Below are 70,622 nucleotides of genomic sequence, written 5' to 3'. Positions count from 1 at the left end.
ATGGACAAAGAAGTCCTTGGTTTCCCTGACAACAGCCAAGATATCAGTGAGTTCTGACATTCCTTTCATAGCAAATGACAAACACTGTAAAGCTGCTAAAAGACAAAATGAACTCTATCCCAGGGAAGAAACAGCATTACCTCATTATTCTCATAGTAAATCTAAACAAAAGACTGTAGTGGCTGTGAAGGAGAGAGGTTCAAAATGCATGAAGAAAATTAACTCAATTTCAGTAAAAACAGCACATTTCCTCAGGCTCCACTTCACCAGGCTCCACACTGTGTGTAGTACACCAGTAGTAGACACTACTACTACTACTCCACACATGACCCAGACTTTCTCTGGCCACATGGCAGCTCCTCCCCATTCCTCCAGAATGGGGAACCTCACACTGGGACACACGGCTCCAGATGTGACCACACCAGTGCTGAGTCACGATGGACAATAAGTGCCCTTGTCTGGGTGGCCACGCTCCTCCCGGTGCAGCCCAATGTGCTCATGGGCGTGTTCCTGTTTAGCACCACTGAGAACTGGCTGAACATTCAGGCTCAGAAGGTTGTGACCAGTGGCACAAAGCCCAGCAAGGAGGTACCATGAGGAACACTGAAGGACACCATATCCCCACCCAACATCTCCTCCCCACAGGTGTCTCTTGGGTCCCTGGAACCACCTCAGTGCCAAGGGGGAGAGCACTGCCTGTATGGGGTGGAGGAGATGGGGTCTGGAATGAGGGTCCTGGGGCAGTTTGTCCTGGTTGTTCATGCAGCAACAAGCTGGGCTGGATATTTGGAGAGAGGAACTCCAATGGGCATGGGGATGGTCTACAGTTTCCTGCATGCTGCCTTTTCTGGTGGAGATCGCAGAAGCTGCCACCCCTTTACAGGACCCAGGACAGGCCTTGTCCTTCCTCTGGTCACAGCTGGACAACAGTTCTCCAGCTCGGCCCCAGCTCATGAGCCTTGTCTAGGGGTGACGTTTGGGGTAAGGTTAACAAGAGGGGTGCATAAGTTTGTCTTAAGGACATGTGATGAGCACCAGAAGTGAAGTACCAGAGCAAAAGGATGTGGCTTATGGGTGAATACTTTCTTCAGTGCAAGTCCTGACACAGGGTCTCAACTTGCTTTCCATGCCGCCCTTCACGAGGGATGATGCACTAAGAGATGGCAAGTGGGGGACACCAATCCTTCTCCAGCTACTTCCCAGGCCTGGTGAAGCACCAGGACAGCAAGGACTTCTGGCCCTGCACCCTAAACTCTGGGTGTTATCTTGGGGCAGCTGAACATCAGCATTTTTTTTCTGCAGAGCAATTTCCAGCCTAGGTCAGCTCCTGTCTGATCTCCCCCATGCCTCCTCTGTTCTGCTCTTTTGCTCCTGGCCCCTTCCCTGTGCTCCCCACAGGGCCCCAACCTGGCACTGATGCTCTGCAGAGCAGGTTGGCTGCAGAACCATGGGGTGACTGCACACTGGTTGTGCTGCTCAATGAGGGACATAGATGCAACTGCATGGGCTGCACTATCACTGAGCTCATTCCCGGGGGTCTAAAGCTCTGGAATGGGTTCAGAGCATTTCATGGGACTCGTTGGGTTTTCTGCTCGTTTCGGTTCAGCAATGCCTTCCTTGTCCTTCAGGTTCCCCGAAACCAGTGCAGGAAGATGCTGCCTATCCCCTTCTCAGGGACAGAGGTAGGCTGACCAGCCCTTAATTCTTCAAATCCTCCTTCAGGCCCTTCTTGAAGATGGGCTTGACATCTTCCTTTCCTGAGGACCTCAGAACTTGACTCTGATTCTGCTGTCACTCTTGAAAGCACAATCCAGCATCATGGGCGAGGGTGATAGAGCAGACATGAGCACTTGCAATGAGCCTGTCCCAGCAGCTAAGATGAATCTCACTGGGCCAGTGGGGATTGTTCCTGGAGTCACACACAGAAATGTCAGGGCTCAGCTGGTCTCAGAAATTCTTATGCACCCAGGGATGCTCAGAGACAGAGGCTGTCCCTTTTACACAGAGGCAGGAATCACAGTGTTCCTTTGGCCTCCTGTTGCCACTCCCAAGGATGGGAGACACCTCAGCCTTGTGGTGTGTCACCCTGCTCTGCACTCATCTGAGATGTCCCACATCATGAGGAATGGACCACGGGGACCTCCGTTCAAGGAAGAAGATCCCAGTGGGTGGTTTCCCGTGGGCTGTTACTCCCAACGTGAAGTGACCTTGAAACACTGACTGTCCCACAGGCCTTCATGGAACCTCCAGGAATAGCTGGTGTCGTTAGTGTTCACCTGGCTTCACCTCACCTCACATCCATGATGTGCGTGCTCACATCTCATCAGAACAATGCAAACATGAATTTCTGATCTACTCATTCCGTGTCCCTCCCGGAGGGAAGAACAACCTCTGTGAGTGGGGGAGAGAGGCCAGAGCTACAAATGGTGGTTACGAGGGGCCAGTCCATGATGATGCCCTGGGGCAGCTTCTGTGGGGTGTCCAGTGCACAGGGGCACGGCCCAGCCCCTGCTCTGGTGGTCCTGCAGATCTCTGGCAGGAGCCTGGCTGTGAGAGGACACTGCCATGTGCCAGCCCTGCACACACACGCTGTTCAGCTGTACACTGGTGTTTGAATCTGTGGGACACTATCGTGAGCATATGCATGAAGATATAAACCATCGTGTATTGCCCTGAGGAGATCACCTTTCTATCTAGAAAGGCTGTTGTGAGGCAGCTCTGTCACAGCAGTGCCCATTGCCTGTCCCTGCCTGCGCCCACAGGACTGACACACAGCAGGACGGTGACCAAGCTGCCAGAGCACTCAGGCCTTGCACCAACACAAGGGATGAGAAGGAGAGAGTGGGAGTGGAACCAGAACAGCTCTGAAAGAACAAGCGCTGGTGCTCCTTGGCAGTTTTGCCTGGCTGGACTTTTCTCCCCTTCTCTCATGAACACAGGAACCATCCCTGGAGCTCTAAAAATGGGCTTGCAGGAAGGATATAATGAAAAAAAAGTCACTAAAGAGCCTTTAATTTTGTTTAGAGACAAGGAGAGCACGGCTTCTCATTTACACAGCCAACAGTTATAAAAGAAAAGCCAATAGTGAATTAGAAAGGGGATGACAACTTTATCAGAATAAGAAAACAACAAATAACAACAAAACATCCAGATGACAGGCTGGACCTGTAATTAGCTACATTAAAATGCCTATGTAGAAGCAGATGGGTGGTTTATTGCTTTACAAAACAATAAGATATGAGTTTCCAGAGGGCATCCTTGAGCTCCCCGTTCCTCATGCTGTAGATGAGGGGGTTCACTGCTGGAGGAACCACCGAGTACAGAACAGACACCACCAGGTCCAGGGATGGGGAGGAGATGGAGGGGGGCTTCAGGTGGGAAAACATGGCAGTGCTGACAAACAGGGAGACCACGGCCAGGTGAGGGAGGCAGGTGGAAAAGGCTTTGTGCCGTCCCTGCTCAGAGGGGATCCTCAGCACGGCCCTGAAGATCTGCACATAGGACACCACAATGAACACAAAACACCAGAGGTCAAAAAATACACTAACCACAAGAAGCGCATGTTCACTGAGGTAGGTGTTTGAACAAGAGAGCTTGAGGATCTGAGGGATTTCACAGAAGAACTGGCCCAGGGCATTGCCCTTGCACAGGGGCAGTGAAAATGTATTGGCCGTGTGCAGCAGAGCAGTGAGAAACCCAGTGGCCCAGGCAGCTGCTGCCATGTGGACACAAGCTCTGCTGCCCAGGAGGGTCCCGTAGTGCAGGGGTTTGCAGATGGCAACGTAGCGGTCGTAGGACATGACTGTGAGGAGACAATACTCTGCTACTATAAAGAAGGCAAATGAAAAGAGCTGTGCAGCACATCCTGAGTATGAGATGGCCCTGGTGTCCCAGAGAGAGTTGGCCATGGATTTGGGGACAATGGTTGAGATGGAGCCCAGGTCAAGGAGGGCGAGGTTGAGCAGGAAGAAGTACATGGGGGTGTGGAGGTGCTGGTCCCAGGCTATGGTGGTGATGATGAGGCCGTTGCCCAGGAGGGCAGCCAGGTAGATGCCCAGGAAGAGCCAGAAGTGCAAGAGCTGCAGCTCCCATGTGTCTGTGAAAGGCAGGAGGAGGAACTGGGTGATGGAGCTGCTGTTGGACGTTTGCATACTGGACATAGGGCACTGTTACAAGAAGTAAAGGCAGTGATAAGAGACGGGAGATTTCCCTGACTAAAATCAAAGCCATTACATACTCTCCCACTGTTCCACACCCCATTGTCCTTTTCCAGACCTTCCTCCAGCTCCATGTCTGAGCCCTGGGTGGTGCTGGCTGGAGGTGCCGTGAGGAGCAGGGCCTGTGCCCGCTAGCTGCCGAGGAGGCAGCCCTGCTCTGCAGCAGGGGGCATGGGAACAGGAGGCAGGGGAGAGTTGTGGGATTTAGCTGTGTCAGATGGACCCAGGAAATGTCTCAGCCTTTCCTAAGGTTTCAACACCCCACGTTTAGCCCAGGACACATACGGCTTCTTTCACAAACCCAACAGCATTTTATCTATTACAAAATCTCTGTGGTTCTCCATGGGTCTTTCAGATAACGCACAGATGCTGTAGGACAGGTTTGCATCCTGGAGGGTAGTTCAGAACTTGGAAGGAAACCGTCAGGAGATATCCAGGTGTCCTAATGATGGCATTTGATTCAGGGAGACTCAGCTCATTCCCCTGCCCCACAGACTGCATTGCCCACACCCCACAGGTCAGAGCAAAGCTGGGACACGTGTGCCCATGGACACACCTGCAGGAAAGGACCCACAAGATCAGGCTGTGACTCTGCAGCTGAAACTGCCATCCCCAGAGAGCCTGACAGCAAGAACAAGATCCCAACAGCAGTGACCCAGAGCAGGGGAGCAAGAAGGAAAATGCGGTGAGGGTGGGTGTGAGAGAGGCCAGGGCAGAGGCAGCCGGGCACTCAGACAGCGTCACCCTTCCCCAGCTGTGCAGCCACCTCCCAGACACCAACACTGCCGGGCAGCTGCTCTCAGCCCCTGTGCTCTGCAGAGGAACTGGAGCTCTGGCTGCACAGGAGCTGCTTCATGACTTGGAGCCCCCGGCCCTGAGGGCAGAGGCTTTGCTGGGTGGGAGAGGAGGCCATTTGGCTGCTCAGAGGAGGGATCTGCACTGCAGGGGATCACAGGGACTTTTCTCTCTTCTCCCTCCCATAACAATTTCGGGTTCAGTTTCCTCTCATTTCTGATAATTTCCCTGCTGCCTGGGGATTCTCCCCCTGGGAGGTGTTTCCCTCTCCATGTCTCTTCCCTGTCAGTGCTCACAGACCATCCCACCCTCTGTGCCCTCCCCCTGGCCCTACAGATCCTGCCTGTTCACAGGGCACTGCCTGGGGGCATCTTCCTGTTTGCAGGCTGGAAAACAGATTACAGATTAAGTGTAAGGTGTCCAGCAAAGGTGATGCTGGTTCTGCATAGGCAGAGGAGAGGCAAGGCATGCCAGGATTCTCTTGAAGACCTACTGCAGTTCATGTGTCTCAAGTATTTGTTAAAAATTAAAAACGGCCTTAATCACCACCCATTCCCCAGAGTAGGAGACTGAAAACACGGACTCAGGGAGGTTCCTTATCTTTGTAATACTCTTTGTCTTCTTCTCCTTGAAACCTCCTCTTGTCAATATTCTGGAATGAGCTGGAGCTGTGAGCAGCCCCGACCCACGGAGGACCCAGCAGCAGAAGGACCCTGTCCTGCCGGGGGTCGCTCCTTCCCCCCACAGCTTCTCCCCTCAGTGTTGCTGGTATCTCCCGGGCAGGCTGAGCGCTGACCCTGGCAGGCAGCAGAGTCGCTGCCCGGCACAGCCCTGGGGTGCAGGGACCCTGCTCTGCAGGACAGCCCTGGGCAGCCCTGCCTGCACATTGACATTTACACCCCACAGCCGCCCTGGGGAGAATGCAGCATTCACGTCTTGTCACTCTGACAGTGCAGAAGGCAACCCCTGCTCTGCAGCTCATCCTCCCCTCTGATCAGAGAACCTCTGAGAGCGGTACTTACATCTCTCGCAGGCTCTGCAATGTGACAGCTTTCTGAGATCCTACCATGATTTGCAGGTTCAATGCCCTGCAGCCACAGGCTTCATATCTGAGAGGAATTCATTTTCAGTGAACTCTCAGCATTCTCCCAGCCCAGACCGCGTTTCCCTCCCTTTGCCTGGCTCCTGTGCCCTCGGTGCTGCAGGCAGAGCCCTCAGCCCTGCTGCGTGTGCAGAGGAGCTGCTCCTGGGCAGAGCTGTCTCTCTGCAGCGCTGCCGCTGCCATGGGCTCCCTGTGTCCCAGGAGCCCAGCCCAGCTCAGCAGCACAGGAGCAGCCCATGATGTCCCTTTCTCTGTCCCCTCTGGGCTCCCTCCAGGTGTCCCTGGGGCTCCAGGGGCACATCCTTTGAGACAACCTCAAGTAATCAGTAATGTTAGTTGTGTCTGCTCTGCAGAGATACTTCTTGCCAGCATTGTATTCTTGCTAGTAAAAAACAAATGGGTATGAGAATATTCCAGGTAGGGTCTCCCCAGGGCAGAGCAGAGGGGCAGGAGAACCTCTCTGACCTACTGACCACCCCCTTCTAGCCCACCCCAGGTACCATTGGCTTCCTGGCCACAAGGGCCCAGTGCTGGCTCATGGTCACCCTGCTCTGCCCAGGACCCCCAGGTCCCTTTCCCCTACACTGCTCTCCAACAGGTCCTTCCCCAACTTAAACTGGAACCTGGGGTTCTTCTTGCCCGGATGTAATACTCTACACTTGCCCTTGTTTTATTTCATTACATTTTCCCCGCCCAGCTCTTCAGCCTGTCCAGGTCTCTGGATGGCAGCACAGCTTCCAGTGTCACCCACTCCTCCCAGCTTGGTGTCACCAGCAAACTTGCTGACAGTCACTCTGTTTCCTCATCCAAGTCACTGATGAATTTATTGAATAGTACTGGCCCCAGCATTGACCCCTGAGGCACTGCACTAGATCCAGGCCTCAACTGGACTCTGCCCCATTGACCACGACTCTCTGGCTTCTTCCCTTAAGCTAGTTCACAGTCCACCTCACTACCCGCTCATCCAGACCGCACTCCCCCGTATAGCTGTGAGTATGCTGTGGGAGACTGTGTCAAAGGCTTTACTGAAGTCAAGGTAGATCATATCCAATGTTTTGTCATCATGTATCCATCTCGTTATGTCTTCATAACAGTCAATGAGGTTGGTCAAGCACGACTTCCCCTTGGTGAAGCCATGTTGACTACCCCTAATGACCCTCTTATCCCTGATATGCCTTGAGATGGCACCAAGGAGAAGTCGTTCCATCAGTTTCCCAGGGATGGAGGTGAGGCTGACCAGTCTAGAGTTCCCCGGGTCCTCCTTCTTGCCCTTTTTGAAGACTGCAGTGACATTTGCTTCCCTCCAGTCCTCAGGCACCTCTCCCATTTGCCACAACTTAGCAAAGATGATGGAGAGCGGCCCAGCAATGACGTCAGCCAGCTCCCTCTGCACCTGCGGGTGCATCCCATCCGGACCCATGGATTTATGGATTTACCTTCAAGCAGCCTTGCCCATGGGATTTCCCCCAGCAATTGCCTGAGCAGGCCAAAGTTTGCCCTGCTGAAATCCAGGGTTGCAATTCTGCTTGCTATCATGCTCCTGCCACACAAGATCCTGAACTCCACCATCTCATGGTCGCTGCAGCCAAGGCAGCCCTCAACCTCTACCGCCTCAACCAGCCCCTCCTTGTTAGTGAGGATGAGGTCCAGCAGCTCCTCTCCTGGTCAGCTCCTCCACGCTTTGCATCAGGAAGTTCCCATGGGTGCACTTGCTGAACCTCCTGGACTGTGTCTGGCTGAGTTGTCCTTCCAGAAACATCAGGGCAGTTCAAACCCCCATGACAAGAAGGGCCTGTGACTGAGGCCACTCTCAGCTGCTGGAGAGGCCTCGGCAACGTCCTCACCCTGAGCTGGTGGGTTGTGATGGACACCCACAGCAGTATCACCCTAATGCTCCCAGTGCTCCCAGTAACCCTCCCACTGACCCCTCCAGTGCTCCCAGTAACCCCCTCAGTGACCCCTCCAGTGCTCCCAGTAACCTCTCCAGTGCTCCCAGTAATGCTCCCACTAACCCCTCCAGTGCTCCCAGTAACCCCTCCAGTGCTCCCAGTAAACCTCTCACTAACCCCTCCAGTGCTCCCAGTGACCCCTCCAGTGCTCCCAGTAATGCTTCCAGTAACCCTCCAGTGCTCCCAGTAACCCCCACTAACCCCTCCAGTGCTCCCAGTAATGCTCCCACTAACCCCTCCAGTGCTCCCAGTAACCCCTCCAGTGCTCCAAGTAATGTTCCCACTCACCCCTCTAGTGCCCCCAGTAACCCCTACTAACCCCTCCAGTGCTCCCAGTAATGCTCCCACTAACCCCTCCAGTGCTCCCAGTAACCCTCCCACTAACCCCTCCAGTGCTCCCAGTAACCCCTCCAGTGCTCCCAGTAACTCTCCCACTGACCCCTCCAGTGCTCCCAGCAACCCCTCCAGTGCTCCCAGTAGCCCCAACTAACCTTTCAGTGCTCCCAGCAGCCCCCATTGTTCCCAGTAATCCTCCAAGAACTCCCAGTTAACCCCCAGTGCTCCCACTAACTGTCCTTGTGCTCCCAGCAGGCCCCCACAGTGCTCGCAGTGAGCCCCAGCAACCCCCTCATTGCTCCCAGTCATCTCTTGCTAGCCCTCCCAGTGATCCCAGTAACCACCTAGTGCTTTCATGTGAGCCCTCAGCAACCCGCACTGTTCCCAGTAACCCCTCCAGTGCTCCCAGTAACCCCCCACTAACCCCTCCAGTGCTCTCAGCAACCCCCACTGTTCCCAGTAATCCTCCAAAAATTCCCAAAAAACCCTCAGTGCTCCCAATAACCCTCCCAGTGCTCCCAGCAAACACCTAGTGCTCCCAGTAAACCCCCACCAACTGGAATGTTCCCAGTAACCCCCACAATGTTCCCAATAACCCCGCACTAATCCTTCTAATGTTCCCGGTTACAGTCCCAATAACCCTCCCAGTAAAGCCCCAGCAACCCCCAATGTTCCCAGTAATCCTGCAAGAACTCCCAGGAAACCCCCAGTGCTCCCAGTAACCCTCCCAGTGTTCCCAGAAACCCCCCACTAATAAACCTTCTGTTCCCAGTAACCTTCCCAGTGCTCCCCGTAACCACCTACTGCTCCCAGTAACTCCCCAGCAACCCCCAGTGTTCCCAGACACCTCCCCAGAGCACCCAGTGGCCCCACTAACCCCTCCAGTGCTCACAGAAACCCCCATTGTTCCCAGTAATCCTGCAAGGACTCCCAGTAAACCCCCAGTGCTCCCAGTAACCACCTAGTACTCCCAGTAACACTCAGGCAATGCCACATGCTCCCAGTAACCCTCCCAGTATTCCCAGTACTCCCCCACTAATCTTTCTAGTGTACGTAGTAACCCCCTATCCTCTCCAGTGATCCCAGCAACCCCCATTGTTCCCAGTAAACCTCCAAGAAGTCCCAGTAAACCCCCAGTGCTCCCAGTAAACCTCCCAGTGCTTCCAATACTCCCCCACAAATGTCCATCCTGGGGCCCTGGGCAGCATCCTCTGGGCACTGTGGGGCAGGGTCGGTTGTACAGAAGTGGGTCAGCTCTCCACTCGGGTGGGGAGAGCTGCTGGGTGAAGCTGCCAGCCTGGCTCGCACAAGCCAGACAAGACCTTTTCTGGTTATCAGCATCGATGAATCCAGTCTTTCCTGTCACTGAATCCTAGAATCACAAAGTAGTTTGAGTTGGAAGTGACATTCACAGCCCGTCTGGTCCAACTCCCCTCGGCGATCAGGGACATCTTCAGCAGCTCAGGTTGCTCAGAGCCCCGTCCAACCTGGCCTGGGATGTCTCCGGGATGGTTCATCCACCACCTCTCTGGGAAGCCTGTCCCAGTGTTTTACCACCGTCAGTGTAAAAAATCTCTTCCTCATTTCATTCCTTGACTCTCCCCTCTTCTAGTTTAAACCATCACCCTTTGTCCTGTCGCAACTGCCCCTGCTCAAAAGTCTGTCCCCATTGTTCTTATCGGCCCCTTTTCAGTCCAGAAAGGCTGCAATAAAGTCTCCCAGGAGCCTGTCTTCTCCAGCTGAACACCCCAACTCTTAAACAGGCAAACTCATAACATTGTAATTTTTCAATACACTAGTGTCACAACCTCACCTGGGTCACCCCACCCTGAGCAGGACAGTGAGACAAGATGATGTTCAAACCTGAGTTGCTCTGTGATTCCAGGAATCTTTCCCTTGGAAACGTTTTGGAAGAAGGAAGAGGTGGAGGAACAAGAAAATAAAAATACAGGCAGAGGAGGAGACCTAAAAGGTGTCAAATAAACAGAGCAGTTCTGTGAAGAATGTTTCCCTACTCAAACTGTTAGCAGGAAATCTATAACCACCTCCCCAAACTCCCTGTTTTGCTCATTGGCCCCTGGGATTTCCAGCACATTTCTTTACATCAGATTCTGCACTGAAGTTGCACCTGATTGTTACAGCTTCTTTGCAGGAATTGCTTCATGTTTCCTTAGAGAACTGGATGTAAACAGGCACCAGGAAATTTTTAATTAGAGGAAACAAAAAAGGAAAAAAAAAAAAGAAAACACGATAGAACTTAATGATGTTTCTCAGTTCTGTGGTTAAATTAAGTAGTTTCCAGCGAGGTCCATTGCCATAATTGAAGAGTTTCCTATAGGGAGTCCGAGAGCAACTGCTGAAAGACTTTACCTGCCTGAAGCTCAAAGCAGAGTGAGAGCTGAGAGGCTCTGAATGGGCCAAGAGTGAGAGGTGAAGAACCTCTGGGGAGTGATGGAAAGTGCAAATGTCCAGACAGGCTTCTGAAGAGATGAGTTCAGACACGGTGAGCTGGTTAAGGACAGGTGGAAACTCCTGGATGTCCAGGGGATTAAATACACGTAGTGATAGATAGAGTTCTGGCACTGCAAGCACAGGGAAAGGCCAATGTTTCATCTCCCACAGTCCATACACATTCTGAAAATTCATATGAAAATTCATATTTTGGCAGGATAGAAATTCCACAGACATTTTATTGGAAATATTGAATTATTTCATCTGATTAAAAAACAGAGTGTGGGGATTTTTGTTCTTTTTGTTGTTGTTGTTGTTGGTTTGGTTTTCAGTTTTGAGGGGAGTTCTCAGGTTTTTGGGCTGAGCTCCATGGTCTCACTATAACCACCCAGTGCAAACCTCAAGAGGCCCCATGTACCTGAGCTGTTTGCCTGGGACGGGCAGGTATCAGACCAGACTGATAGAGCGATGGTGCTTTCATCATTTACAATTAGTATTCAACACTTGTGCATCTAATTAGATAAGTTTCAGGAATGTAGGTGAAGAGGCAGATATGTGAAGAGCATTAAGAAGATGTGATAGAAGAATATTCCAGTTGATAATAGAGAATCATAGAATTATTTCAGTTGGAAGAGACCCTCAGGAGCATTGAGTCCAACCACAACCTAAATGTAGAACTAAACCATGTCCCTAATAACCTCGTCTAAACATCTTATAAACCCCTGCAGGAATGGTGACTTCACCACTGCCCTGAGCTGCCTGTTCCAATGCCTGACAACCCTTTCCAAGAAGAATTTTTTCCTAATATCCAATCTGACCCTTCCCTGGCACAATTTGAGGCCATTTCCTCTTGTCCTGTCACTTGCTACTTGGGAGAAGAGACCAACACCCTCCATGTTCAACCTCCTTTCAGGCAGTTGTGGACAGCGAGAAGGTCTCCCCTCAGCCTCCTGTTCTCCAGGCTGAACCCACCAGTTCCCTCAGCTGCTCCTCATCACACTTGTGCTCCAGACACTCAGCAGCTTCATCACCTCCTCTGCACTCTCTCTGGTGCCTCAATGTCCTTCTTATGATGAAGGGCCAAAACCTGAACACAGGATTCAAGATGTGACCTCATCAGCGCTGAGAACAGTGGCACAATCACGCTACTCCTGCTGGCCACACCATTCCTGATACAAGCCAGGATGCTGGTGGCCCTTTTGGCCATCTGGGCACACACAGGCTCATGTTCAGCTGCTGTCGATCAACACCCCCTGATCCCTTTCCACCAGGCAATTTTCCAGCCACTCTTCCCTGAGCCTGGGGTTGTTGTGACCCAAGTGCAGGACCCGGCACTTGGTCTGTTTAAACCTCATACAAGTGCACAGAGAGCCCATCAACATGTTGGCAAGCTGTTCTCTATGAACAGGCCCAGAAGACCAGCATAGCATTTGCTGTGTCCCAGAAACTCGCCTGGAAGGTTGGGATATGGAGAAAAGGTTTGGTCTGGGAAGGGACAGACAGGGGCTGGTGGAACTGGCTGGTGTGACTGTGAGACATCTCCCAAACACCTCAGAAAAATCCTGGCTCTCAGGGAGGCTGCAAGGTCCTCTGAGAAAGAAAATATCAAAAATGACTTATCATGGAATCATAGAATAATTGTGGTTGGAAGAGACCCTTCAGATCATTGAGTCCAACCATAACCTAAATCTGGCATTAAACCATGTCCCTAAGAGCCCCATCTATCTGTGTTTTAAACACCTTCAGTGATGGGGACTCCACATCCTCACTGGGAAGTCTGCTCCATTGCTTCAAAACCCTTTCCCTGAAGAATTTCTTCCTAATATCCAATCTAAACCTCCCCGTGTGCAACTTGAGGCCATTTCCTCTTGTCCTATCACTTGCTACTTGGGAGAAGAGACCAACACCCTCCATGATAAAACCTCCTTTCAGGCAGCTGTAGGGAGTAATAAGGTCTCTCCTCAGCCTCCTGTTCTCAAGGCTGAACAGCCCCAGCTCCCTCAACCGCTCCTCATAAGACTGGTGCTCCAGACCCTTCACCAGCCTTGTCACCCTCCTCTGAACTCTCTCCAGCACCTCAATGTCTTCCTTGCCATGAGGGGCCTAAAACTAACCCCAGGATTCAAGGTGCAGCCTCACCAGTGCCCAGTACAAAGGGATGATCACTTCTCTAGTCCTGCTAAAGCTCTGATTGAATCAAGGCTGGAACACCGTGGTGTGACCCAGTTTGAGACAGGTTGGACTGCAGACTCCTGAGGCCCCTTCGACATCAGTTCTCTCATGATCCCATTGTGATGTTGGGCTCTGTTTCAGACTGGAGCAGAGCAGGCGATGATGGGGCAGGATCCACCTGTGCTGTAGGTGACCATCTAAACCAACATCTCAACCAGGGAACCAGCTAACACCTCAGTATGACTCGCTCTGGGCAACGTGTGAAGAGTCCTGGGCAGGGAAGGTTCAGGGGGCATGGAGCGCTGTGCAAGACACAACATGATCTTGGCTTGATTTTTGTAGGGCCATTACACATCAGTTAATGTCAATGAAAATTAAAATAAGAACTGAAGACAAAGATCCAAAGCAAAGGAAGGTGTCAACTTTCTTTCTTTCTTTCTTTCTTTCTTTCTTTCTTTCTTTCTTTCTTTCTTTCTTTCTTTCTTCCTTTCTTCCTTTCTTCCTTTCTTCCTTTCTTCCTTTCTTCCTTTCTTCCTTTCTTCCTTTCTTCCTTTCTTTTTCTTTCTTTCTTTCTTTCTTTCTTTCTTTCTTTCTTTCTTTCTTTCTTTCTTTCTTCCTTCCTTCCTTCCTTCCTTCCTTCCTTCCTTTCTTCCTTCCTTTCTTCCTTCCTTTCTTCCTTCCTTTCTTCCTTTCTTCCTTCTTTTCTTCCTTTCTTTTCTTCCTTTCTTTTCTTCCTTTCTTCCTTTCTTTTCTTTCTTTCTTTCTTTCTTTCTTTCTTTCTTTCTTTCTTTCTTTCTTTCTTTCTTTCTTTCTTTCTTTCTTTCTTTCTTCCTTCCTTCCTTCCTTCCTTCCTTCCTTCCTTCCTTCCTTTCTTCCTTTCTTCCTTCCTTTCTTCCTTCCTTTCTTCCTTCCTTTCTTCCTTCCTTTCTTCCTTTCTTCCTTCTTTTCTTCCTTTCTTTTCTTCCTTTCTTTTCTTCCTTTCTTCCTTTCTTTTCTTTCTTTCTTTCTTTCTTTCTTTCTTTCTTTCTTTCTTTCTTTCTTTCTTTCTTTCTTTCTTTCTTTTCATGTATGTATTTATGTACTTATTTATGTAATTATGTATTTATTTACTTATTTATTTGCTGATTTACTTATTTATTTATTTATTTAGTTAGTTAGTTAGTTAGTTAGTTAGTTATATACTTATTTATTTATTTATTTATTTATTTAGTTAGTTAGTTAGTTAGTTAATTAGTTAGTTAGTTAGTTAGTTAGTTAGTTAGTTAGTTAGTTAGTTAGTTAGTTAGTTAGTTAGTTAGTTAGTTTCCTTTGGAAAGGAAAGTGTTCTCCAGAACTGGGCATGGATTTAGGACACAAATGTCTTCAGGTCCAGGGACACAAACACCTGATGCCAGTGTAGATGCCCCAGGAACCCCTGCCCAGGCTCCACCTGCACTGCAAGGTGCTCTGGTCTCCCCAGGTCCTGTGTGATAGATGCCAATCCCAGGCCAGCACCTCAGGTACACTGGGGCCCTAAAATGGCCCTGGCTGTTTATGGTGAGACAGCTGATGACTGATGTACTAAGGGTAGGAGAAGAAATATTGGTCTTCCCCTGTACTTCTATTACCAACACTCTATGATTTCATCTCCCTCGTCATTCAGGAGTTCCCACCTCTCCTGATTAAGTGTCCCTGTCAAAGGACAACCTTCCAGCACTGTCTAGACTTTTGCCCTTCCCAGTGCTCTCAGGTTTCTCCTCCACTTGCTCTTTGGTCATTCAGTGGTCTCTCAACTGTCTGGTTTCTGCTTTGAGCTTCAGGGAGTTACAAACTTGCCCCGTTCTTCAGAGCTCTAATTGACATGGCAGTCAACACGTTCATTGTGTTTATTTCTATCCTCTCCTATCTCTCTGTGTAAACCAGTTCTTGTGTGCATGTCCCTTGTGGATGCTGGACCTCATCCGATCCACTTAAACACACAGCTGAGGAAAGTGTTTTGCTGTTTATTAAACTGTGCAGTGTTTGCACAGGAGAGCAGGTGGAGCTGGTGCGCAGGAGCTGCAGCATCTCCTGCAGAGCTCAGTGGAGAAGTCTGATGGAGGAAAAGTGATGCAATCTCTGGTGGCCAATGAGGGAACTGGCAGACTGGGGGTGGGGGTGAGGAGCCAGGTTGTCCATACAGTGTCCAGCCTCAAGGGACTGTTCTCCTGCCTGTCCAGATGTCTCCAGGAGACTCTCGGGATCAATGTCCAGTGTAGAATGCTGCTGTCACTTCTTCTATACACTGGAAAATGACAGAAAACACCCTCGAAATGATAAACCTCCTTCATTAAATCTTCTTTGAAACCTTCATCAGTAAGTGTCCCATTGAAACCTCTCCAGTTAGTTCTACAAGTCTGGAAGATTTGAAGGAAATTACAGAAAGAAACATCACTCGTTAGGGCTTTCTGTGTTTTAATGAGCCCCGTGGCGTATTTGGTGCTGAGTCCATGAACCTGAGATACCAAGCACAGACTGAAGAATCTGCTCAAGAACTCAAAGCCAGAACAAACTCCAAAGTACCTTGAAGCATTAATGGGCCCCACTGAGGGCTGTTACTGACAAAGCCTCCCCAGGGACTCGTTAGAGCAGATAATTGGAGGCAGTGATTGCATCAGGCAAAGACAAAGTGCAGCAGCTCTGATGCTGAGAAAGCCCTTGGTTTGTCTGATGAAGGACAATGGCCAAGCCTTGAGCCCCTGCCCCTAGGAAGGGAGATGCTGTCCCTCACATGTGGCTCAGGGCTCTTTCTGGGGCTGTGGGGAGTGTGATACCCAGTGCAGGACAATTGTGTCATACCTCCTTGACTTCCTGGGGGTGCAAGGAGGCAAAGAAGCCCCATGGCCATGACGACAATGTGCCTTCTCTTAGGCCTCGTTGGCAGTGGCATCAGCCATAGCCAAGGGGACAAAGACTTTGGCTCTTTCAGGGACATCCAGCCTCACTCTTGGCCATGTCCACCACAGTCCATCCTGCACTGTCCCAGGCCTGTGGCTGTTTCCCCACAGGCTGCAGACACCCCATGCACTTCCCCACCTTGTTCTCACCCCAGTGTGTCCCCACCTATGCTGCTGTTTCTCCATCCTCACCAGCTGTTCCTGGAAACACAAAGCCATGGCTGATCCAGAATCCTCTGAATGACCACAGCACTGCGCTCAGAATGACATTTCTTGATCCTGAGCTCCACTCTGGACATCCAGAGCTGCAGTTTCTGATGGTTTTCCTCTCTCATGCTGTTTTCCTCCACCAAAAAAAAAAAAAAAAAAACCACAAAAAAACCCCCACAAAGCAAAAAACCAAAACTGCCACCATCTTGGAAAGTGATTTTCAAGATTTCTGAAGCTACTACTGCCCTTTCTTGTCATGGTGTTACCACAGCCACCAACTAAGACCCTGAGAGCTGCTCACATCCTGCCCCTAAACCCCAAAGTGGGACAAGGGAGAGAACTGAAAGGTAAGAGAATAACTCATGGGCTTAGAAAATAAAATTCATAAGACAATAAAAGTAATTATAAAATACTACTACTACTAGTATAGAAATACTAAAATATACATAAAATAAATGATACTCAGTGCAATCCCCCACAGATCTTCAATCATGTGGAACAGCTAACCCAAAAGAAGGGAGCACCCTGGTCCTGACTGACATTGAACTCCTGACAGAATGAAACTTCTGAATGGAGCTGACCAAACCAGCTGGAAAACCCGAAGTAACAGATGTAACAAGCCCTAAAAGCCGGCTCCAGCTTTAGACTGAGCATGGCCCTAATCATAGGGAATATTTCATTGATCAGCCTGCATGTCAATCAAGGTGCTGTCCTGTCTGTTTCCCCTCCTGCCAATCTGCATCTGCAGCTGGATGGTCAAAGATGTCCTTGGTTTCCTTGACAACAGCCAAGATACCAATGAGTTCTGACATTCCTTTCATAGCAAATGGCAAACACTGTAAAGCTGCTAAAAGAAAAAATTAACTCTATCCCAGGGAAGAAACAGCATTATCTCATTATTCGCATAGTAAATCTGAACAAAAGACTGTACTGGCTATGTAGGAGAGAGGTTCAAAATGCATGAAGAAAATTAACCCAATTTCAGTAGAAACAGCACGTTTCCTCAGCCTCCCCTTCACCAGGCTAAAGAAGTTTGGGTCTCCCAACATCTCCACACATGACCCAGACTTTCTCTGGCCATACGACAGCTCCTCCCGTTCCTCCAGAATGGGGAACCTCACACTGGGACACACGGCTCCAGGTGTGACCACACCAGTGCTGAGTCATGATGGACAATAACTGCCCTTGTCTGGGTGGCCACGCTCCTCCCAGTGCAGCCCAATGTGCTCATGGGCGTGTTCCTGTTTAGCACCACTGAGAACTGGCTGAACATCCAGGCTCAGAGGGTTGTGACCAGTGGCACAAAGCCCAGCAGGAGGCACCATGAGGAGCACTGAAGGACACCATATCCCTACCCAACATCTCCTCCCCACAGGTGTCTCTTGGGTCCCTGGAACCACCTCAGTGCCAAGGGGGAGAGCACTGCCTGTATGGGGTGGAGGAGATGGGGTCTGGAATGAGGGTCCAGGGGCAGTTTCTCCTGGTTGTTCATGAAGCAACAAGCTGGGCTGGATATTTGGACAGATGAACAATTCCTAAGGGCCTCCAAGGGGCATGGGGATGGTCTACAGTTTCCTGCATGCTGCCTTTTCTGGTGGGGATCGCAGAGGCTGCCACCCCTTTACAGGACCCAGGACAGGCCTTGTCCTTCCTCTGGTCACAGCTGGACCTCAGTTCTCCAGTTCAGCCCCAGCTCAGGAGCCTTGTCTAGAGGTGACTTTTGGGGTAAGGTTGACAAGAGGGGTGCATAAGTTTGTCTTAAGAACATGTGATGAGCACCAGGACTGAAGTACCAGAGCAAAAGGATGTGGCTTCTGGGTGAATACTTTCTGCAGGGCAAGTCCGGACACAGAGTCCCAGACTTCCTTTCCATGCCACCCTTCATGAGGGATGATGCATTAGAAGATGGCAAGTGGGGGACACCAGTCCTTCTCCAGCTACTTCCCAGGCCCGGTGAAGCACCAGGACAACAAGGACTTCTGGCCCTGCACCCTAAACTCTGGGTGTTATCTTGGGGCAGCTGAACACCATCATTTTTCTCTCCAAGGCAATTTCCAGCCCAGGTCAGCTCCTGTCTGATCTCCCCCATCCCTCCTCTGATCTGCTCTGGTGCTCATGGCCCCTTCCCTGTGCTCCCCACAGGGCCCCAACCTGGCACTGATGCTCTGCAGAGCAGGTTGGCTGCAGGACCATGGGGTGACTGCACACTGGTTGTGCTGCTCAGTGAGGGACACAGATGCAACTGGCTGGGCTGCACTCTCACTGAGCTCTTTCCTGGGGGTCTAAAGCTCTCGAATGAGTTCACAACATTTCTTGGGACTCATTGGATTTTCTGCCCATTTCTGTTCAGCAATTCCTTCCTTGTACTTCAGGTGTCTGGAGATTGGTGCAGGAAGACACGGACTATCTCCTTCCCAGGGACGGAGGTAGGCTGACCAGCCCATAATTCTTCAAATTCTCCTTCCTGCCCTTCTTGAAGATGGGTTTAACATCCTCCTTTCCCAAGGACCTCAGAACTTCTCTGATTCTGCTGTTCCATTGAGACCACCATCCAGAATCACGGGTAACCACTTGCAATGAGCCTGTCCCAGCAGCTGAGATGAATTTGACTAAACCACTGAGGTTTGTTCCTGCAGTCACACAGAAAAATGCCAGTGTTCCATCAAGCATCCACGTCTGAGCTGGACTCGTGAACTCCTTCTTCAGCCAGGGGTGTTAAGAGACAGAATCTTTCCAATTTGCACATAGAGGTCGTGGTCTCAGTTTCTCTTTGGCCTCCTGTTGCCACTCCAAAGTGATGGGAGGCACCTCAGTCCTGTGGTGTGTCACCCTGCTCTGCACTCATCTGAGATGTCTCACGTCATGAGGAATGGACATGGGGATCACAGTTCAAGGAAGAAGATCCCAGGGTATGGTTTCCCATGGGCTGTTACTCCCAACGTGAAGTGACCTTGAGACACTGTCTGTCCCACAGGCCTTCATGGAACCCCCAGGAAGAGCTGATGTTGTTTGCACTCACTTGGGTTCATCTCACCTCACATCCATGATGTGCGTGCTCACATCTCATCTGTACAATGCAAACACGGATTGCTGACCTGCTCATTCAGTGTCCCTCCATGGAGGGAAGAGCAACGTCTGTGAGCTGGGGAGAGAGGCCAGTGCTGGAAATGGTGGTTGTGAGGGCCATTCCATGACTATGTCCTGGGGCAGCTTCTGTGAGGTGTCTGGTGCACACGGGCACAGCCCAGCCCCTGCTCTGCTGGTCCTGCAGGTCTCTGGCAGGAGCCTGGCTCTGAGAGGACACTGCTGTGTGCCAGCCCTGAACACACACACACACACTGTTCAGCTGTACACTGGGGTTTCATCTGTGGGTGACTTTTGTAGGAATATGCTTGAGAGAAACTTTGCAAGAAGATATAAACCATCATGCACTGCCCTGAGGAGATCACCTTTCTATCTGGAAAGGCTGTTGTGAGGCCAGCTCTGTCACAGCAGTGCCCATTGCCTGTCCCTGCCTGCGCTCACAGGACTAACACACAGCAGGACGGTGACCAAGCTGCCAGAGCACTCAGGCCTTGCACCAACACAAGGGTTGAGAAGGAGAGTGTGGGTGTGGAACCAGAACAGCTCTGGAAGAACAAGCGCTGGTGCTCTGTGGTAGTGCTACCATGCTGGACTCTGTTCCCCTCCACCAATGCAGACAGAAACTGTTCCTCTAGCTCCAAAAGGGCCTTAAAATGAGACCTCAGGTGAAAAAGAAAACAAACCAAAACTCTGTAGGGCTCTTTATTTTGTTTAAAAAAACAGAGACAATGGTCATAGAAAAAATGAAGACAGATAATTAGGAAAGGGATAATAACATTATCACAAAACACTACCACAACAAAAAACAAAGCAAGAATGGCTGAGCCTGCAATGAACTACACTATAACTGTTATGCAGTGTATGAGAGTTTGTTGCTGTTTGTTATTGAAAACATCCAGTTATCAGTTTCCAAACTGAATTCTGAAGCTCCTGGTTCCTCATGCTGTAGATGAGGGAGTTCACAGCTGGAGGAACTACCGAATACAGAACAGAGACCATCACGTCCAGCCATGGGGAAGAGGTGGAGGGGGGCTTCAGGTAGGCAAACATGGCAGTGGTGATGAACAGAGAGACAACAGCCAGGTGAGGGAGGCAGGTGGAAAAGGCTTTGTGCCGTCCCTGCTCAGAGGGGATCCTCAGCACGGCCCTCAAGATCTGCACATAGGACACCACAATGAACACAAAACACACAAATGCTACCAAGAGGCCTATCACAATAAGCCAAGCTTTCCTGGGGTAGGAGTGTGAGCAGGAGAGCTTGAGGATCTGAGGGATTTCACAGAAGAACTGGCCCAGGGCATTGCCCTTGCACAGGGGCAGTGAAAATGTATTGGCCGTGTGCAGCAGAGCACTGAGAAACCCAGTGGCCCAGGCAGCTGCTGCCATGTGGACACAAGCTCTGCTGCCCAGGAGGGTCCCGTAGTGCAGGGGTTTGCAGATGGCAACGTAGCGGTCGTACGACATGACTGTGAGAAGAAAATACTCTGCTGTTACAAAGAAGGCAAACAAATAGATCTGTGCAGCACATCCTGCATAGGAAATGGCCCTGGTGTCCCACAGGGAATTGGCCATGGATTTAGGGACAGTGGTGGAGATGGTGCCCATGTCAAGGAGGGCGAGTTTGAGCAGGAAGAAGTACATGGGGGTGTGGAGGTGCTGGTCCCAGGCTATGGTGGTGATGATGAGGCCGTTGCCCAGGAGGGCAGCCAGGTAGATGCCCAGGAAGAGCCAGAAGTGCAAGAGCTGCAGCTCCCGTGTGTCTGTGAACGGCTGGAGGAGGAACTGGGTGATGGAGCTGCTGTTGGACATTGGCTGCCTGTGGGCATGAGGACCTGTAATAGGAGGAAAGACAGTGATGATTTAGATGAGACTTCTCTGGGAGAAACCAAAGGCATTTCCCATAGACCCTCACACAAAGAGACACTTTTCTTTTTCCAGGAGAATGTCCTGGCTGAGCCCTCGTCAGTGCTTGATGAGTGTGGAATGAAGAGCAGGTTCTCTGCCCATGGGCTCCTGAGGAGTCAGCCTGACCCTGTGTGATTGGGTGGGCAGGGGCCAGTCCTGGGGTTCATCTTTGTCAGCTGGAACCGCTCCTGGTGCAGAAGGGACTGTCAGCATCTGTACCCCCAGGCCTGAGAAACTGAGTGTGAGAGGTTTGGTGTTTCTACAGCTCCTTCTCCCCTCCCACCCTGGGGAGTGTTCTTGGGTGTCAGAAACCCTCAGCATTTCTGCTGCACTCAGGGAGAACAGAGCGAGTCCTGCGAGACCAGAGGATGCCTGTGGGTCAGTGCAGAGTGAGGGCAGCTGGTCTGTCCCTCTGTCTTGCTCCAGCTGCCCTGGGCTGGCACCTTTCTGAGATGGAGGCTGATCACAATCCCATGTTACCCTGAAAAGCCACCGGGCATTGCTGAGAGCAGAGGGATCCACCTCAGACCATGACAAGTCTCACCCTTTCCTAAGGTCTCAGCACCCAACGTTTAGCCCAGGATACACACAGCTCGTTCCCCAGCCCCACAGACTGCATTGCCCACACCCCACAGGTCAGAGCAAAGCTGGGACACGTGTGCCCATGGACACACCTGCAGGAAAGGATCCACAAGATCAGGCTGTGACTCTGCAGCTGAAACTGCCATCCCCAGAGAGCCTGACAGCAAGAACAAGATCCCAACAGCAGTGACCCAGAGCAGGGGAGCAAGAAGGAAAATGCGGTGAGGGTGGGTGTGAGAGAGGCCAGGGCAGAGGCAGCCGGGCACTCAGACAGCGTCCCCCTTCTCCAGCTGTGCAGCCACCTCCCAGACACCAACACTGTCGGGCAGCTGCTCTCAGCCCCTGTGCTCTGCAGAGGAACTGGAGCTCTGGCTGCACAGGAGCTGCTTCATGACTTGGAGCCCCCGGCCCTGAGGGCAGAGGCTTTGCTGGGTGGGACAGGAGGCCAGGGGGCTGCTCACAGGAGGGATCTGCACTGCAGGGGATCACAGGGACTTTTCTCTGTTCTCCCACCCATAACCATTCGGGTTCAGTTTCCTCTCATTTCTGATCAATTCCCTGCTGCCTGAAGATTCTCCCCCTGGGAGGTGTTTCCCTGTCCATGTCTCTTCCCTGTCAGTGCTCACAGACCATCCCACCCTCTGTGCCCTCCCCCTGGCCCTACAGATCCTGCCTGTTCACAGGGCACTGCCTGGGGGCATCTTCCTGTCTGCAGGCTGGAAAACAGGACAGGTCAGACTAAGTCTGATGGGTCCAGCCAAGGTGATGCAGGTGCTGTGCACAGGCAGAGGGGTGGTGAAGGGATGTCATGAGCCTTCTGGCAGACGTACTGATCACTCAGAGTTGCAGTTCAGGAGTCTCAGTGACTTGTTTAAGCATGAGAGCTCATTTTCATTTTATCCTTTCCTGCACCCCCCACCTCTTGGGAAAGGAAACTGAAAAGGAAAGCTCCTTATCTGTCTAGTAATCCTTGCATTGATCTTGTCATTGGGGCATCGCCTTAGAAAAATCCTGCAGGTGATCTGGAGCTGTGAGCATCACTGACCCACACAGCACTCTCTCCACAGCAGAAGCACCTTTCCTGCCCTTATCGGGGATGCTCCTTCCCCCCACAGCTTCTCCCCACAGCACCATGGGGATCTCCCCCAGACAGGGACCCTGCTCTGCTCCCCCTGCAGTCACCCTCAGCAGAAGTTGTCATCATTCCCTGTCCCTCTGACAGTGCAGCAGGGAAGCCCTGCTCTGGAGTGTGTTCTTCTCCTCTACAACAGAGATACTGTGAGAGAGACCTGACAGATCTTGTAAATTGTGGAATGTACCAGCTTAGGGTCTCCCTCCAGGAAATGCAGCTGCGTTGTCCTACAGCCAGAGACTTACCATGTGAGAACTGTGATTTGTCTCATTGAATCCTCAGCAACAAACCACCCCACATTGCCTTTCCCCTCTCTCTGCCTGGCTCCTGTGCCCTCGGTGCTGCAGGCAGAGCCCTCAGCCCTGCTGCGCTTTGCAGAGGAGCTGCTCCTGGGCAGAGCTGTCTCTCTGCGGCGCTGCCGCTTGCCATGAGCTCCCTGTGTCCCAGGAGCCCAGCCCAGCTCAGCAGCACAGGAGCAGCCCATGATGTCCGTTTCTCTGTCCCCTCTGGGCTCCTCCAGGCGTCCCTGGGGCTGCAGTGGCACAACTTTGAAGTTGAAGCAATCAGTGATGTTGATTCTCTCTCCCCTTCAGAGACACTTCTTTCCAGCATTGTATTTTTCATTTTAAAAAATAAATCGGTATGAGAATCATATTTTCTTGTCACATCATTAGACAGGACACCAGAAACTTTACAGCAAAAGATCTAATATCTCCAGGCTAGGGGAGGAATATCTTCAGTTGAATGACTTTAGGCATTTTGTTCAGGTTTTATACTTCTAGGTCTAGAGAGACATTCATCAGTCTTTGGCCATGTCATGTCTGTGCTCTGAAGCAAAGCCTTTGCACACATGGGCTCTTGGACACTTGGTACCAGGTTTCTTGTGACAGGTCAGAGCTGGGCTGGTGCCACAGCTGGGGTGGTTCAGCCCAGATGTGAGGCAATGTCCTCAGCCAGGGACCTGACTGGGGGAGCTGGAGCTGTCAGTGCTGCAGACAGAGCTGTGACACGGATGGAATGAACTGCCAGGCAGGGTGGCAGAAGTGAGTTCATCTGCTCTGCAAGGACAGCAGCCTCCAAGCACAGCAACAGTCCAGATCAAAACTCAGTCCAGACCTGTAAGGCAATTCAAGGGCCCCATAATGAGCTGTTACTACTGCAGGAACAGTTAAAAGAGAAAAAAGGACGCTGTGTGGACACTGATGAATATAATAAGAGGTGAGAATCTCTATGTCCTCTTGTTCTCCCTCTTCTCCAGGAAGGTCTCCCAGGCCTCTGTGTCTGGAGTCAGAACAACCAGCAGTGGATGGGGATCAAGTCGGGGTCACTGGAACTAACACAATCCTCTCCAGTCTATGGGACAGCAGGGGCAGCATCCCAGGAGCTGGGACAGCAGGACAATGTCACAGTGAGGCCACTCTCCACCGTCTTGGAAAGCTCATGGAGACTGGGGGGGCTCCCTGACCACTGGCAGCTCTCACACAGTGTGTGCACTTTTCAAAATGGCCAATGGGTGAGCAGGGGAACTAAGGGCTGTTCCCCAGAGCATGTCCACTGGGACCCCATTTCTGGGTGTCTGGAAGAGAAGGTGATGAGGTTTACCCAGGGTAAAGGCAGGGCAGATGAAGGAAGCTCAGAACTCCAGACTCTGCGGCACAGTTGGGACTGCAGAGACTGGAAATGCAGGTAACTGTGTGTCAGTGCACACCACATAAATATTCTGCCTTCCTTTGTGCCTTTGCACTGACCTGGGATCTGTTCATTGGCCACCTTTGTCTCAAAAAGAAACTATTCTCCTATGCCAACAACACCTCATACCAGGAAACAAAAAAACCAAACCAAACCAAACTCTTTAAATGATTAAAAAAACAAGCGTGAGACAAAACATTGTTCTAAGAACTTCTTTCAAGACACAACTACTGAGGTGTAGTAGATGTTTTGAAAAGCAAGAATGACTGCTACGAATTAAATTTAAGAGCTTTAGTTCATCATCATCATCAAGGAGAATAAGGAGTTCCCTGTTACTGTTATCAGTGACAGTACCACCGTTCACAAACATCCTTCAGAGCATCTCCATTTTTCCTGGGCTCCAAAGCGCATCCTGCTCAGAGTTTGACAGGATTGCTGCAAACCCCTGTGACCCAAATCTCTACAACTGTCTCTGCTCAACAGTCTTTTACCCCAGGAAGGGGAAAACTGCCAATGCAGACACCAACCCAGTGCCCAACCTGCCTGGAGGGCTAGGACAGTTGTGCCACACAACAGCCGCCTCTGAGGGAAGCTGGAGGTGATGGAACTGAAATGGTTTTAACCCAAATCATAGAATCAGAGAATCATTTACACTGGAAAAGACCATTAAGAACATGGAGTCCAACCGTAAATCAAACACTGTCAACTCCACCACTAAACCATATGCCAAAGCACCACATCTCCACGTCTTTTAAACACGTCCAGCAATGGAAGCTCCAATCCTGAGCTGGCAGGACACCATTGGCTGCAGCTGGACATAAGATACTGGTCATGGCTGTGAGTTCAGCCCTCGCTGCAGAATGTCTCACACCCTCACTGAGGAGGGCAGGGGGCTGGGAGATGGGAGCACGTTTCAGTTTCCAGATCCCAGCACAGAGCCTAAACCATCCTGCCCTTGGACTCTGGATCCCATTTCGTGAGATGCAAAGCTGGTGGGGCTTCTGTGGATAATCACGTTAAAAGGCACGAAAAGTCCTTCAAATGTTTGTGTAATTTGTCTTGGAATGTCAGTTTTATATGCTTATATTTAAATGTCTGTAAAATAGCACTCTGCATCTCTGGTAGCCCCCCTGGCAATGACAATTAAATAGGCATTTGCACTATAAGGCTTCATACCCCATCCACAAGCACACATCCAAGTGGTTCAGATGACGGGTGGTCTGGCAAACGTCACCCTTTGTGTCCCCAGGTGATGGACACTGCTCATGTGCCTCTGCAGAGAGTGGCAGGAGCTGGATCCCCTTCTCAGGTCAGACTCCTTCCAGGAGAGACACAGACACAGGGGGAACTCATCAGGGCTTTACGGCATTTCACTCGGCATCAGTTTTGACAGATTGGGTGCTGTCCTGTGACTGCCCTTTCTGCACAAATGATCATACAAACACAACCATTTAGTGAAACATGGTCATAAAGGGGCTGTTATGGACAAGAAAGCTCACCGTGAACTCTGGAGAGAGTGAGGAAGTTTATAATAAGCACCAGGAAGAACCAAGAAGCTCGAGGCCTCTTCTGAAGAGCAGGAGGCCCTGAGCATCCATGATTGGCCATTGTAGGTGTGGGAGAGGGTCAGGGCATGTCAGGGAGAAGCAATGAGATGGCTGATGGCTTCAGTGAACCCTTCCAGCCATGTCTGAGCTCAGAAATGGAAAGCAGTTGATGTCTGCAGGTGGAGGAGGAAGAGGAGGAAGATTTTCCTGGGAATATGGAAGGAAGAAAGGCCTCTCTTGGGCTAATCCTATATGGCAGTGACATTTCCATCCTGTGGGCATGGCTGTGCCTGGAAGATGGGGAACGGCTGCTGCTGGGGTGGCTGTGCTCAGTCACTGAGCCAGCACTGTGTCCTTGTGGCCAGGAAGGCCAATGGCATCCTGGGGTGTATTAGAAGGGGGGTGGTTAGTAGATCGAGAGAGGTCCTCCTTCCCCTCTACTCCACCCTGGTGAGACCACACCTGGAATATTGTGTCCAGTTCTGGGCCCCTCAGTTCAAGAAGGACAGGGAACTGCTGGAGAGGGTCCAGCGTAGGGCAACCAAGATGATTAAGGGAGTGGAGCACCTCCCTTATGAAGAAAGGCTGAGGGAGCTGGGTCTCTTTAGTTTGGAGAAGAGGAGACTAAGGGGGGACCTTATTAATGTTTATAAATATATAAAGGGTGAGTGCCATGGGGATGGAGCCAGGCTCTTCTTGGTGGCAAACAATGATAGGACAAGGGGTAATGGGATCAAGCTGGAACACAAGAGGTTCCACTTAAATTTGAGAAGAAACTTCTTCTCAGTGAGGGTGACAGAGCACTGGAACAGGCTGCCCAGGGAAGTGGTGGAGTCTCCTTCTCTGGAGACATTCAAAACCTGCCTGGACATGTTCCTGTGCGACCTCACCTAGGTGTTCCTGCTCCAGCAAGGGGATTGGACTAGATGATCTTTTGAGGTCCCTTCCAATCCCAAACATACTGTGATACTGTGATACTGTGATGGCCCATGAGCTGACCCTGCTCTGCTCCTCTCTTACACTGCCAACACTTGGATGGTCCTCAGGAATCATCCATGACCCTGGTGGATGCATGAACCTCCTGGAGTGATGGCTATGGATCCAAATAGGGGATTCAAGCAAGTTTGGGACTGGGACATTGAGGTGATTGGTGACCACTGCCAGGTGAATGAAAGAAGCTAAATGAGTTGTGAGGAACTCACAGGTATTTCCAACTCCACAGAAAACCAGAGTATTGCAGTTAAAGCAACAGCACTTGACATAAACACCACCCCCAAAACACAAAACACTCACACTGACCACAGGAAAAGCCTTGAAAAACTTTTGAGAAAAATCTACCAGGTCCCAGGGGTCACGGCTCAGCCGTTCTGGTGATGAACAAACATCAAGGGCTGACATGGCATCAGAGCCACCTCCACATGGCCCTCACCACCTGGAACCAGAGTCTCCAAGTCTTGCCTTCAGCAGCCTCTACAGACAGGGACCTGCACTGGTTGTTTCCTTCACAGCTGTGTCAGTGATGGCCCTTCATGGGGTCCCAAACACCCTCAGAAACTTGGAGTTTGCTTCTGTATTTCACTTCATTAGAGGTTTGTTCATTCTCTCAGTAGCTGCAGTTCAGGATCATGGCAGCAGAGAGCTAATTAACATCGAAAATGCTCTTAGAAGCCAAGGCTTTGTGCATCATTTTCCTAAAGGCTTCAGGTCTGGTGTGGATGATTAGGGAGATTTCAGGAATAGCAAAACAGAGACCATTTGCATAACTAACAGCAATAAAGCCAAATTTCTTCTATTTCCTTCCCTGCTTGCCCTTCCCTCCCTTTCCAGAACAGGTGGCATCAGCAGCCTCCAGTTCATATTGATGTGGAATGTCTCCTAGGAAAGACTGAATATGTCAGAAAAGTGGGTAACTAAATCACCATATGAGCGAGGAGAAAGACCAGGACACCTCAGTAGGAGTCACACTCCTCTGGACGACGAGTAAAGCAATAAACGGCTCATCTGCTTCTACATAGAAGTTTTAATGTAACTTGTTACAGGTCCAGCTTGTCATCTGTATTTTCTGTTGTTGTTGGCATTTTTTTTGTTCTGATAATGTTGTCATCCCCTTTCTAAATCACTGTCTGCTTTTCTTCTATAACCCCTGGTTGTGTAAATGAGGAGCCATGATCTGTGTGTATTTAAACAAAGTAAAGGGTCCTGTAGTGACTTGATTTTCACTATATCCTTCCTGCAAGGCCTTTTGGAGCTGCAGGGACAGTTTCTGTCCATGGGAGTAAGGGAAAAGAGTCCAGCATGGCAGCACTGTCAGGGAGCAGCAGCGCTTGTTCTTCCAGAGCTGTTCTGGTTCCACTCACACACTCTTCTTCTCATCCCTGGTGTTGGTGCAAGGCCTGAGTGCTCTGGCAGCTTGGTCACCATCCTGCTGTGTGTCTGTCCTGTGAGCGCAGGCAGGGACAGGCAATGGGCACTACTGTGACAGAGCTGGCCCCAGAACAGTCTTTCCAGATAGAAAGGTGATCTCCTCAGGGCAGGGACTGATGGTTTCTATCTTCTTGCAAAGTTTCTCTCAAGCATATTCCTACAAAAGTCACCCACATATGAAACCCCACTGTGCAGCTGAACAGTGTGTGTGTGCAGGGCTGGCACACAGCAGTGTCCTCTCACAGCCAGGCCTCCTGCCAGAGACCTGCAGGACCAGCAGAGCAGGGGCTGGGCTGTGCCCCTGTGCACTGGACACCCCACAGAAGCTGCCCCAGGACATCGTCATGGACTGTCCCTTCACAACCACCATTTTCAGCACTGGCCTCTCACGCACAGATGTTGTTCTTCCCTCCATGGATGGACACTGAATGAGTAGTTCAGCAGTCTGTGTTTGCTTTGTACAGATGAGATGTGAGCACGCACATCATGTATGTGAGGTGCCATGACCATGAGCCAGCACTGTGTCCTTGTGGCCAGGAAGGCCAATGGCATCCTGGGGTGTATTACAAGGCGGGTGGTTAGTAGATCGAGAGAGGTCCTCCTTCCCCTCTACTCCGCCCTGGTGAGACCACATCTGGAATATTGTGTCCAGTTCTGGGCCCCTCAGTTCAAGAAGAAACTGGAGAGGATCCAGCATAGGGCAACAAAGATGATTAAGGGAGAGGAGCACTTCCCTTATGAAGAAAGGCTGAGGGAGCTGGGTCTCTTTAGTTTGGAGAAGAGGAGACTGAGGGGTGACATTAATGTTTATAAATATATAAAGGGTGAGTGCCACGAGGATGGAGCCAGGCTCTTCTCAGTGGCAAACAATGATAGGACAAGGGGTAATGGGATCAAGCTGGAACACAAGAGGTTCCATTGTCACGAAATATTACACGGAGGCACCCCAAGGTTAATTTAAGGGACAACAGAGTCCACAGCAACTTTTATTAAACCAGTAAGAAACAGGGTTCTTGCACTCCACCAGTGACTTAAATACAGGTTCGGATATCAGTTGAGGAAATAATTTGAAGGGGCAGCAACTAATACAACAGCGGTCCACAGTGTGCATGCACGTGGCTGCACCAAAACAATGCCGGAGCCAGCCTTGGGTCCCGGAGAAGCACACACTTGCCGAACACGGTGCAAAAGAGATGCACGTACTCGTAGTGAGTACGAGAAGTGTGCACTCGCGATTCCGCGAGGGTAAATTTATAATACACTCGCAATTGTGCGAGGAAATAATTTACTTACCCGTGCCAGTGTGCACGGAATCCTACACGTGCTTATGTGAAAGCACGGGAGGAAAATACACTCGCGGTTGTGCGAGGGGCTCTCAGCGGCCACTCGCGACTGTGCGAGGATTAATTTAAAGTACCCGTGCAAATGTGCACGGAAAATATATGTGCAAATGTGCACGGAAAGTATAAATATGCTCGCAATCCGCGAGAAGTTTTACTTACACACGTGGCGGCAGGGCAAGTGGAGTCTCCATCCCGGGGAGCGGGGGGGGCCCGTGGCTCCCGGCGGCAGGGGCCAAGCTCGTGCTCCGAGGGACCCGCACAAGGGGGCCGAGTCGCCGACGAGCGTCCCGTTTTTATAGGCTGATCAGACCTGACTGGAGTCACTCTAGAAGCTTCTCTGCACCTCCACACTGTCTGTGGGTGCCTCTGAAGCTTTCCAAACATCCCCCATACTGGCCGCAGGGACCCAGCGGCTCAGTGGCGCCTGGGCACTCCCTTCTCCTAATGGGCCTGGCAGGGTGTGCTCTGGGCCACACAAAAGAAGCTGTTAGCCTCAAGTACCAGAGAAAGAGGGGAGGGGGGTTGCATTCCACGACATCCACTTAAATTTGAGAAGAAACTTCTTCTCAGTGAGGGTGACAGAGCACTGGACCAGGCTGCCCAGGGAGGTTGTGGAGTCTCCTTCTCTGGAGACATTCAAAACCCGCCTGGACATGTTCCTGTGTGACCTCACCTAGGCGTTCCTGCTCCAGCAGGGGGATTGGACTAGATTATCTTTTGAGGTTCCTTGCAATCCCAAACATATTGTGATACTGTGATACTGAGTGACGTGAACACGAGTGAGCACAAACACCATCAACTGTTCCTTGGGGTTCCATGAAAACCTGTGGCACACACAAGGTCCTGAGGTAATTTCCTGTTGGAAGTAACACCCCATGGGAAACTGCCTGAATGCAGCACTGGGTTGTGCTTCCTTAATTGAGCTCCCCGTGTCCATTCCTCATGATGTAGGACATCTCAGATTAGTGCAGAGCAGGGTGACACACCACAGGGCTGAGGTGTCTCCCACCCCTTTGGACTGGAAACAAGAGGCCAAAGGGACAATGTGACTCCTGTCTCTGTGTGTAAAAGGGACAGACTGTCTCTGAGCATCCCTGGGTGAACAAGGAGTCCTGAGACCAACTCAGATATGGATGCCTGATGGAACCTTGGCATTTCTGTGTGTGACTCCAGGAACAAACCTCAGTGGCCCAGTGAGATTCATCTCAGCTGCTGGGACAGGCTCATTGCAAGTGCTCCTGTCTGCTCTGTTACCCTTACCTGTGATTCTGGATTGTGCTCTCAAAAGTAAGACAAAGTGGTAAGAGGGTTTCCGAGGTCTTTGGAAAATGCAGATATCGAACCCATCTGCATGAAAAGCATGAAGGAAAATTAACAGCTGGTCAACCTGCCGCCATACCCGGAATTTTGCAGGGTCACAGACATGGTGTTCCTTGGTGTCCTAGTAGCCAGATCAGGGATCTCTGGGCTGGAGAACCGGAAGCTGGCTGGGAAGTTGGCTGGACAATCAAGACAAATGTCATCAGCGGTACAAAGCCCTCCATGCAGCCAGTTACTAGTAGCATCCCTCAGTGGCCAGCACTTGGACCAACACTGTTAAAAGTCTTTATTCTCCCTCTGTATGATGTGACGAGTGCACTTTCAGCTTCTCTGTGGATGATGCATAGTTGTGAGGAACCCTTGAACAACCTCACCTGGTTAACCCTGCCTGGAGCAGGACAGTGAGACAAGTGAGATAAGGGCTCTCTTCAAACCTCAAGTTATTTTGCGATTCAATGAATCTTTCTTTTGGAGAGCATTTTGAAGGCAGAATAGGCAGAGGAAGAATAAAAAGAATAAATGACAGAAAAGGAGTTCTAAATGTTGTCAACAAAAATACAGCAGTTCCTCTGAAGAGTGTTTTTCAACTCAAATCTCTAGTAGGGAATATATTTCATAAATTTGATAAAACAAGTATACTTTTATCTGATCGGGTCCTGGGCCATAAAAAAGGTGATGGATAGTTATGGTATTATGAGTTTGGTTGTGTCTCAGACACTCATAATCCAGTCAGAATCCTGTGGCTGTGAAGGGGACAGTGAGGCCAGTTCTGTGTCTGGAGGTGACAGCCCAGCAGCAGGGACATGGCTGGGAAAGAACCTCAGCCTAAGTATGACAGATCCTACCCAGGAAGAGATCTTGGAGACAGGTTGTCACATCCATCCCACCTGAGAACATGACGGGACAGCAGCAGGGACATGGTCGTGCGTATCAGAGAAGCTGAAAGGCCAGCAGCACTCATGGGATTTAGGAGGTCATGGTGAGATTACTTCTCTCTGGTCAAGTGCAAGACAACTAGAAGAATAACAGGTTGGGATCTCTGCTTCATGGGCAGTTTCTAAGGTGGTAAAACTTCCACAAGCAGTGGGAAAAAGCAGCAGAGAAAAAAAAAAACAAAGCCACCAAGTGCAGATGGGGAAGTAGAGACTGGATATCAGGAGGAAGAAATGTCACTGGAAAGGCAGTGCTGTGGGGCAAGAGGTGACCCAGAGGGAGCTGGATCAGCCCATGGTTTGTGTTCCAAAGAGCAGCCGGTGAGGGTGCAGACACAGCAGTGAAGGGGCAGAAATGCTGGGCTGAGAGCAGGTGGGAAAGCGAGATGGGTGTCTGCAGCCTGCAGGGAAAGAGGGGCAGGGGTAGCACCGTGTAGAATAGCCTGGGATGGAGATGGTAAAGGGCGCTGTAAGGCTGGAAGGGACCCACAGAACCCAGGTCTCTGTCCCCTTGGCCATGGCAGTTGTCTCTGCCACTGAGGCCCAGGAGAAGACATGTTGTCCTCATGTCACTGGGGCCTCGCTGCCTCCTTGCAGCCGCTTGGGGAAGCTGGAAGTTGTTGTACCAGTGTTGTCCTTCCCTGGGCCTTGCACACCCACATCCCACGATCCCAGGAAGAGCACTGAGCCACGTGTGAGGGACAGGATCCCCCTTCCCATTGCCTGGAGGTCATGGCTTCTCCTTTCTGCTTCAGAAAGCAAACCAAGGGGTTTCTGAGCATCAGAGCTGAAGAAAAGACTCAAAGGAGATCTCATGGTGGCTACAACTTCCTCACAAGGGGAGAAGGAAGGGAAAGGACTGATCTCTTCTCTCTGGTGACCAATGACAGAATCCAAGGGAATGGAAGAAGATGTGCCAGGGGAGGTTTAGGTTGGACATGAGGAAAAGGTTCTTCCGCCAGAGGTGCTGGACACTGAACAGGCTCCTCAGGGAGGTGTCACGGCCCCAACCTGATGGTGTTCAAGAAGAGACTGGACAATGTCCTCAGACACACGGTGTAACCTGTGGGGTGTCCTGTGCAGGGACAGGAGTTGGACTCCACGATCCTTGTGGGTCCCTTCCAACTCAGGACATTCTATAATTCTATGAAATACTACATCAAAAGTCCATGTTTTCACTGTACGGATGAGTTGTAAACATACACATCATGTGCATGTCCACTGTGTGCATGTGGTGAGATGAACCCAAAGGAACACAAATGCCATCAGCTATTCCTTCGGGTGCCATAAAGGTTAGAGGGACAGAGATGGTGTTCAGGGGTCTCTTCCAACCTGTGTTATTGTAGGATTCCATGAATCTTTTCCTTGGAGAGCTCTTTCACGTCAGAATAGACAGAAGAAGGAGAACAAAAAATCAGAGCTAGAAGCAGAGATATAAAATGTCCCAGTGTAAATACAGCAGCTTCTCTGAGGAACGTTTCTCCACTCAAACCCTTGATAATAATCTATTAGATAAACTTGATGAAAGCAGCTTAGTTTGATCTGCTCACACAGTGGACCACAAGGAGGGTGATGGTGGGTACGATGTCGTGTGGTCACTTGTGTCTCAGGAACTCATAGATCCAGTAGGGAGCCAATGGCTGTGGAGGGCACTGTGAGGTCACTTCTGCCTCTGCTGGGGATTGGCCAACAGCAGGAACATGGCTGGGAAAGGACTGTGAGGTCACACACACGAGACAAGCAATCGGGCCCAATCAGCATGGCTTGATGAAAGGCATGTCCTGCTTGACCACCCTGATCTCCTTCTATGACAAGGTGACTGGCTGAGCAGATGAGGGGAAATCTGTCGTGGGGAGTGAATCCGCCACACAGGCTGTGGGTGTTGTGTCCTTAGACTGCAGTAAAGCCTTTGACACCATGTCCCACAGCATCTCCTGGAGAAGCTGCAGCTCGTGGCCTGGATGGTGTATCTGCGATGGGCAAAGAACTGGCTGGGAGGCATTTTAGAGCCATTTGTCCCCTTCCTGTTCACATGGGCATCCCATGAATGCATCACTGCTCTCTACCCAAGCGCAGACAGGCACAAGGCCTTCTCCACCTGGACCTCTCACCAATGCCACTGTTTTCTCCAACACCCTCATCCTTGACTGTGAGATGCCAAGAACAGCCCTCCCAAGACAGTTTGACAAAGCCTTTTTTCTACTCCTTCCCCACATCCCTGCTCAATCCCCTCATGTAAAGCTTAAGGACCAGAAAGGTTGGGTACAAGAAGGACATTGAGAAAAATGGTCAGGAAAGCTTTGAGGTGCACAGAGAGCCCATCAACATGTTGGGCTGCTGTTCTCTCTGAACAGGCCCAGAAGACCTGGACAGCATTTGCTGTGTCCCAGAAACTCACCTGGAAGGTTGGGATATGGAGAAAAGGTTTGGTCTGGGAAGGGGCAGACAGGTGCTGGTGGAACTGGCTGGTGTGACCGTGAGACATCTCTCCAACACCTCAGAAAAGTCCTGGCTCTCAGGGAGGCTGCATGGTCCTCTGAGAAAGAAAATAGCAAAAATGACTTATCATAGAATAATTGTGGTTGGAAGAGACGCTTAAGATCATCGAGTCCAACCATAACCTAAATCTGGCACTAAACCATGTCCCTAAGAACCTCTTCTGTATGTCTTTTAAACACCTTCAGTGAGGGGGACTCCACAACCTCACTGGGCAGTCTGTTCCATTGCTTCAAAACCCTTTCCCTGAAGAATTTTTTCCTCATATCCAATCTAAACCTCCCCGTGTGCAACTTGAAGCCATTTCCTCTTGTCCTATGACTTGTTACTTGGGAGAAGAGACCAACACCCACCATGATAAAACCTCCTTTCAGGTAGTTGTAGACAGCTACAAGGTCTCCCCTCAGCCTCCTGTTCTCAAGGCTGAACAGCCCCAGCTCCCTCAACCGCTCCTCATAAGACTGGTGCTCCAGACCCTTCACCAGCCTTGTCACCCTCCTCTGAACTCTCTCCAGCACCTCAATGTCTTCCTTGCCATGAGGGGCCTAAAACTGACCCCAGGATTTAATGTGCAGCCTCACCAGTGCCCAGTACAAAGGGATGATCACTTCTCTAGTCCTGCTAAAGCTCTGATTGAATCAAGGCTTGAACACCTTGGTGTGACCCAGTTGGTGACAGGCTGGACTGCAGACTCCTGAGGTCCCTTCAACCTCAGTTCTCTCATGATCCCATTGTGATGTTGGGCTCTGTTTCAGACTGGAGCAGAGCAGGCGATGATGGGGCAGGATCCACCTGTGCTGTAGGTGACCATCTAAACCAACATCTCAGCCAGGGAACCAGCTAACACCTCAGTGTGACTTGCTCTGGGCAAAGTGGTGGAGTCCTGGGCAGGGAAGGTTCAGAGGGCATGGGGTGCTGTGCAAGACACAACATGATCTTGGCTTCATGCCTGCAGGCCCATCAGATGTCAGTTAATGTCAATGAAAATTAAAATAAGAAGAACTGAAGACAAATATGCAAAGCAAAGGAAGGTGTCAACATTTCTTTCTTTCTTTCTTTCTTTCTTTCTTTCTTTCTTTCTTTCTTTCTTTCTTTCTGTTTTACTTATTTACTTATTCATTAATATACTTACTGATTTATTTATTTATTTATTTGCTTATTTATTTATTTATTTAAAAGTCTTTGTAGGGGAGTCTCTTTTCTTTGAAAAGGAAAGAGTTCTCCATAACTGGGCATGGATTTAGGACATAAATGTCTTCAGCTCCAGGGACACAAAGACCTGGTGCCAGTGTAGATGCCCCGGGAACCCCTGCCCAGGCTCCACCTGCACTGCAAGGTGCTCTGGTCTCCCCAGGTCCTGTGTGAGAGATGCCAATCCCAAGCCAGCACCTCAGGTACACTGGGCCCCTGAAATGGCACTGGCTGTTTATGGTGAGACAGCTGAGGACTGATGTACTACGGGTAGGAGAAGAAATATTGGTCTTCCCTTGTACTTCTATTACCAACACTCTATGATTTCATCTCCCTCGTCATTCAGGAATTCCCACCTCTCCTGATTAAATGTCCCTGTCACAGGACAACTTTCCAGCACTGTCTGGACATTTGCCCTTCCCAGTGCTCTCAGGTTTCTCCTCCACTTGCTCGTTGGTCATTCAGTGGCCTCTCAACTGTCTGGTTTCTGCTTTGAGCTTCAGGGAGTTACAAACTTGCCCCGTTCTTCAGAGCTCTAATTGACATGGCAGTCAACACGTTCACTGTGTTTATTTCTATCCTCTCCTATCTCTCTGCCTAAAGCAGTTCTTGTATGGCTGTCCCTTGTGGATGCTGGACCTCATCAGATCCAGCTTACACACACAGCTGAGGAAAGGGTTTTGCTCTTTATTAAACTGTGCAGTGTTTACACAGGAGAGCAGGTGGAGCTGGTGCACAGGAGCTGCAGCATCTCCTGCAGAGCTCAGTGGAGAAGTCTGATGTAGGAAAAGTGATGCAATCTCTGGTGGCCAATGAGGGAACCGGCAGACTGGGGGTGGGAGTGAGGAGCCAGGTTGTCCATACAGCGTCCAGCCTCAAGGGACTCTTCTCCTGCCTGTCCAGATGTCTTCAGGAGACCCTCGGGATCAATGCCCAGTGTAGAATGCTGCTGTCACTTCTTCTATACACTGAAAAATGACAGAAAACACCCTTGAAAGAAAAAACCCTCCTTTATGAAATCTTCTTTGAAATCTTCATCATCATGTGTCCCATTGAAACGTCTACAGTTAGTTCTACAAGTCTGGAAGGTTTAAAGAAAATTACAGTAAGAAACATCGCTCGTTAGGGCTTTCTGTGTTTTAATGAGCCCCATGGCGTATTTGGTGCTGAGTCCATGAACCTCAGATACCAAGGACAGACTGAAGAGTCTGCTCAAGAAGTCCAAGTCAGGAGCAAACTCCAAAGTACCTTGAAGAATTAATGGGCCCCACTGAGGGCTGTTACTGACAAAGCCTCCCCAGGGACTCGTTAGAGCAGATAATTGGAGGCAGTGATTGCATCAGGCAAAGGCAAAGTGCAGCAGCTCTGATGCTGAGAAAGCCCTTGGTTTGTCTGATGAAGGACAATGGCCAAGCCTTGAGCCCCTGCTCCTGGGAAGGGAGATCCTGTCCCTCATGTGTGGCTCTGGGCTCTTCCTGGGGCTGTGGGGAGTGCGATGCCCAGTGCAGGACAATGGTGTGACACTCCCTGGGGGTGCAAGGAGGCAATGGGGTGCCATGGCCATGACAACCATGTGTCTCCTCTTAGGCTTCGCTGGCAGGGACATCAGCCATAGCCAAGGGGACAAAGACCTTGGCTCTTTCAGGGACATCCAGCCTTGCCAGCGCCCTTGGCCATGTCCACCACAGTCCATCCTGCACTGTCCAAGGCCTGTGGCTGTTTCCCCACAGGCTTCAGACACCCCATGCACTTCCCCACCTTGTTCTCACCCCGGTGTGTCCCCACCTGTGCTGCTGTCTCTCCATCCTCACCAGCTGTTCTTGAAACACAAAGCCATGGCTGATCCAGAGTCCTTCTGAATGACCACAGCACTGTGCTCAGAATGATATTTCTTGATCCTGAGCTCCACTCTGGGCCTCCAGAGCTGTGGTTTCTGATGGTTTTCCTTTCTCATGCTGTTTTCCTCCACCAAAAAAAAAAAAAAAAAACAAAAAAAAAAAAAAACCAAACAAAAACAAAAACCAAAGCAAAAATCCAAAACTGCCACCATCTTGGAAAGTGATTTTCAAGATTTCTGAAGCTACTACTGCCCTTCCTTGTCATGGTGTTACCACAGCCACCAACTAAGACCCTGATAGCTGCTCACATCCTGCCCCGAATCCCCAAAGTGGGACAAGGGAGAGAACTGAAAGGGAAGAGAATAACTCGTGGGCTTAGAAAATAGAATTCATAAGACAATAAAAGTAATTATAAAATATTACTACTACTACTAGTATACAGATACTAAAATATACATAAAATAAATGATACTCAGTGCAATCCCCCACAGATCTCCAGTCATGTGGAACAGCTAACAGAAAAGAAGGGAGCACCCCAGTCCTGAAGAGATGATCCCAGCAAGAGAAAGCAAAAATGTAAAAGGCAGAAAGGCCCAACGGCCAACTTAAACACAACAAAGTGTCATAAAACTGAACTAACACTGACCTCCCAACAGAATGAACAGAACCAAGCAACGTAGCCAGAAAATCTGAACTAACTAGCTGGAAAAGGCATCTCCAGTTTTAGACTGAGCATGACACAATGGTAGAGAATAGCTGGTTGATTGACCTGGATGTCAATCAAGGTGCTGTCCTGTCTGTGACCCCTCCTACCAATTTGCACCTGCAGCTGGACTCCAGAGAAGTCCTCGGTTTCACTGACAATAGTCCAGGTAAATTAAATAGAGATAGATAAATTAAATTAAGAAAATATACTCAGTGCAATCCCTCATGTAACTCCAGTCATATGGAGCAGCCAGTCCTGCAGAAGGGAGCACCTTGGTCCTGAACAGCCCATCTGAGCAAAAGAGAGCAAAAGGGCAACAGGCAGAAAGGCCCAAAGGCCAACGGCAAAATGACAGAATGGCAAAAGTCAGAACTGACATCGAACTCCTGACAGAATGAAACTTCTGAAAGGAACTCACCAAACCAGCTGGAAAACCCAAAGTAACGGATGTAACAAGCCCTAAATCTGGCTCCAGCTTTAGACTGAGCGTGACGCTAATCATAGGGAATATGTCATTGATCAGCCTGCATGTCAATCCAGGTGCTGTCCTGTCTGTGTCCCCTCCTGCCAATCTGCATCTGCAGCTGGATGGCCAAAGAAGTCCTTGGTTTCCCTGATAACAGCCAAGATATCAGTGAGTTCTGACATTCCTTTCATAGCGAATGGCAAACACTGTAAAGCTGCTAAAAGACAAAATGAACTCTATCCCAGGGAAGAAACAGCGTTACCTCATTATTCTCACAGGAAATCTAAACAAAAGACTGTACTGGCTGTGAAGGAGAGAGGTTCAAAATGCATGAAGAAAATTAACTCAATTTCAGTAAAAGCAGCACGTTTCCTCAGGCTCCGCTTCACCAGGCTACACACTGTGTGTAGTACACCAGTAGTACACACTACTACTACTACTCCACACATGACCCAGACTTTCTCTAGCCACATGGCAGCTCCTCCCCGTTCCTCCAGAATGGGGAACCTCACACTGGGACACACGGCTCCAGATGTGACCACACCAGTGCTGAGTCACGATGGACAATAACTGCCCTTGTCTGGGTGGCCACGCTCCTCCCAGTGCAGCCCAATGTGCTCATGGGCATGTTCCTGTTTAGCACCACTGAGAACTGGCTGAACATCCAGGCTCAGAGGGTTGTGACCAGTGGCACAAAGCCCAGCAGGAGGTACCATGAGGAGCACTGAAGGACACCATATGCCCACCCAACATCTCCTCCTACAGTTGTCTCTTGGGTCCCTGGAACCACCTCAGTGCCAAGGGGGAGACCACTGCCTGTATAGGGTGGAGGAGATGGGGTCTGGAATGAGGGTCCAGGGACAGTTTGTCCTGGTTGTTCATGCAGCAACAAGCTGGGCTGGATATTTGGAGAGAGGAACTCTTCCTAAGGGCCTCCAATGGGCATGGGGATGGTGTATAGTTTCCTGCACGCTGCCTTTTCTGGTGGAGATCACAGAGGCTGCCAGCCCTTTAGAGGACCCAGGACAGGCCTTGTCCTTCCGCTGGTCACAGCTGGACCCCAGTTCTCCAGCTTGGCCCCAGCTCATGAGCCTTGTCTAGGGGTGACGTTTGGGGTAAGGTTGACAAGAGGGGTGCATAAGTTTGTCTTAAGGACATGCGATGAGCACCAGGACTGAAGTACCAGAGCAAAAGGATGTGGCTTCTGGGTGAATACTTTCTTCAGTGCAAGTCCTGACACAGGGTCCCAGACTTCCTTTCCATGCCACCTTTCACGAGGGATGATGCACTAAGAGATGGCAAGTGGGGGACACCAATCCTTCTCCAGCTACTTCCCAGGCCTGGTAAAGCACCAGGACAGCAAGGACTTCTGGCCCTGCACCCTAAACTCTGGGTGTTATCTTGGGGCAGCTGAACACCAGCATTATTTTCTGTAGAGCAATTTCCAGCCCAGGTCAGCTCCTGTCTGATCTCCCCCATCCCTCCTCTGATCTGCTCTGGTGCTCCTGGCCCCTTCCCTGTGCTCCCCACAGGGCCCCAACCTGGCACTGATGCTCTGCAGAGCAGGTTGGCTGCAGGACCATGGGGTGACTGCACACTGGTGGTGCTGCTCAATGAGGGACATAGATGCAACTGCATGGGCTGCACTGTCACTGAGCTCATTCCTGGGCGTCTAAAGCTCTGGAATGAGTCCAGAGCATTTCTTGGGACTCATTGGGTTTTCTGCTCATTTTGGTTCAGCAATGCCTTCCTTGTTCTTCAGGTTCCCGGAAACTGGTGAAGGAAGACGCTTTCTATCCCCTTCTCAGGGACGGAGGTAGGCTGACCAGCCCTGAATTCTTCAAATCCTCCTTCAGGCCCTTCTTGAAGATGGGCTTGACATCTTCCTTTCCTGAGGACCTCAGAACTTCTCTGATTCTGCTGTCACTCTTGAAAGCACAATCCAGCATCATGGGTGAGGGTGATGGAGCAGACAGGAGCACTTGCAATGAGCCGTCCCAGCAGCTGAGATGAATCTCACTGGGCCAGTGGGGATTGTTCCTGGAGTCACACACAGAAATGCCAGTCTCAGGAATTCTTATGCACCCAGGGATGCTCAGAGACAGAGGCTGTCCCTTTTACACAGAGGCAGGAATCACAGTGTTCCTTTGGCCTCCTGTTGCCACTCCAAAGGATGGGAGGCACCTCAGCCCTGTGGTGTGTCACCCTGCTCTGCACTCATCTGAAATGTCCCACATCACAAGGAATGGACACGGGGATCTCAGTTCAAGGAAGAAGATCCCAGTGGGTGGTTTCCCGTGCGTGGTTACTCTCAACGTGAAGTGACCTTGAAACAATGTCTCTTCCACAGGCCTTCATGGAACCCCCAGGAACAGCTGATGTCGTTAGTGTTCACCTGGGTTCATCTCACCTCACATCCGTGATGTGTGTGCTCACATCTCATCTGAACAATGCAGACATGAATTTCTGACCTACTCATTCCGTGTCCCTCCATGGAGGGAAGAACAACCTCTGTGAGTGGAGGAGAGAGGCCAGAGCTAGAAATGGTGGTTAAGAGGGGCCAGTCCATGATGATGTCCTGGGGCAGCTTCCGTGGGGTGTCCAGTGCACAGGGGCACAGCTCAGCCCCTGCTCTGCTGGTCCTGCAAGTCTCTGGCAGGAGCCTGGCTGTGAGAGGACACTGCTGTGTGCCAGCCCTGCACACACATGCTGTTCAGCTGTACACTGGTGTTTGAATCTGTGGGACACTATTGTAAGCATATGCATGAAGATATAAACCATCGTGTATTGCCCTGAGGAGATCACCTTTCTATCTGGAAAGGCTGTTGTGAGGCCAGCTCTGTCACAGCAGTGCCCATTGCCTATCCCTGCCTGTGCTCACAGGACTGACACACAGCAGGACAGTGACCAAGCTGCCAGAGCACTCAGGCCTTACACCAACACAAGGGATGAGAAGGAGAGTATGGGCATGGAACCAGAAGAGCTCTGGAAGAACAAGCGCTGGTGCTCTGTGGTAGTGCTACCATGCTGGACTCTGTTCCCCTCCACCAATGCAGAAAGAAACTGTTCCTCTAGCTCCAAAACGGCCTTAAACTAAGACCTCAGGTGAGAAAGAAAACAAACCAAAACACTGTAGGGCTCTTAATTTTGTTTAAAAAAAACAGAGACAATGGCCCCTCATTTACAAAGACACTTGGTCATAGAAAAAAGGAAGACAGAGAATTAGGAAAGGGATAATAACATTATCACAAAACACCACCACAACAAAAATCAAAGCAAGAATGGCTGAGCCTGCAATGAACTACACTATAACTGCTATGCAGTGTATGAGAGTTTGTTGCTGTTTGTTATTGAAAACGTCCAGTTATCAGTTTCCAAACTGAATTCTGAAGCTCCTGGTTCCTCATGCTGTAGATGAGGGGGTTCACAGCTGGAGGAACTACCGAATACAGAACAGACACCATCATGTCCAGCCATGGGGAAGAGGTGGAGGGGGGCTTCAGGTAGGCAAACATGGCAGTGATGATGAACAGAGAGACCACAGCCAGGTGAGGGAGGCAGGTGGAAAAGGCTTTGTACTGTCCCTGCTCAGAGGGGATCCTCAGCACAGCCCTGAAGATCTGCACATAGGACACCACAATGAACACAAAACACCCGAATGCTACCAAGAGGCCTATCACAATAAGCCAGGCTTTCCTGAGGTAGGAGTGTGAGCAGGAGACCCTGAGGATTTGGGGAATTTCACAGAAGAACTGGCCCAGGGCATTGCCCTTGCACAGGGGCAGTGAAAATGTATTGGCCGTGTGCAGCAGAGCACCGAGAAACCCAGTGGCCCAGGCAGCTGCTGCCATGTGGACACAAGCTCTGCTGCCCAGGAGGGTCCCATAGTGCAGGGGTTTGCAGATGGCAACGTAGCGGTCGTACGACATGACTGTGAGCATAGAATACTCTGCTGTTATCAAGAAGGCAAACAAAAAGAGCTGAGCAGCACATCCCAAAAAGGAGATGGCCTTAGTGTTCCAGAGGGAATTGGCCATGGACTTGAGGACAGTGGTGGAGATGCAGCCCAGGTCGAGGAGGGCGAGGTTGACCAGGAAGAAGTACATGGGGGTGTGGAGATGCTGGTCACAGGCTATAGTGGTGATGATGAGGCCGTTGCCCAGGAGGGCAGCCAGGTAGATGCCCAGGAAGAGCCAGAAGTGCAAGAGCTGCAGCTCCCGTGTGTCTGTGAACGGCAGGAGGAGGAACTGGGTGATGGAGCTGCTGTTGGACATTGGCTGCCTGTGGGCATGAGGACCTGTGCAAGGAGGAAAGGACAGTGACAAGTTAGGGGACACTTCTCTGAGGCCCTTGTGCTGGAAGGACAAGGTGTCTCCTCACAGGCATCAGAGATGCAGACAACAGCCATAGCCAAGGGGAGAAGGAGCTCATGTCTGGTGGGGCTTTCAGCCTCTTTACATCCCGTGATCATCTCCACAACAGCCTCTCCTGTGCTGTGGCATCCCCTGCACCTCTTTCCCTGCAGGCTGGAGACATCCCCCCTGCTGCCCCACCTTGCTCCTGTCTGAGCATCTTCCTTCCTTTGCTGAGCTCTCTCCATCCTCCCCAGCTGTCCCTTGAAGCACAAAGCCTTGGGCTGATGCAGACTCCCTCTGCTGACCTGCTCCCCCACAGCACTGCCCTTCCATCACATTCCTTTCTGCTCATGTCCAGCCTGGACCTCCCCAGCTGCACTTTGGGCCATTATTTCTTTCTCATGCTCTTTCCCACTATGAAGAAACCTCCACCATCTCTGAAACCGCCCTTCAAGCACTCTCAGGCTACTCCTGCACTGCTGCAGCCTCCCCAGCGCTGCTGGGCCAAAGCAGCCTGGGTCCCTCAGCACCCCACACCATGTGCACAAGGTGCTGAACCTTCCTTGGCACAGCCCTGCACTCTCCAGTTCCTCCCTGCTTCTCCAAACGGGGAAGCCGCACACTGGCACACACTCGTGTGTGTGGGTCACACCAGTGCTGAACCGAATGGGATGAGAACTGCAGGTGTCTGGGTCCCCACGCTCCTCCTCATGCAGCCCCGTGTGCAGCTGCCTTGTTCATGGTGAGCGTGCACCACGGGCTGGTGTGGGGACCTTGTAGTGCCCAGGCCCTTCTCCTCAGAGTCACTGCTCAGCGTGTCAGGTCCTGCTCTGTCCTGATTGATGGGGTTATTGTGCCACCCTGATACAGAACTGGCCACTTCCCCTTATCAAACTTCAGATCTTTCTGAAGGGTGAATTTCAGATTTCCTCAAAGTTGCGTCTCTCCCTGGACAGAAGCTCCATTCGCTCACCTGTTAATGTTTCCATGAAGATGGCTTATCCTGATTAGGGTGTCTCTCCCAAGAAAACAGGATCAGGAGTTACAGGGCACTACAAATACCGTCTCCTAGAGAAAATGTGGAGTCTTGGGCATCCTGTACTCATAATGCCAGATGTCTGCACTTTGAGGGGAAGTTTCCATTCATATGGTTGAGCAGCAGGAATGTGTGGAGCTCTGCCTGGGGACAGACAATGTCAGCTGAATGTTGAGGAGTCAGCATGAGAGGGCAGAACAACATGGGCAGTGTTGTGATGACTGGACATCAGCTACAGACTCACGGGTGACGAAGAGGAATTAGATGAGGCCTCCTTCAGACAAATGGAAGAGGCTTCATGTTTCCAGGGCCGTGTTGTCGTGGCAGACCTGAGATATCCCAATATCTGCAAGGAACCAGCCATCCAGGAGGATTTGGAGCTCATTGGCAACATCTTCCTGACACGGGTGACTGAGGAGTCAGTGGGGTGAGGTGCCCTGTGGGACTTCACACTTACAAACCAGAAAGAGTTGGTCAGGATGGAACAGTCAGAGATGGGAAAGTGGAGCTGAGGCTCCTGGGAGATGATCACAAGGCCAAGAGCAGGATTTCAGGAGAGCAAGCTTTGGCCTGCTGGGGGACCTGCTTGGGTCCTATGGGATATGACCTTGGTGTCTGCAGTGCTTTTCTCTCCCATTTCCTCCCTCCTCTTTCCCACCTGCTGTTGTGCAGCGTTTTTTACCCTTTCTCAAATACAATATCCCAGAGGTGCTGCCGGCATCACTGAGTGGCTCAGATTTGGCAAGGAGTGGATCCATCTTGGAGCAGCTGAAATCGGCTCTGTCTGACGTCGATCAAACTCCTCCTGTCTTCTCAGAGAGGTGACAACTGTAGCACACCCACACTCACCCTCAGTTCCAAAACTTTGCCATGTAAACCCAGTACAGGGTGACAACCTGTTGGGTGTTACAAACTGCTAGATCACGGAGAAGAAATTGTAAAGATCTGCTGTCGGCAACTCAAGGAAGACACCAGTCAATGAGCAGATTCCTACGGGGAACTGTAATTGCCCTGACATTCACTGGCCAGGCAAAGCTGCAGATGCCAACACTCCAAAGAATCTTGGGCCAACTGCTTAACAGAGCTGCCTGATGGGCCAACAAGGGTGATGTTCACCAGGTCTGGAACTGGGAAAGAAGGAAGTGCTGGTGAGGGATGTGAACAATAAAGGTGGTGACATGGAAATAGATCTGGAGGTTGTAGGAGCTCAGGAAATCTGATCAGCCTTACAGGACAGCCTGCTCCAAGCACAAGAATGATCTCTCCAAGTACCCATGAACAGAAGCATTTATCTCGTGAGGCTGCTCCTCTGAACTGTTGGAGCTGCAGGGCAAAAATGCAGCACACAGGAGGTGGAAGCAGGGGAAGCTGCAAAGGAGGAATTTAGAAACCTTGTCCATGGATGTAGAGAATACGCCAAAGCTGCCCTGGAATTGATCCTTGAAGGGGAATATAAGAGCAGCAAGATGAGCTGGCACAGTTTCCTTACAGTAAAAGAATAGACAGGGTGAATGTGGGCCTGCTGCTGAACTTCATAAGAGTAGAATCAGACAGGACTGAGGTTCGTCATGGCTTCTTTGCCTCCATCTTCACCAGCAAGGTCTCCGGGGACTTTGTTCCTGAAGGCAGGAGTGTGGAGAACACCCAGCAGTGGATGGGGCCCAAGTCAGGGGTGACCTGAGAAAACTCAGACACCATTACAGAACAGGAGATGGGTCATTTGACCAGCTCCCTGAACACAAGTATCATTGTGCTGTGGCACCTGAGATTGCCAGGAACACCCACCTTTTGGTCCAGAGGAGTGTGACTCGTCTTGAGCTGTCCTGGCCTGTTTCCTTACTTAAGTGGTGCTTTAGGCACCCACTTTTGTGACATATTGTTGTTTCTTCATCAGGAGATGCCCCAGATCAATATGAATTGGAGGCTGCTGCTACCACCTCTTCTGGAAATGGGGAGGAGAGAAAGCGTGGAAGGCAACAGAAGAAATGCTGCTGTATTGCTCTTTATTATGGAAATGGTCTCTGTTTGGCTATTCCTGGAATATCTCTAATCATCCACACCACACTTGAAGCCTACGTGTTCCTGGATGTGGGATCAGTAGACACTTGCAGTTCCAGCTAAAGGATCTTGAACAGATTATACACAAGTATGTTTTTTATGAGTGTAAGAAGTGATAACCCAGGCCAGTGAGAATGATATCTCGGGTTGGAAAACCACCTTCGTATGTATGATGTGTGAATGTTGGGCCTGGGATTGTGAATGAGTGGGTCGGTACGTTGCCCACAAGATACTCACGGGAACGTGACTGAAAGGAGTCACAGCACGAGTGTGGTGTGTTTAGAATAACATTGATTGAAAACACTGTCCAACCTCTTGGTCCAGCCCTTTATCTGTAAACACATAAGTTGACAACTGTTAATAAAAGAGAGTTCAGCTCTGCCTGGCTCTGCTCTCGCTGCTAACAGGAACCCTGTGCCTGTGCGTCTCTGTCCGTGTCTGTATGAATCGTTCTCATCGCCGCACCCGGGAATCTCAGCAGACATGTCACACTGATCCGTGGGTTCAAGGAGCTGGTCAAGAGCCTCATCACCATTTCTGTAATGGTGGCTTTGCTGCCTGGCTGATGTGCAGACTCTGTACATGGAGGCTGACACCTCTTGAGCAACCTGCTCTGAAAGGGTTAACAGGAGGGCTGTTCTTTCTGCAAGGGCATTAGGACAGGGAAACAGAACCTGGTTTAGGGCAAATGGAAAGGTGCGCAAAAGATGCGGTCAGGACTGTTTGGGGGCACTTGTAAAACAGCCCTGCACATGTGAATTATTCCTGTGGTCAGGGAGAATCTGAGAGCTTTGTCTAAATTGAAAACATGAAGGGGATGAAAGGACAGCGTCGTTCAGGCTCAAAGTGACCTCAGGAGGTGTCTTGGCCAACCTCCTACTCACAGCAGGGTCAGACCAGATTACTCAGGGCTTTATCCAAACACATCTTGGTCACTTTCTGGGACAGAGTGAGTGCGCACTCCTGGGAAACAGCTTCAAGTGCTTGACTGTCCTCATGACTGGAAAGTTTCTCCCTTTCTACAGCACCTTTCCAAGCCCAAACACCCAGATGACTTTTTACCCATCTACTTCCACACTGACACAGACCATAATATCCTACCTTAGACACAAGAATATTGTGGGGGATGATGCCAAATGCCTTGCTGACTTCTAGGTAACAGACCACCACTGCTCTCCCCATGTCCACAACCCTGTCCTTTCCTCACAGAAAGCAAAGAGGATGGACAGGCACAACCTGCCCTGGGTAAATCCCATCACCTTCTCTTCCAGACACCCAGAAACGGGGTCCCAGTGGACATGTTCTGGGGCACAGCCCTTAGTTCCCCTGCTCACCCATTGGCCATTTTGAAAAGTGCACACACTGTGTGAGAGCTGCCAGTGGTCAGGGAGTCCCCCCAGTCTCCATGAGCTTTCCAAGATGGTGGAGAGTGGCCTCACTGTGACATCGTCCTGCTGTCCCAGCTCCTGGGATGCTGCCCCTGCTGTCCCATAGACTGGAAAGGATTGTGTTAGTTCCGGTGACCCCTGACTTGATCCACATCCACTGCTGCTTGTTCTCCTTCAGATTCCTGTCTCAAGTCACAGATGCTTGGGAGGCAGCAATTTCTCAGAAGAAAGATTCTTCCATTCAGAGTGGTGGTAGGAAATGTATTTTGCTGAGTAACAGGATACAATTATATATTTTACTATATACTTACCAACACGTAAGTATTTTTTTTCCTTATGATCACATAGACAGAAAACACAGATCTGTTGAGATCACTGTCAACATGGCATTCTAAAAAGAGAATGGCTCAATTAACAGTTCAATTATCTTTCTTAATGCTGTAGGCTTTGCTAGGATAGAAATCTTGAGAACATTTTTTTTTTTAATGGAGGGAAAAGGAAACCAGATGAAAGATTTAAAGTGAAGATAGTGTCTTCTTTCAACTTTAAGAATCAAATGTTACTGGTGTTTTATTTCTCTATTCTTTGTTTTGAATACTTTAAATATCAGTGTTTTCTCATGAGATCAAAATGAGACTTTTCAGGATGTGCATTAAGAATGAGAGGAGAACTTCTGATCCTCCACTACATTTGCCTTCTCAGCACTCTCTCTGTTTTCTGTGCATCCCATCTCCCTCATCCTCCAGGTATTTCCTCCTGCCCTGACTAAACTGACCATGTCTGAAGTCCCATTTCCAGCAGCTGATCTGCACACAACACTTGTAGTTGCCATCTGGGTTTCCCTTCCTCTTACTCTTTGATCACTCAGACACTTGTCAACAACCCAGTTGCTGCTTTCAGCTTCAAGGAGTTAAAAGCTTCCTTGTCTTTCAGTAGTGTGTCTAATTCTGTCTTTACCCAACTCTTTTATTGTGTTTATTTTATAATATTTCCTTTCTGTCTAGAACATTTCTTGCATGGTTCTGCCTTGGAGAAGATGAACCTCAGTGGTGGCAGCTTGTCCTTGGTGTACAGTTGAGGAGTGTGTTTACTTTTAATCATGACTCTTATCAGTTGTATTTTGTTTGTTCAAGGGTAAAGCAAAGTCCCTCTTTGCTGTGTGCAGCCAGATCTCCAAGGAGAACAGGTGGGAGCTGGTGCAAAGGAGCTGGCACATCCAGCTGCAGACTGCAGTGAAGTCTAGTGTAAGGAAAAGGGATGCAAGGCCCAGGGGGCCAATGAGAGAAACGATGGGGTTGGGGAGGTGAGGAGCAAGGTTGTCCACACAGTGTGAGACCTCAAGGGACAGCTTCTCCAGCCAGTCCAGACCTCCTTAGGAGAGACCCTGGATCAACATCAGACAACGCTGCAATCACATCTTCTCCAAACTGAAAAGTATTAAAATACACCCTTTGCAATAGAAAGACTTTTTTATCAGAAGCTTTTTGAAATCTTTCTCCATAATTACACAAAGAAAACTCTCTAATTAACTATACAAGATTGAAAGGACACTACAAGAAGAGTTTGTTAGAGTTTTCTTGAGTGTAATGAGCCCCATGGTTCATTTGGTGCTGAGTCCTTGAACATTACTCAGGTGCTGAGAGGAGACTGCACAAACCTTTCCAGAAGTCAAAGCCAGAAGAAAAAAGTACTAAGTTCCTTGAAGTATTAATGAGTTCCACTGAGGGCAAGTACCAGCAAAGCCTCCCCAGGGACTCGTTAGAGCAGAGAATTGGAGGCCATGATGGCAGATAAACAAAGGGAAACGTGCAGGCAGCTGAGGTGCTGAGAAAACCCTGGTTTAGTTGGATGAAGCAGAGAGGCCAAGGCCTGACCCCCAGCCCCTGGGAAGGCAGATCCTGTCCCTCACACATTGCTCAGGGCTCTTCCTGGGGCAGGGGATGTGGGCTGTGTGGTGCTGAGTGAAGGACAATGGGGTGACAGTTCCCAGCCTTACTGGGGGTGTGCAAGGAGGCCATGAGGTGCCCCAGTGCCTGAGAACAACATGTCTCCTCACAGGCCTTGGTGGCAGAGGCCATTGCCATAGACAAGGGGACAAAGGCTTGGGTTCTCTTGGTGACATCCAGCCTTACCAGTGCCCTTTGCCATCTCCACCACAGGTTGTCCTACACTGTCCCACAGCTGCTTCTGTTTCCCTGCAGGCTGTAGACACCCATCTCGCTTCCTCCCCTTGCTCTCACCCTGGTATTTCCATACATTGACTTATGTGTCTCCACTCTCATGCGCAGTTCCTGGAAACACAAGTACATGGACTGATCTCCTGCTCCTTCTGGATGATTTCTCGTACCACAGCACTGCCCTTTGAGTGACATTTCTTCCTCCTCATGTCCAGTCTCCACCTTCTAATCTAGAACTGTGTGGCAGTGTTTCTCTGCTCTGCTGTAGAAAGGAGGACCCTGAAAACTACTGACCTGTCAGCCTCTTACCTGTGCCTGGGAAGATCATGGCTCAGATCCTCCTAGAAGCTGTGCTAAGACACAAGGAGGACAGGGAGGTGATTTGAGACAGCCAGCACAGCTTCAAGCAAGGGCAAGTCCTGCCTAACTAACCTAGTGGCCTTCTACGATGGAGTAACTACATCAGTGGACAAAGGAAGGGCTATGGATGTCATCTATCTGGACTTCTGTAAAGCCTTTGACATGGTCTCTCACAACATCCTTCTCTTTAATTTGGAGAGGTATGGATTTGATGGCTGGACTGTTCTGTGGGTGAGGAACTGGCTCAATGATCACACCCAGAGAGTGGTGGTCAATGGCACAATGTCTGGATGGCCACTGGTGACAAGTGATGTCCCTCAGGGGTCCACACTGGGATCAGTACTGTTTAATATCTTCATCAATGACATAGTGGGATCAAGTGCAGCCTCAGCAAGTTTGTGGATGTCACCAAACTGAGCAGTGTTCCTGATATGCCTGAGGGACAGATGCCATCAAGAAGGGCCAGGATAAGCATGAGAAGTGGACCCATGTGAATCCCAGGAAAGACATGGATGTGTTGGAGAGAGGCCAGAGCAGAGTGACCGAGATGATCAGAGGGATGGAACAGCTCTGCTGGGAGGGCAGGCTGGGAGAGTTGGTGCAGTTCAGCCTGGAGAAGAGAAGGCTCCGGGGGGACCTTATTGCCGCCTTTGTGTACTTAAAAGAAGACAATAAGAATGATGGGGACAGACTTCTGAGCAGGACATGTTGTGATAGGACAAGGGGTCATGGTTTTGAACTAGAAGGGGAGAGTTAAAGGCCAGACGTGAGGAAGACATTTTTTACAATGGGGAAGATGAAATATAAGCATCAATTGCCCAGAGAGGTGGTGGATGCCCCATCCCTGGAGACATCCCAGGCCAGGCTGGATGGGAGTCTGAGCAACCTGAGCTGGCTGAAGACGTCCCTGCTCATAGCAGGGGGTTGGACTAGATGGCCTTTCAAGCTCCATTGCAACACTCTCTATGATTCTATGATTCCTTCCTCCAAGGAAAGCTCCACCACCTGGGAAATGACCCTTCAAGCAGAGAATCACAGGATCATAGAATCATAGAATCATTTGAGTTGGAAGAGACCATTCAGATCATGGAGTCCAACCATAACGTAACTCTAGAACTAAACCATGTTCCTAAGAGCTTCATCTATACATCTTTGAGACACCTCCAGGAATGGTGACTCAACCACTTCCCTGGGCAGCCTGTTCCACTGCCTCACAAACTTTTCCATGAAGAAATGTTTCCTAATATCAATTCTGCACATTTTCTGGCACAAGCTGAGGCCGTTTCCTCTCATCCTATCACTTGCTACTCAAGAGAAGAGCAACGCCCTCCATGGTACAACCTCTTTTCAGACAGTTGTAGAGAGTGAGAAGGTCTCCCGTCAGTCTCCTTTTCTCCAGGCTAAACGCCCCCTTGTCCCTCAGCTGCTCTTTAGAAGTCTTGTGCTCCAGACCCTCAACAGCCTTGTCCCCCTCCTCTGCACTCGCTCCAGCACCTCAAGGTCTTTGCAATAGTGAGGAGCCCAAAACTGAACTGAGGATTTGAGTTGTGGCCTCACCAGCATCAAGTACAAGAGGATGATAACTGACCTGTTTCTGTTCACTACTCTATTCTTGATACAAGCCAGGAGGCCATTGACCTTTTTGGCCACCTGGGCACACACTGGCTCATGTTCAGCTGCTGTCAATCAACACCCCCAGATTTTACATCTCTGCTTTTGCCTCTTTGTTTTCTTCTTCCTCTGTCTATTGTGACATGAAAGAGCTCTCCATGGAAAAGATTCATGGAATCCTACAATAACACAGGTTGGAAGAGACCCCTGAACACCCTCTCTGTCCCACTGACCTTTATGGCACCCCAAGGAACAGCTGATGACATTTGTGCTCCCTTGGGTTCATCTCACCACATGCACACAGTGGACATGCACATGATGTATATGTTTACAACTCATCTGCACAATGAAAACACGGACTTTTGACCTAGTATTTCACAGAATCATAGAACGTCCTGAGTTAGAAGGACCCACAAGGATCATGGAGTCCAGCTCCTGTCCCTGCACAGGACACTCCACAGGTCACACCGTGTGTCTGAGGACGTTGTCCAGTCTCTTCTTGAACACTGTCAGGTTGGGGCCGTGACACCTCCCTGGAGAGCCTGTTCAGTGTCCAGCACCTCTGGGGGAAGAACCTTTTCCTCATGTAAAACTGACCCTCCCCTAGTACATATTTCTTCCGTTCCCTTGGGTTGCCTCATTGTTCACCAGTGAGAAGAGATCAATAACTTCCCTTCCTTCTCCCCTTGTGGAAGCTGTAGCCACCATGAGGTCTCCTTTGAGTCTTTTCTTCAGCTCTGATGCTCAGAAACCCCTTGGTTTGCTTTCTGAAGCAGAAAGGAGAAGCCCTGACCTCCAGGCAATGGGAAGGGGGATCCTGTCCCTCACACACGGCTCAGGGCTCTTCCTGGGACCGTGGGATGTGGGTGTGCAAGGCCCAGGGAAGGACAACACTGGTACAACAACTTACAGCTTCCCCATGGGGCTGCAAGGAGGCACCGAGGCCCTAGTGCCATGAGGACAACATGTCTTCTCCTAGGCCTTGCACCAACACAAGGGATGAGAAGGAGAGTGTGGGAGTGCAATCAGAACAGCTCTGGAAGACCAAGCGCTGGTGCTCAATGGCAGTGCTGCCAGACTGGACTCTCTTCCCCTCTTCCCATGGACACAGAAACTGTCCCTGCAGCTCCATAAGGCCTTGCAGGAAGGATGTAGTGAAGATCAAGTCACTAAAGAGCCCTTTATTTTGCGTAAAGACAAGGAGAACACGGCTCCTAATTACACAGCCACTGGTTATAACAGAAAAGCAGACAGAGAATTTAGAAATGGGATGACAACATTATCACAATAAAAAAGCTACCACCAACAACAGAAAATCCAGATGACAGGCTGAGCCTGTAATTAGTTACATTAAAACTCCTATGTAGAAGCAGATGGGCAGTTTATTGCTTCAGAAAACACTAAGACATGAGTTTCCAGAGGGCATCCTTGAGCTCCTGTTTCCTCATGCTGTAGATGAGGGGGTTCACTGCTGGAGGCACCACCAAGTACAGAACTGACACCACCAGGTCCAGGGATGGGGAGTAAATGGAGGGGGGCTTCAGGTGGGAAAACATGGCAGTGCTGACAAACAGGGAGATCATGGCCAGGTGAGGGAGGCAGGTGGAAAAGGCTTTGTGCCGTCCCTGCTCAGAGGGGATCCTCAGCACGGCCCTGAAGATCTACACATAGGACACCACAATGAACACAAAACACATAAAAGCTAAAGAGGCACTGACCACCACAAGCCCAATTTCCCTGAAGTAGGCGTGTGAGCAGGAGAGCTTGAGGATGTGGGCGATTTCACAGAAGAACTGGCCCAGGGCATTGCCCTTGCACAGGGGCAGTGAAAATGTATTGGCCGTGTGCAGCAGAGCAGTGAGAAACCCAGTGGCCCAGGCAGCTGCTGCCATATGGACACAAGCTCTGCTGCCCAGGAGGGTCCCGTAGTGCAGGGGTTTGCAGATGGCAACGTAGCGGTCGTAGGACATGATGGTGAGAAGAGAATACTCTGCTGTGATTAAAGAGGAAAAAAATAAGAGCTGGGCACCACATCCTGCATAGGAGATGTTCCAGGTTTCCCAGAGGGAATTGGCCATGGACTTGGGGACAATGGTGGAGATGGAGCCCAGGTCGAGGAGGGCGAGGTTGAGCAGGAAGAAGTACATGGGGGTGTGGAGATGCTGGTCCCAGGCTATGGTGGTGATGATGAGGCCGTTGCCCGGGAGGGCAGCCAGGTAGATGCCCAGGAAGAGCCAGAAGTGCAAGAGCTGCAGCTCCCGTGTGTCTGTGAATGGCAGGAGGAGGAACTGGGTGATGGAGCTGCTGTTGGACATCTCCTGTTTCTTGGAATGGGGCACTGTCCAAGGAGGAAAATGTGAGGTCACAAATGAAGGTGAGCAAAGACAGTAGAGATAAAAAAAGGATAAATGCCACAGAGCTGCTGCAAATGCAGCCAGGAGACAGACAGTCAGGTTTTTGGTAATTTATCCTTCAAACGGGTAAGGTTGTTGGGAAGGTGACTGACCGCCAATGACATTAAGAGAAGAGATGGTAGAGGAGACCAGCTGTCTGCTTCATGTTAGGTGTCTGCACTGCAGTGGATGGCAAGGAGGTGCCCAAATCCCCCTTCTCATGGCATTTCTGGGAGCAGATCCTTCTCACCAGTCACCAGTCACACCTTCTCACCCATGTCTCTGCTGCCTGCATCTGGTCCCTGCTTCAAGCTGTTTCTCTGTCCCTGGGTCTCCTCCCTCTCTGTGCTCACAGAGCCCATCACACCCACTGTGCTCAACTCTGCCCTGCTCACAATTCCTGGCACTAGGCACTGCCCAGGAACATCTCTATGTGTGCAGGCGCTCAGGAGCTGCTCTGACAAGCCCAAAGGAGAACCGAGGTCTCAGTGCCTTTCAAGAAATAAATCCTAATCTCCTACTGCCCACACAGCCAACCAAGAGTGAAAAACTAAAAAAACAGACTGCTTCCCTTGTAGGTATTGTCTTGATGTCGTTCTTCAGAAGAACACTCTGCATTGACTCTGGGGGTGATATGCAAATGTGAGCAGCCCTGACCCACACAGCACCCTGTCCACAGCAGAAGGACCCTGCCCTGCTGGGGTCACTCCTTCCCTCCACATCTTCTCCCCTAAGTGTTGTTGGGATCTCCCGGGCAGGCTGAGCACTGACCCTGGCAGGCAGCAGAGTCCCTGCCCCGGCACAGCCCTGGGGTGCAGGGACCCTGCTCTGCAGGACAGCCCTGGGCACCCCTGCCTGCACATTTACATTTACACCCCACAGCCATTCTTGGGAGAGCAGCATTCACATCTTTTCACTCTGACAGTGCAGAAGGCAATCCCTGCTCTGCAGCACATCCTCTCCTCTGCATCAGAGAATCTCTGAGAATTGTACTTACATCTCTTGTAGGCTCTGCAATGTGACAGCTTTCTAAGATCCTACCTGATTTGCAGGTGCAATGCCCTGCAGCCACAGGCTTCATATCTCTGAAGATTTCTCCCCCAGTGATCACTCAGCATCCTCCCACCCCAGACTGCGTTTCCCTCTCTCTGCCTGTCTCCTGTGCCCTCGGTGCTGCAGGCAGAGCCCTCAGCCCTGCTGCGCTTTGCAGAGGAGCTGCTCCTGGGCAGAGCTGTCTCTCTGCAGCGCTGCCACTTGCCATGAGTTCCCTGTGTCCCAGGAGCCCAGCCCAGCTCAGCAGCACAGGAGCAGCAGCCCATGATGTCCCTTTCTCTGTCCCCCCTGGGCACCCTCCAGGTGTCCATGGGGCTCCAGGGGAACCTGCTGTGAAACAGGCTGATGTAACTACTTATTTTCTGTCCCTCAGCTGGGGAGACAAACTTCTTCCCAACAGTTGCATTTCTCAATCAAAGGTAGCTTTGGCTCCGAGAACACGCTTTTGGTTTTCTTATTAGACAGGACACCAAACAATGTCAGGGAGGTATCCCCTTTACCCATTCTGAGGGAAGGGATTCAGCTGAGTCAGTGGAGGCTTCTCATGCTGAGTTTGCAGTCCTTAGAGCTAAAAGAAGAGTTAGCTCCATTCCATGCACACCACAAACCCACAGGAACTGGGATTCATCTTTCCTCAGATCAGATGTGCACAAAATAGTCTCCTGAATGGGAGCTCCTTGTCTCAGCTCTCTTGCTGATTAATGGAGATAGAGGGCAGAAGGAACATGTTCAGACACAAACACCTGGTAACAAATTTGGTTCAAGGTGACCAAGATGCATGCAGAAAACTGCAAGCTCTAATGGAGCAGTTCTGAGAGACAGGGCAGCACCCGAGGGCATCTTCTTGGAGGCTGGTGGGAAATTCCTTTGGCCAGCTTCAATGACAGAAGGTGCCCACATGTAGGACAACTGAACCTGTGACTGTTCCTTATGTCCCGGGCAGCCTATAGAGGATTTCAGCTGACCAAATGAAGTCCTGTGGCACAGGCAGAGCCAAATGTCTCTTCTTCTGTTCTCCATTGGCTGTATTTCCTCATATGGCAGTTGTCTCATGTGCATCCCTTCATTGTCTAACCTTATTCAGGGCAGCTGAGTTACAATTTAATTCACAAATACAAGCCTGTAGTGCTCTGGGAGGTGCCAGAGCTCTCCAGCACAACTGCGTGCACCTGACATGGACAGCACAGGTCCTGCACAGGAACCCTGTCCCCATTCAGACCAGTTCTGTGACAGGCAACACTCAGGGCAACTTAGGCAGATTTGGTGCTTTTGGGCCAGCGATTGAATCCCACCACCACAGTGATGCAAGGTCTGTCCCATTGCTATCCAGTACATGTTGAGCAGTGTATGAATACAAAGCACATCACACCAGGGCCTCCACATGTGTTCCTTCACTCTCAAACTCTGCTGGTCCTTCTCTTCCCCATTGTTTAACCATGCCCTCGATGATACAGTCATGGATCAGGCCAATGTTTTTCACAGTGTGCCTGAATCACAGGATGTCCACACCAAGACCATTTTCAAAATCATCTCTTCCTTTCTTATGATCAGCTTCACCTCAACCACAGGCCCTCAGGGCAGCAGAGACACAAGAGACAGCAAACCCCTCTCCTGCTCAGACTGCACAGCCCAGTTTGCTTTTCTCTGGCTTTGGGGAGAGCAGGGTTTGTTTTCTTTGTGGGGACCTCATTTCTTCTGCCATCCACTCCAGCAAGTCTCTGCTCTGAAGCAAAGCCTTCACACAACTGAGCTTTGGGGGGCTTGGTAGCAGGTCTCCTCCCTGCAAGTCTGCCCTTATCTGAGTTGTTGCTGATGTCCTCAGCCTGCGGCACAGACAGGAGGGACTGGAGCTGTGTGTGTGATCTTTTCATTCCACTTGGAGGGAATAACTACTGAGGCCTGTTGGGGCAGCTCTCGTGATTGGGCTGTTGTGATGGGTGGGTACAGGATGATCAGGAGGCCAGAAAGATCAGGAGGGAAGTGTCCTCCATGTGAAGGAGGGTGTGCAGATGTGTGGAGCTCCTCTATTGGATGAACAAATTGGGTGAGCTGTTGTGGGTAAGGGTCAGAGGAGAGACTGCTAAGGGTGGATATTTGGTGGGAGACAAAAAACCCATTTAAGTCCCCTTGTGGCCTTCAATTACCCTGGCATTCATTGGAAGGGGATCACAACAGCATGCCAATAGTCTGGAGGTTTCTGCAGGGTCTTGGTCAAGTCACGGGTCTTTATAGCACAGCTGACAGATCAATCAACAATGGTGGTGCTCAAATGCATCTGTTACTCTCAAAGAAGGAAGAAACGGACATGGATGTGAAAATCAGTGTCAGTATTGGCTGTTGGGACCATGACGTAGTGGGGGGGGTCTCACCTACAAGGGGAAGGAGAAGAGTGAAGATGTCAGGCCTCAGAGGAGCAGACTTTGGTCCAGACTTGTGACTTTTAGTGGGAGAGTCCATGTGAGCAGCAGAGAAGGGAAGCAGAGCCCTGTACAGCTGGTGTTCAAGGGCAGTGTCTGTCAAGTACAAGAATGTGCATACAAATAGTCAGGAAAACAAGCAGAGCTATCACCAGAGAAGCCTGGGAAAACAGGAAACTCCAAAGAAAATAGGAAGTATATAGAGCCATAGAATCATTTTGCTTGGAAGAGACCTTCAGGATTGTTGAGTCCAACCATAACCTAACTCTAGCACTAACCCATGTCCCTAAGAACCTCGCCTTTTAAACCTCTCCAGTGATGGTGACTCCACCACCCTGGGCAGCCTGTTTCAGTGTCCGACAGCCCTTTGGGGAAGAAATTGTTCCCAAGATCCAACCTCAACCTGCCCTGACACAACTCATGGTCATTTCCTCTCATCCTATCACTTGCTACCTGGGAGAAGAAACCAACCCCCTCCATGCTCCAAGCTCCTTTCAGGCAGTTCAGAGATCAGAAGGTCTCCCCTCAGCTCCTGCTCTCCAGCTGAACCCCCCAGGTCCCTCAGCCACTCCCACCACACTTGTGCTCCAGCCCCTCACCAGCTCCTTTCCCTTCTCTCAACTCACTCCAGTGCCTCCATGTCCTTTTTATGATGAGGGGCCCAAAACTGAACACAGGATTCAAAGTGCGGCCTCACCAGTGCTGAGTACAGTGGCACAATCACTTCTTTAGTCCTGCTGGCCACACTGTTCCTGATACAAGCCAGGATGCTGGTGGCCTTTTTGGCTGCCTGGGCACAATGCTGGCTCATATTCCACCACTATCAATCAACATTCCCAGGTCCTTTTCCGCCAGACCCAGCTGCACACAGGCAAAGAGGGATTTCACTGATTTGTGAACAAACAAAATAAAACTGATAAGATTAATCATTAAAAGAAAACACACTCCTCAACTCTATGCCAAGTACAAGCTGCCACCAATGACCTTCTTCTTCCACGAGGCATAACTGTGCCAACAATGTTCTAGACAGAAAGGAAATTATAAAATCAACACAATTAAAGTCTTGGCTAAAGACAGAATTAACCTGCTGAAAGACAGGGAAGCTTTTAACTCTCTGAAGCTGAAAGCAGCAGCTGGATTGTTGAGAGGTATCTGAATGATTGAAGAGTAAAGGGAAGGGACATCCAGAGAGAAATCACGAGTGCTTAGGTGCAGATTGGCTGCTGGAAATGTGACTTCAGATGGTTATTTTAGTTAGGACAGTGGAAACAGGTGAAAGATGAGGAGTTTGAATGCACAGCCTAACAAAGAGAGTGCTGACAAGGCCAGTCTAGTAGAAAGTCAATAGTTCTCCTCTTGCTATTAACGCACATCCTGAAAATTTCTCATTTTGATCTCATGGAAAAACACTGTCATTCTATTAAAAGTATTAAATTGCTTCAGCTGATGAGTTGTGGTCAAGTTTTTAAGCACATGTGAACATTTCTCAGGTTTTCAGGCAGAGCTCCGCTGTCTGACCATAAGTATCCCGTGCCACCTCAAAGGTCAGCATATTAAAACAAGACAAAACAAAGCAAACAGGATAACAATACCAACAGTGTTTGGAGCTTAAATTTGAAATAAGACATTTTCTTCACTCTACATCTTTCATTCTATTTCTTTGTTGCCTCATTTTTTTAAAATGTTCTCAACATTTCCATCATACCTACATGCCTACAGCAGTAAGAAAGATAATTCTTGTGTCTTACACAGAACACAGGGCCCCAAAATATTTCTCTTACCATAACTGTCCATGACACCTCTAACTACTGGCACAGAGTGTGTCAAGCTTGAAGGTTCTGACCACTCTTACCTAATGGAGGAAAGTAGGCTAAAAAGCTTCCATGGAATGCTTTCTTTTTGGACCATCAAATTTACACTAATCTGTGTTGTCTGTATTTCTATGTAAGTATATGGAAAAATCTTAAAGTACAGGTAAATCTGTGGAAAATAAGGGAATAATGGAATCATACAATCATATAGAACAGAAAAGACCTTTCAGGTCATTGCATCCAGCCATAAACTTGCAACTACCAACCCCCTACTAAACCATGTCCCTAAGTGCCACATCTCCATGTCTTTTAAACACTTCCGGGGGTGGTGACTCAGCCACTTCCCTGTAAAGCCTGTTCCAAACCCTGACAACCCTTTCATGCAGTTAGAAACTTTTTCATAGCTGGCACGGTCATTGCTTGTATTTAGTTTAAGAACAGGAATATAACACCCTGGGACAGAATTAATGCTTCTGTTCAAGTAACTTGCCAGTGTCATTGAGCTGGAACAAAGAGAATGTAAGAACTTCTTGTTATCTTAGTTGTTGTCTGTGAGCCAGGGTCTTTTCTGAATTCTCTGTTCGCAGGTGTGAGGCAGCAGGGAAGGGGGGCATAGATAGGACAGACCTTGACTGACACCCAGACTGATCAATTAGAATATTCCATGGATGGATGATGGCAGAGCGGTGGACGTGATCTACCTTGACTTGAGTAAGGCATTTGACACAGTCTCCCACAGCATCCTCACAGCTGAACTGAGGGAGTGCAGTCTGGATGAGCAGGTAGTGAGGTGGACTGAGAACTGGCTGAAGGGAAAAAGCCAGAGAGTCGTGGTCAATGGAACAGAGTCCAGTTGAGGCCTGGATCTAGTGCAGTGCCTCAGGGGGCAGTACGGGGGCCAATATTATTTAATATATTCATCAATGATTTGGACGAGGGAACAGAGTGACTGTCAACAAGTTTGCTGATGACACGAAGCTGGGAGGAGTGGCTGACACGCCAGAAGGCTGTGCCGACATCCAGCGAGACCTGGACAGGCTGGAGAGTTGGGCAGGGAAAAATTTAATGAAATATAACAAGGGAAATTGTAGAGTCTTGCATCTGGGTAGGAACAACCCCGGGTTCCAGTATAAGTTGGGGAATGACCTATTAGAGAGCAGTGTAGGGGAAAGGGACCTGGGGCTCCTGGGGACAGCAGGATGACCATGAGCCAGCACTGGGCCCTTGTGGCCAGGAAGGCCAATGGCATCCTGGGGTGGATTAGAAGGGGGGCGGTTAGAAGGTCAAGAGGGGTTTTCCTGCCCCTCTACTCTGCCCTGGTGAGACCGCATCTGGAATATTGTGTCCAGTTCTGGGCTCCTCAGTTCCAGAAGGACAGGGAACTGCTGGAGAGAGTCCAGCGCAGGGCAACAAAGACGATCAAGGGAGTGGAGCATCTCCCTTATGAGGAAAGGCTGTGGGAGCTGGGTCTCTTTAGCTTGGAGAAGAGGAGATTGAGGGGTGACTCATTCATGGTGATCAGTATGTAAAGGGTGAGTGTCAGGAGGATGGAGCCAGGCTCTTCTCAGTGACAACCAGTGATAGGACAAGGGGTAATGGGTTCAAACGGGAACACAAAAGGTTCCACTTAAATTTGAGAAGAAACTTCTTCTCAGTGAGGGTGACAGAGCACTGGAACAGGCTGCCTAGGGAGGTTGAGGAGTCTCCTACTCTGTAGACATTCAAACCCGCCTGGACGCCTTCCTGTGTAACCTCATCTGGGTGTTCCTGCTCCAGCAGGGGGATTAGACTAGATGATCTTTTGAGGTCCCTTCCAATCCCTAACATTCTGTGATTCTGTGATGCTGTGATTCCATGTCATTAGTGTCATACTTCATATTTAAGGAGAGCTGGAGTTTTCCAGCAAGAGGGGACAGATGCAGACCCATTCTTGTTCTACTCCATTCCAGTGGAGTTCCATTTGAGAATTCTTTTAGCTTGGCCTTTTGCCATTCTGCGGGTTTGCAGAGGCTTCTGGGCCTTTCTGCCTTTCTCTCTCTTCTCTCTCAGGGATCAGCTGTTCGGGATGGGGGTGTCTTTTCCTAGGACTGGCTGCTCAGTGTGAATGGACTTTGTGAAGAATTGCATTGAGTATCTTTTACTTCAAATTCAATTTTCTATACATTATTAGAGGTAGTGGGATATTGCTATTAATTTCTTATTTTCTTAAACTGTCTTTATGTCAATCCTTGAGTTTCTCACTTCCCTTTTGATTCTCTCCCCTAGCTGGGATGGGAGGGGGGGAATGCGCAGAAGGAGTGAGTGAGTGGCTATCGTACCTATATTCGCAGTTCGCGTTACACCACCATATGCAGGTCCCTCAGCCGCTCCCATCACACTTGTGCTCCAGCCCCTTCCCCAGCTCCGTTCCCTTCTCTCAGCTCACTGCAGCACCTCATGGTCTTTCTTGTAGTAAGGGGCCCAAAACTGACCCCAGGATTCGAGGTGCAGCCTCAGCAGTGTCCAATCTAGGGGACGGTCACTACCCTGGGCCTGCTGGCCACACTGTTTCTAGGCCATCATCACATTCTTCCAGGACGGGCATTTTTTCCAGGTGGAGTATTCCCAGGAGGCAGTGAAGAAGGGCTCCATTGTGGTTGGAGTAAGAGGGAAGGATATTTTTGTTCTTGGTGTGGAAAAGAAGTCTGTCACAAAATGTCAGGATGACAGAACTGTATGGAAGTTCTGTGCTCTGGATAACAATGTCTGCATGGCTTCTGCAGGGCTGACAGCTGATGCTGGAATAGTTATAAACAGAGCTCATGTGGAGTGTCAAAGTCACAGACTGACAGTGGAGGATCCTGTTCACTGTGGACTACATCACTCCTTACATCGCTAGTCCGAAACGGAGATACAAAAAAAGGAACTGTTGTGGGTCTTTCAGTATCTCTGCTCTTATCGTGGGATTTGACTCTGATGGAACCCCCAGGCTGTATCAGACCAACCCCTCTGGTACATACCATGCTTGGAAGGCCAATGCCATTGGCAGAGGAGCCAAATTTGTGCATGAATTTCTGGAGAAAAACTATACTGATGAAGCCATTGAAAAAGATTATCTCAGTATCAAACTTGAGGTGGTACAATCTGGTGGGAAAAACCTGGAACTGGTGGTTATGAGGTGAGAGCAGCCACTGAAGATCCTAAACCCTGCAGAAACTGAGAAATACGTTGCTGAAAATGAAAACAAAAAGGAAGAAAATTAAAAGGAAAAAGAGAAGAAAACTTCACAATGAATGAAATTTCACTGCTTAGTTGCTTCTTTTTAATTCAAGTGACGGGTTATTCTGTATAGACATGTAAGCATTCCACAAACACCTCACTGCTCTGTGATTCTGTGATAGAAGCCAGGATGCTGTTGGCCTTCTTGGACACATGGACACGCTGCTGGCTCATGTTCAGCCACTGTCAAGTAACATCTCCTTGTCTTTTTCCATGGATGACAAGCGGTGTCCCTCAGGGGTACTGTTTAGTATCTTCATCAATGACATAGACAATGGGATCAAGAGAACCTTCAGCAAGTTTGTGGATGACACCAAGCTGAGTGATGCATTTGACACGCCTGAGGCACAGGATTCCATTCCACAAGGACCTGGAAAAGGTTGATAAGAGGGTCCATGCGAACATCACGAGGTTCAACAAGGTCCAGTGCAAGGTCCTCCACCTGGGACAGGGCATTGTAAATGTCCAGCAATTGCTCACACACAGAATGTGGCATGTCTGAAGGCTGTTGCTGGCCCCCACCTTCCCTGAGAAGCCCTTTCATGGGCCAAACAATGATGGCTGACACCACTAGCCACCTCTTCATGGTTCCCTCATTCTCTGTCCCTCTTATGAGGGCCAAGCTCCACAATTGTGAACATCCAGCCTCTGCTCTCACATGGAATGTGACAGAGCGAAAGCTGTTGCAGGCCCTCACCCTCCCTTTGAATCCTTTTGCAGGCCCAACTAGACTGGAGATCTGCTCTTTCCTTACAAGTTAATGGTCCCAAAACTCTCTGTCACTCTCACTAGAATAATAGAATCACAGAATAGTTTGTGTTCAAGGGCACCATTAAAAATCATCCAGGGTATTCCTACTCTGGTGGGGGGATTGCACTGGATGAGCTTTCGAGGTCCCTTCCAATACCTGACATTCTGGGATTCTGTGATTGGGGGGGTGGGGGTACTGGGAGTATTGGAGGGGTTACTGGAATCACTGGGGGGTTGCTGGGAGGGTTACTAGGAACACTAAGAGGATTTCCAGGGGAGTACTGGGAACACTGGGAGGTTTACTGGGAGCACTGTGGGTTTACTAGGACTTCTTGCAAGATTACTGGGAACAATGGGCACTGCTGGGATCACTGGAGAGGTTAGTGGGGGGTTACTGGGAGCACTTGGAGGGTTATTGGGAACATTAAGGGTTGCTGGGGTATACTGGGAGCACTAGGTAGTTACTGGGAGCACTGGGGGGTTTGCTGGGAGCAGTGGTAGGGTTATTGGGAGTGTTATGGGAACACTAGAAGGATTAGTAGGAGCTTATTTGGAGCACTGGGAGGGTTACTGGGAAGAATGGGGGTTGCTGGGTGGTTACTGGAAGCACTAGGTGGTTACTGGGAGCACTGGGAGGGTTATTGGGAACACTAGGAAGATCAGTGCGGGATAACTGGGAACACTGGGAGGGTTAGTGGGGGTTGCTGAGAACACTGGGAGCGTAATTGGAAGCACTGGGGTCTTTCTGGGGGATACCGGAATCACTCGGTGGATACTGGGATCACTGGAAGGGTTACTGGGAGGGTTACTGGGAGCATATGGAGTTGCCTGAGTGTTACTGGGAATATTAGGTAGTTACTGGGAGCACTGGGTTCGTTACTGGCAACATTGGGGGTTGTTAGGGGGTTACTGGGAGCGGTAGGTAGTTACTGGAAACACTGGGAGGGGTTGTTGGAAGCACTGGGAGGGGTATTGGGAACACTAGGAGGATTAGTGGGGCAATACTGGGAGGGTTACTGGGAGCACTGGGGATTTACTGGGAGTACTTGCAAGATTACTGTGAACAATGGGGGTTGCTGTGAGTATTGGAGGGGTTAGTGGGGGGTTACTGGGAGCACTGGAAGGCTTACTTGGGAACATTAGGGGTTTCTGGGGGTTTACTGGGAGCACTAGGTGGTTACTGGAAGGACTGGGGGGGTTGCTGGGAGCACTGGTAAGGTTATTGGGAGTGCAACTGAGAACACTAGAAGGATTAGTGCGGTGTTACTGGGAGCATTGGGGGGGTATTTGGAACATTGCGGGTGGCTGGGGGCTTACTGGGAGCACTAGGTGGTTACTGGGAGCACTGGGGGGGCTATTGGGAACACTAGGAGATCTAGTGTGGGGTCATTGGGAACTTTGGGAGGGTTACTGGAAGTTCTGGGGGCTTTCTGTGGGGTACTGGGTGTACTAGGTGGTTACTGGGAGCACTGTAGGGTTTACTGGGAACCCTGGGAGGGTTATTAGGAGCACAGGGGGTTTATTGGGAGTTTTTGGAGGATTAGTAGGAACAATGGGGATTGCTGGGAGCACTGGAGAGGTTTGTGGGGGGTTACTGGGAGGCATTACTGGGAGCACTGGGAGTTGCTGAGGGCTTACTGGGAGCACTGGGACGGTTGCTGGGAGGGGTACTGGGAACACTAGGTGGATTAGTGGGGCGTTACTGGGAGTACCAGGAGAGTTGCTGGGAATACTGGCAATTGCTGGGGAGGTACTGATAGCACTAGGTGGTTACTGGAAGGCTTACTGGGAGGCTTACTGGGAACACTAAAAGGGTTACTGGGGGATTGCTGGTAACACTACATGGGTTACTGGAACCACAGGGGCGGCCTCAGGGGCCATTACTGGGAGCACTGGGGGTTTATTGGGTGTTATTAGGTGATTACTGGGAACATTGGGGATTGCTGGGAGCACTGGAGGGGTTGCTGGGAGAACTGGGAGGGATACTTGAAATTCTGGGGGTTGCTGGGTGGATACTGGGAGCACTAAGTGGTTACTGGGACCACTGGGACTGTTAGTGGGGGATTACTGGGAGCAATGGGTGGGCTTCTGAAGGTCACTGACTGCACTGCGGGAGTTGCTGGGAACACTGGGAGGGTTACTGGGAACACTTGGAGGGTTGCTGGGAGCACTGGGAGGGTTACTGGGAACACTTGGAGGGTTGCTGGGAGCACTGGGAGGGTTACTGGGAACACTGGAGATTGCTGGGGAGTTACTGGGAGCACTAGGTAGTTACTGGGAGCACTGGTAAGGTTACAAGGAGGGTTACTGGGAATACCAGGAGAATTAGAGGGAGATTTCTGGGAACAGTGCAAGGCTGACTGGCAGCACTGGCAGCACTGGAGGGTTTGCTGGGAGCACTGGGAAGGTTCACTGGGAACACTGGCAGTTGCTGGGGGCTTACTGGGAGCACTAGAAGGATTAGCGGGTGTTACTGGGAGCACTGGGAAGGTTGCTGGTAATACTGGTTGTTTGTGAGGGTGTCGAGTGTTAAGATTGCGGGGTGACAATAAAACCCTGGCAGATGTATTGTTAACCCCCTCTCCCCCCCACTTCCCTCTTTTTGCCCCTCCTTCTCCCCCCTTCCCACTAAGGACAGGCGATCGGGAGGGAAAGAAGGACAGAGAGAAGAGAGTTGGAAAAATTAAAGATGTTTTACTAATGCTACTAATAAGAATAGAGAAAATAATACAAAATATACAAAACCAATCTTGAAAGTCTCAGCAACTGCAGAGCCGGCCACCAAAGTCCTGGATTAGACTCTGCAACCAAGTGGAGCTGGATTGAGTCTCTCACTAGGCCTCAGTTCTCAGGGATGAGTAGCAAGATCCTCTCCTAAGGTCGGCCATAAGGAAAAAGGGACGAGATCCTCGTGGTCTCCCACTTTTATATGAAGTATTCACGTGAATGGAATGTTATACACAGTTGGTCAGTTTCTTAGTCACTTGTTTCTCGTCACCCCTCTCGCCAGATGTCCATCCATGCTATCAATAAGTTTGCATTCCATTGCTATGTTTACCAAAACATGTGTCTGGTTCTCCAGGAAAATGCAGTTAATATGAAGGCTTTAGCTGACAAGCAAAATTCACTGAAAGAGAAACTTGTTTTTAACAAAACCAGGACAGAGGGGTACTGATAGCACTAGGTGGTTACTGGGAGGGTTACTGGGAAGCTTACTGGAAATGTTAGCAAACAAGACACATAACCACGGACGTAGTTATATGCGGTGCTTTTATGTCAGCGCTGGGAAACCAGGGGTTCGCACCCAAAGCTGGCTTCGACCACTGATTCAAACTCCACTACATTTATACAATTTGGTTACATACATATTCATTAGGGTTGCAACGTATGTATTGCATATTCATCAGATTACACAACTATTTCACAGTATCAGTTGCAACACCTTGGAACTACTCTAAGCATGCGCAGTGTCCTCTGGTGGTCGTTCAGGGGCTCTTCAGGATGAAGTAAGGAGTCTTCTTCGCCCGTGTACTTTTCACCTTTTGTCACCGCGCATGCGCGCTATTCCTGTGTTCATTGTGAAATCGTGTAAAATTCTTGGATTTCTTAGATGTGCATTCTCAGCACATCCTATCCTTTCAAGATAAGACAAGGACTAACTAAGGACTAACTTTCAGTTCTCTTTTTGTATACAAATTGCAAAGCATCAAGATAAGGTAAGAATCTTGCATATAGTTTACAAAACTAAGTTACACCTATAACAGAAACACTACAAGGATTAGTCGGGGGGAGGGGTCTGTCTGCGTATGGGGGTGAGGGGGGCTTGGGGGGGCGGGGACACCACTCCAATTTTCCGGTCCGGTCCCGCCCGGTCCAGTTTCCGGGTCCGCGCAGCCGCGCTCGGATCTGAGGTCTACGGCGCCCAGCGAGGACAGTCGTGACTTTCGGGTGCAGAGCGTGAGGAGGTCGAGCCTACACTCTCGCGAGCGCGGCCGGACGCCGGGTCCGTCCGAGCCCCGCCGGTCCGGTCCTTTCCCGTCCGGTCCGGTCCGATCCGGTCCGGTCCACTCCAATTTCCCGGTCCGGTCCTTTCCCGTCCGGTCCGGTCCGATCCGGTCCGGTCCACTCCAATTTTTCGGTCCGGTCCGGTCCGGTCCGATCCGGTCCGGTCCACTCCAATTTTTCGGTCCGGTCCGGTCCTTTCCCGTCCGCTCCGGTCCACTCCAATTTCCCGGTCCGGTCCTTTCCCGTCCGCTCCGGTCCACTCCAATTTTTCGGTCCGATCCGGTCCGGTCCACTCCAATTTCCCGGTCCGGTTCGGTCCTTTCCCGTCCGCTCCGGTCCGGTCTGGTCCACTCCAATTTCCCGGTCAGGTCCGGTCCGGTCCACTCCAATTTTTCGGTCCGGTCCGGTCCTTTCCCATCCGGTCCGGTCCAATCCGGTCCGGTTCACTGAAATTTCCCGGTCTGGTCCGGTCCTTTCCCGCCAGCTCCGGTCCGATCCGATCCGGTCCGGTCCACTCCAATTTCCCGGTCCTTTCCCGCCCGGTCCAGTTTCCGGGTCCGGAGCGGCTCCGTGGACGGCGCCGCCTGCGCCGCCGCGCTCGGATCTGAGGTCTACCGGCGCCCCGCGAGGACAGTCCTGGACTTTCGGTTGCGGTTTGGTAGACGGGCTCGCCTGTGCGCCCCCCCCCAACCCCTCCCCGGAGCCTCGTGAGGCGTCGCTGTTTTGTCGCTACCTCCCGTACATCGAGGTAAAACTCGGCTTGCTCGAGCGCGCCACCCCGGTGAAGGGACCGAGCGAGTCCTGAGGACGCGAGGGGGCGCGGTCTTGTAGGTCCGTATGATAGGAGAGAGGGGGCAGCCGCTTCCAGAGGAGCGCTCGAGAGCCAGCCGCAGCATCCCCGGCTCAGCGCGGCGGCGGTGGGGCTTTCGCGGATGCCGTCCGGCTCCGCTCGAAACTCGCTGGGCGCGCGCGCGGGCGCGTGCCCGTCGCTGTCCCAGGAGCCTCGGCCGTCCGGCCGGCCTCCGCTCGGTGTCCCGCTCTCTCCGTCGGCCCTTGCCGGGCTTCTTTTCACGCAGGTTCAGACCCCTGGTGCGTGCGCTTGGCTGAGGAGCCACTGGCGCGAGGCTACCATCTGCGGGCTTATGACTGAACGCCTCTAAGTCAGAATCCCGCCTAGACGTAGCGATACCGCAGCGCCGCCGGCGCCTCGGTGGGCTCGCGATAGCCGGCCGCTCGCCCCCGCCGCGGGGCGGGCCCGGTGCGGAGTGCCGCTCGTGGTCGGGACCGGAGGGGCGGACGGATGCGGCGCCGCCTCTCCCCCGTCGCGTACCGCATGATCGTGGGGCACCCGGCGCTAAATCATTCGTAGACGACCTGATTCTGGGTCAGGGTTTCGTACGTAGCAGAGCAGCTCCCTCGCTGCGATCTATTGAGAATCAGCCCTCGACACAAGCTTTTGTCGCCTCTCTCCGGGCGGCAGCCGCGCGGGGGGCTCGCGGGCGGCCGCGGCTCCCGGGCTGCCTTCCCTCCCACCCTCGCCTCTCCTTCCTCCTGCCTTTCGGCGCCCCCCTCCCTCCCCGCGACGGGCGGGGGCGCAGAGCAGGCGCGGGGCCGGCACGCGCGGGCGTGCCCCCGGCCTGCTTGCCTCGGCGGCGTGTGGCGGCACACGCAGGCGGGCGAGGAGGGGCGCGCGCCCCTCCCGGGGGGCAAGGGCCCCCCTGCGGGCCTTGCTCCCCGCCCTTCGTCCCGGCGGCACGGGGTCACCGGGAAGAGGGGAAACCCCCGACGGGGATGGGGGGGAAGAGCAGGCGGCTCCTCGTCGCGGGACGGGGGAGTCCGGCTCTTCCTTCCCTTTTTTTTTCGCCCGATCCCGAGGGGTAGACCTGGCGGCCCCGAGGGGAAGCGGGGGGGGGGGGGGCAGAGCAGGCGGCTCCTCGTCGCGGGACGGGGGAGTCCGGCTCTCCCCCCCCCCCGCCTTTTTTTTTTTTTCGCCCGATCGCGAGGTAGACCTGTCGGCCCCGAGGGGAAGCGGGGGGGGGGGGGGGGGAGGCAGAGCAGGCGGCTCCTCGTCGCGGGACGGGGGAGTCCGGCTCTTCCTTCCCTTTTTTTTTCGCCCGATCCCGAGGGGTAGACCTGGCGGCCCCGAGGGGAAGCGGGGGGGGGGGGGGCAGAGCAGGCGGCTCCTCGTCGCGGGACGGGGGAGTCCGGCTCTCCCCCCCCCCCGCCTTTTTTTTTTTTTCGCCCGATCGCGAGGTAGACCTGTCGGCCCCGAGGGGAAGCGGGGGGGGGGGGGGGGGGGAGGCAGAGCAGGCGGCTCCTCGTCGCGGGACGGGGGTGTCCGGCTCTTCCTCCCTTTTTTTTTTTTTCGCCCGATCGATCCCGAGGTAGACCTGGCGGCCCCGGCAGAAAAGCGGGGTGGGGGGGTAGCGCGGCGCGCGTTTTGGGGTGGGGGGGGGGCGCGGCGGCTCGGTAGACATGGGCGACCCGGGAAGAGGTAGACCTGTCCTCCCCGTCGGCGCGGAGCCAGCCGTCGGAGCGCGAGCGCGGCGAGGCTGAGGTGGGGTGGCGGCAGTTGCCGGGAAGCGGCGCAGCCCGGACCACGGCAGTGGGGGAACGGGTGCGGGGAGGGGGGGAAGGGGCGCGCATGCGAAGATAGATGTATGCGTGTGTATATGGGGGTGTGTGTGTGTGTCCGCGGGGGGGGGAGCCGTGTGTGTTTGGGGGGGCTATGGGGGGGGGGGGGTGTGGGGGGGGGCGGTGCGTGGGGGAGGGTGTGTGTTTGGCGGGGGTTATTGGGGGGGGGGGGGGGGCTGGCGGGGAGTTATTGGGGGGGAGGGGGGTGGGTAGGGTGTGTCTGCGGCCGGGGCGGGGGGGGGGGAAGGCGGAGAAACGTTAGGTCTTGATGTATTTAGTCATGTATTCCAATTTCCCCGTGTGTGGTGTTTTGTTTTGTTTTTTTTTTTTTTTTAATTCATTCCAATTTATCGAAATTTATCGGCCGTTTCCGCCTCTGATTGAGCCATTACCGTCGAGCCCCTGAAAAATGAAGGACCGCGTGAATGCGTGACTAGCGCGTGATGAACGCGTTAACGGGTCGTTCGGCGTGTGTCCCCGGCCCCTCCCCACATCGGCCCCTCCCGCCACCTCG

General features: G+C 51.0%; 4 protein-coding genes and 1 pseudogene across 5 annotated transcripts; 1 reads left to right on the top strand and 4 right to left on the bottom strand.

Annotated features, from left to right (window-relative positions):
* Positions 1–3,212: 3,212 nt before the first annotated feature.
* On the bottom strand, positions 3,213–4,136 carry LOC309451963 (olfactory receptor 14J1-like; the record flags this gene model as incomplete). Its single annotated transcript, XM_082076654.1, has 1 exon — positions 3,213–4,136. Exon 1 carries the CDS (start codon positions 3,975–3,977, stop codon positions 3,213–3,215), a length of 765 nt encoding a protein of 254 aa, XP_081932780.1. The 5' UTR covers positions 3,978–4,136.
* A 15,977-nt stretch (positions 4,137–20,113) lies between these two features.
* Positions 20,114–21,040, bottom strand: LOC309451962 (olfactory receptor 14A16-like; the record flags this gene model as incomplete). The annotated part of the gene is made up of 1 exon (XM_082076653.1): positions 20,114–21,040. One exon carries the CDS (start codon positions 21,038–21,040, stop codon positions 20,114–20,116), a length of 927 nt encoding a protein of 308 aa, XP_081932779.1.
* Positions 21,041–42,149: 21,109 nt separating this feature from the next.
* LOC309451955 (olfactory receptor 14A16-like) lies at positions 42,150–43,076 on the bottom strand (the record flags this gene model as incomplete). Its single annotated transcript, XM_082076648.1, has 1 exon — positions 42,150–43,076. One exon carries the CDS (start codon positions 43,074–43,076, stop codon positions 42,150–42,152), a length of 927 nt encoding a protein of 308 aa, XP_081932774.1.
* A 9,925-nt stretch (positions 43,077–53,001) lies between these two features.
* On the bottom strand, positions 53,002–54,102 carry LOC309451954 (olfactory receptor 14J1-like; the record flags this gene model as incomplete). The annotated part of the gene is made up of 2 exons (XM_082076647.1): positions 53,002–53,016; positions 53,506–54,102. 2 exons carry the CDS (start codon positions 54,100–54,102, stop codon positions 53,002–53,004), a joined length of 612 nt encoding a protein of 203 aa, XP_081932773.1.
* Positions 54,103–57,538: 3,436 nt separating this feature from the next.
* Positions 57,539–62,733, top strand: LOC309451953 (proteasome subunit alpha type-7-like; annotated as a pseudogene). Its single transcript has 2 exons — positions 57,539–57,556; positions 62,016–62,733. The product of its transcript is annotated as a proteasome subunit alpha type-7-like (transcript).
* The last annotated feature ends 7,889 nt before the right edge of the window (positions 62,734–70,622 follow it).

The sequence above is a fragment of the Streptopelia decaocto genome (assembly GCF_964273445.1).
Source record: "Streptopelia decaocto genome assembly, contig: HAP1_SCAFFOLD_45, whole genome shotgun sequence".
NCBI lineage: Eukaryota > Metazoa > Chordata > Aves > Columbiformes > Columbidae > Streptopelia > Streptopelia decaocto.
Note: the sequence above shows the minus strand (reverse complement) of the source record. Positions and strands in the feature narration are given on the sequence as shown.